The sequence below is a fragment of the Schistocerca serialis genome, chromosome 4 (assembly GCF_023864345.2).
Source record: "Schistocerca serialis cubense isolate TAMUIC-IGC-003099 chromosome 4, iqSchSeri2.2, whole genome shotgun sequence".
In the NCBI taxonomy this organism is placed as follows: domain Eukaryota; kingdom Metazoa; phylum Arthropoda; class Insecta; order Orthoptera; family Acrididae; genus Schistocerca; species Schistocerca serialis.
In genome coordinates this window covers 506976206-507048294 of record NC_064641.1, presented here as the reverse complement: position 1 = coordinate 507048294, position 72089 = coordinate 506976206, and positions in this window count along the sequence as shown.

The following is a 72089-nucleotide window of genomic DNA, read 5'->3' as shown; positions in this document are numbered from 1 at the left end:
AGTACGACATCGGATAAGTGCGAATACCGTAGTTTACAAGAGGTGAACATTAATTAAATCCACAAACTGCAGAAAAGGATTTCTGACTGTAACTGGAAGAAGAAAGATCTTGTGAACATGCGTGCGGAAATGGGCATGCGTGCAACGATAACAAGTCGCCCCGAAACACTATACAGAGCTGCACCGCATCCACGTCACAACAGATCTTCATAGTGGCCTCCGTGGGATGCAATGCACTTGTTCACACGTCGCAACGTGGAATGCCCCACTCTTTCGCACATTCCGGCCTCTGTCCGAATAGCCTCACAGGCGTCGTGAACACTGTTGGAGGGTATGCACATCAGGAGCTGGTTCAGCGTTCACAACGGTATTTCGATGCCCCCAGAGGTAAAAGTCCAGGGAGTGTAAGTCCAGTCATTTAGCGGAGCATGCTACACGGCCTCGCGGCCTATCCAATGTCTGTGGAAGATGATGTTGAGGTGTCGGCGAACTGTAATGCGGAAGTGCGGTGGAGCTTCGTCATGCTGAAATCAGATAAGCTGTCGTATTGCCAAAGGCATACTCTCAAGCACCCCAGACGGAGTACTCCGCAGGGAATCCAGGTACGTTCCTCCGTCGAGGCATTGTGGAATAATAGCTGATACAAGTATGCGGTCGCCAAGAATCGCTGCTCGCACGCTGATGTTGAACCGATGCTGATGACACGCCTCAACCGTTCCCCGGGATTGTATGTAGCCCACGGATGACGATTATGTACATTATGATGCCATTTCTGGTAAAGATGACTGTTCTCAAAATCCCAAAATTGTGATGGTCTCGTACAAAAACTATCGAAAAAATCCTGCTCGTAGAGGGAAATCCGCTGCTGATAATTCTTGCACTCGTTGCAGATGACAGGCATAGTAGCGGTTGCCATGCAGAATGTACATAATCGTACTTTGGCTTACACCATGTTGGTGGGCCACTTGCCTGGAGCTTGTACTAGGGCTCGTCTAAATATCCTGAAGAACCTGGTCCTCCAAATCCGGTGTATGCACAGTCTGCCGTCTCCGTGCACGTTCGTCTATCTGCAAAGACCCATGATCACGCAAACGGCCAAAAAGGGCTTGAAATGTGGTGTGATGTGGTTGGTGTCTGTAAGGGTACTTGTTTTGGTGCAGCCGTGCTGCCAGCTTGACCGTTTCCATCTGCTTGGCCGTACACAAATACCATCTCAGCGTGTTCCGACATGAATACCGGACCGGGTACGTAGTTCCACAAAAATTGACATTAAATAAAAAGTGACACAATTGCCATTCATTATATTCCTTGTGACACTAGGAGTTATGAACCGGTCACTAAAGAACAGTTTCTTTACGGTTCTCTCGTAACATAAAGATATTTACTGAAGTGTGTCGCTTTCCTTTAACAACAAAAATTGCAAGTATGCATCAAAAGACCCGACCTTAAGCAGAAAGATGTCATATGTCTAACTAAAACGCAAAGTTTTGTTCGCTACACTTCCAGTCCAATCAGTGAATGGCGAATGTAGGAAACCTGTATAGTATGTAACATCTACATCATTTAGCGTACCAAATAAGCCACCACACATATTACTGAACAGAAAGCCACACAGAGGTCATAAGAAAACGTCAAAAGCAATGAAACTGTTTCCAAACGCAGAAGAAACCATTGCCACAACTGTTACATCTGAGCTACAAGCACCAAGAGGCTCCAACACATTCCTTTCGAAGCAAAAGTGATTACATTTGCAAAAAAGGTATTCGTGTATCAGACAATAGACTGAAGTGTAAGAATGGGCGTATCATTAGACTCCATAAAATTTTTTTACATGATAAGGAACATGCCTATTATAATAAGAACACATAACAACAGAAATGCCGGCCGCTGGTGGCCGAGCGGTTCTAGGCGCTTCAGTCTCTAACCGCGCGACCGCTACGGTCGCAGGTTCGAATCCTGCCTCGGGCATGGATGTGTGTGATGTCCTTAGGTTAGTTAGGTTTAGGTAGTTCTACGCTCTAGGGGACTGATGACCACAGAAGTTAACTCCCATAGTGCTCAGAGCCATTTCTGAACAACAGAATTGCGTGAAATAAGTTTTTATAGTCTCTTGCTGTCAGCGATGTAAGCTGCAACTATACACGTACTCGAAAGTATTTCTTCAATAATAAATTGTAGGTTATATCACTGACTTAGTCAGATTCAGCTGTTTTTACGTTTATTTCATAACAACTCATGTCTCGTGGCAATTTGATAACGTATGAAACGCACAAATATAACAATTATTTCGCTAATTAAGTAGAAAAATAATTTAACAACTGTACATTATCCTTACAACGAATGTAAATATCTGCTTTTTCACCGCTTGGAGCGTTAGTGTAACTCCAGGTGCCGAACGGTAACAACTTTCACACCAGTGTGTCGCGACATTGTGTTGTAGACCGTGGCAGTAGGCTGATGCCGTGATCTTTGACTACCGGTAGGGGCAAAACACCTATGCCTTCAATAGAATATGTACTTTATGACACTATCGGCAGCTGTTCGTGAAATATTTCAGTTTTCCTTCAAATCACAAATTAAGTTTTGCTTAATTGCCCTGATTAATTTCAAACAACTCATTCCTTGCGTAGTTAGATTTCACACTGTTAAATTCGATGCCGCCTTTGTCTCTTTCCCACTCTTCGTTTGGCTATGAAAGTTGGGACAAAAATACATGGCGTAAATTGTAGGGAGTCTTATTCTCCCTCAAATGAAACATTTGATCAAAAAAGTAGAAGTATACCTAATTTCATGCCATCTCTGGGCCAGCTTGAAGATCTAGCAAATACAACCTACCATGACGTTCTTAACACAGAAATCTTCAGACTTAAAGAGAGCTTTAGGTGTATCCAGAGGAGTGCTACAGGGAACTTATTACCCACAACAGTCGGATGTAAGGGTGTAAGTACAGGTGTTTCTGTCGGTGACTGAGGACAGTGTATTGAACAAAATTACGTCACTAATTACTTCATTTTGAGACTAATAATTAGAGCTTTTCACGAGTAGTATGGTTATAGGTTGGTTAGAATCTGTGACACAAGGAAGCCATTGAAGTTTATTTCACCTTGGGCAGCAGATAAGGTACTGAAGTCTCAATACGCGGAGGCAAAAGGGTAGTCCATACTGCAGTTATGACTGTGCAGAGAACATCAGGTGGTAAATTAAGTAATGTATTTGTGGGAAGACTGGTAGACGCAGAGAAAAACAACTTACAAACTGAAATGGTTACATTTAAAGTGTCAACGATTCAATATCTGCGTTTGTACCCCTAACACATAGTATGTGTAATGAATATGGGGACTAGTTTGGAAGGTATATGGATGTCCTTCCCAGATGATACTTTTGCATACAGAGAAGGCGCAACGCAACATAATTTTAGCGAAAGGCACAGGTATTCCGCCACCCAACATAACCGTGTGTATCGTATTGTCCATGTGAAAGCAGAAAGATTTGTTGTTGCTCGATTAAACGATTGTCGAACAGTCATTTGTTTCATATAGGGAGATACGCCACGCAGATATTTAAAGAGTAACAACCTCATAAAACTAATCAGAGCGAAGGAGGAGACTAAACCTACAAGGAAGGAAAATCAGTGTTTAACTGCCCGTTGACATCGAGCTCATTAGCGAGGGAGCAGTAGCTCGGAATGTTTCAAGAATTGGTAAGTAAATCGGTCGTGCCTTTTCAAAAAAACCTTTAGGACATTTGTCTGGAGTGATGTAGGGAAATCACAGAAAATCTAAGTCAGGATGATCGGACGGGGATATGAACCGTTGTTTTCCCTAATGCGTGTTCAGTCTAATTATTTGCGCCACCTGACTAGGTACTAAACTACAGATTCATTGGAGAAATCATAGGGAAGTGTAGTGCACCACAAAGGGTAGGGTTTAGAAAACACTCGTTCGACCCATTCTTTAGTATTTCTCCTTAGCGTGGGTCCTTTACGAAAAAGAATTGGTAGGGGATATAGAGAAAATACAATTAAATCGAAGGAGCATCGTGTTTTGGCACAGTTTCGTTTATTAAGTGTGGAAGGCTCACAGAGGTAGATATTAATCCTACTCCAATATCAGACGGGGCTAGAGAGGCGATGAAAATGACGGTGTGGTATAATGACAAAATTCCGGGTGCCTACGTTCCTAGAAGAGTCAACCAAAGTATTACTGGCTCATAAATATATCTCGCAAAAAAAAAGGTAAAATTAGAGAGGTTGCTACTTTCCTTCTGAATGAAAATGAAGTATGTTATTTAACTTCAATAAAACGTTTTTGGGTAGGTGGCTGTGTCGGCATGTTGTTAATAAAACCGTTTTATACGTTTCTAGAAATGGTTATATAAGCAACAGCACGGAGTAGTCATGTAAATGAAACCTGTGTTGAAAGTACGTCACATAGGATAGGGCTACATGCAACGGTGGCCGAAACTTTGGTTTTTAAAGAAGTTAACGACGCGATTACACACCTGCGAATGTTTTATTGAAGATGACAACGTCCGTGGAACCTGCGCTGACACATATTGAATGTTGTAAACGACTAACATTTTCCTACCACATATTAATGGCTTCGCCGTTACTAACTTTGTAGTAAGAACATGGTGTTTCTGAATGAATATCGGTGTTTTAAGGCTTTGTAGCATTTATTACATTCAAGTCACAATTATAAGGAATACATCAAATGAAAGAGTAACTCATAAGGTTTTTCTTACAAAGCGAGCACCGTTCGACACATGGCACAACAGTGACTGAAGAACGTGCTGAACAAGTGAAAGCGTAGCCGCAAGAAATCAGTTCGGAAGTGTAGTCAGAAGTTACCATTTCCATTGACACCTTTGTGGAGGCTTTTAAGGAGACTCCTGGAACTACGTCCTTATCGTTTGCAGTTGTAACAAGTTCTAAAGGCTATAGACTGTGGTTTACGTGCCAATTCCAACTTTGGAAACGAAATGTTGCTCTGTGACGATGACGATTCTCTTCAGTGATGAATCGACTATTCCCTTAAGTGTACATGTTGCTACACATAATGTTCGGATATAGCGGTCAGCAAATCCTCACGAAATGGTGCAGTTGCAACGGGATTCCCCTAAACTGAATGCTTTTGTGCCGTATCCTGGCGAAAAGTTCATCTTTCTTTTTCGATTAGTCAAATGTAACTGGCGTTTCTTGTCTAGATGCGCTAGAACGATGGCTCTTTCCTCAATCAGAAGAAGCTGAAACACAGAGCTTTATGTGGCAGCACGATGATGTAACGCCTCAGTGTGCTCAGTACGCGATTGGTCAAACGACGTTGTACCCGAACGCAGGGATTGGCTGCAAGGGGCCGGAGGACAGAACTTGTCTCCAAAGCCCCCGCGTTCACCCGATCTGACGCCATACGATTTTTACCTTTGGGGGTCCGTAAAGGATCATGTGTTTGTGTCTCCGCTACCAGTTGATTATCCGACTTGAGAAATAGGTCTGAAACAGCTGTTCCAATAGTCGCTCGAGACACGCTCATAAGGATTTGAAAGAAATCGCCTGTCAACTCGGTGTGTGCCGTGCGACGAATGGTGGTCATATTGAACATTTGTAACAAAAACTGTTCTTTCATTTGACATATTATTTATAATTGTTAGTTGCATGTAATACATGACCCGCCAGGTTAGCCGAGCGCGCTAACGGTAGGCGCCGGCCCCGGATCGAATCCGCTTGGCGGGTTAACGACGAGGACCGGTGTGCCGGCCAGCCTGGATGTGGTTTTTAGGCGGTTTTCCACATCCCCCTAGGTGAATACCGGACTGGTCCCCACGTCCTGCCTCAGTTACATGGCTCGCAGACATCTGAACACTTTCGCACTATTCCATGGATTACACTAGTCGCATACAGTTGGGGTACACTAATTCCTTCCCGGGGAGGTACGGGGTGGCGGTAGGAAGGGCATGTGGCCACCCCTTCAACTAACATTGCCACATCCGATTAACCATGCCGACCCTGCGTATCCGCGGTAGAAACGGCACAAGCAAAAGAAAGAAAGAAAAGAAAGTTGCATGTAATAAATATTACAAAGACTTAAACACCCGATATTAATTTGGAAACACACAGTACAGACACTGTTCATGATTTATAGGCTGATGAACCGAAGCATGCCTCAAATATTTCCAAACTAGTTAATATTTTGTAATTCTCTTTTCACCCAGATGCACTGCAATGTTCTTACTAAATGACACACAATCTCTTCACGCAGCAGCATTAATTACAGGAGTATCGATGTGAATATTTTTAATGGAACTACAGTTATTTCTGATGCTGCTGTCTTACAGCTGATATTCGAGAAGCAGGCTTGTAGAAATTAGGGTATTTATAACTAAGGATTTATATGTTATGAACTCTGAACTTATTGGCGAAATTTGTGACTCCATACCCATATAGAGAAGTAAATTGTGTCTCATGTGGCGTAACTGGAATGTTGCAAAGCGCTTAGATGGTGTTAGAGGGAGGTAGAAAACAGGAGGACTTCCTTTCCGCCCGCTCGTTGCAAGTTTAGCACAGAAATCCAGTGGCCCTCCAATTACAATATTTTGCACATTTACTATACTGGACGCCATCTGCCATGGTATCTTAGTATATACCACTCTCCTCTTTCCTTTCCTTTGCAATGTTCGTGAGGAATTAGCATATTTAATGTCTTGTACTTAGTGAAATACGTTTTATTTTTCAATCTATTCTGCCCTTGGCACACTTCAAATTCACAGACGGAATGCAAAGCTGTCTTTCTTCTCTACCCATTTGATAACGGTAGAGCAATGATGCAAATATTTTCGTTCTCAGCGAAACCTTCAGTTTAAAGTACTATAAGGAAACTGTAGCGGCATAAAGTCAAGCTCCGGCACGCCAGTCGGGAACGATAGAGCAGGGAGAGCTGTGAGAAGACTTCAGCCAGCTCGCTGGCCGACCCCTCTCCAGGATGACAACGCGACAGCAGCTGCCCCTGTGCGAAGAGGACGTAAGTGCCTCGCCCGACTGGTCGCGGCCGGTTCTACAGCAGCTTCAAGACTAGCAACGTGGATAAAAGCATCAATTCTAACCACCTGCTTATACTGTCTATGTAACGCGGACTTGGCAATTGTTATACTGAAGAGATTTTTTATTTTGTCTGTCGCCCTTTGCTTGCAACACAGCAGTGTAACGCAAAGTTAAGTATTGTATTTGTTCATTTTATAGTAAAACTCATTAGATTTCTTTGAATGTTGTGTAGCGTTCCGAGGAAGCAGATTTCCTAGACACCCCACATTGGACGACTACGCTGGATTTAACAGAAACTACGTGCCTGATTTCGGAGAATGAAACACTGTTAAAGTCGTATTTTTCAGATCAACGATCCTAGCAGTAGAAATTACTAGACTCTACTTCCATCTGGAGTTAAAGAAAGAAAAAATTCCAAACCACGAAGTTGATAACAATCTCTCATCTTTTGGTTGGGAGAGGGGACCAAACAGCGATGTCATCGGTCCCATCGCATTAGGGAAGGAAAAGGTGGGCAGTCGGCCGTCCCTTTTAGAGGAATCATTCCGGCATTTGCCTGAAGCGATTTAGGGAAATCACGGGAAACCTAAATCAGGATGGCCGGAGGAGGATTTGAATCGTCGTCCGCTCGAATACGAGTCCAGTGTGTTATCCACTGCGCCACCTCGCTCGGTCTCTCATTTTTTGTTGAGGAGTTTCTTACAGTTCATCTCCGTGAAAAGGTAATCATGCTGCCTTCAATCGTTCCGAGGAAGTATGACGCTTAAGGCTGAGATGACTTAATCTGTATTAACAGTGTATTGTCTACACCAACATATTTGTACCGTAACGTTAACGTAAAACTGATATTATATATAATTTTCCCTCAGCATTCGTCAGTCGGCCTCCACTTCTTACTGTAGCCTTGACGTAGGTGGGACGAGGACATGACAGAAGTTCCATTGGCATCAGAGAAATTTTCGAATGACTGGTCTGCATTATAAGTCTGTTTATACTGCCTTTGAAAGCAGTAGTGCGTGTCTTTTGTTAGGACTGTGTTCTACAGTTTCAGCGGCTAAGAAATGGGTTGCTAAAATAAAAACTCTTTTGAAGGTGATCAATGAAATGACGTACCAGAGGTGCACCACAGACAAGGACGTCTATAAGGGACAGGAAAATTGGCGGTAAAAAGTGAATTTTAGGTGGAGAGTTAGTTAGATGTAAACAAAAAAGTACGAGATGAGTGCTGCTTTTGTTGAGTTCTGACAAAATAAAACACGAAAAAGATTTTTTCAATAACTCCTTCAAATCAGATATGAACCTGCAATCAAAACAGGATAATACCCAGCCACTTTACTACGATCGCTCGTAAACATCGCCATCTGTATTATAAAAGTCATTCAAGCACGTGTATATCTGTAGAGTTCTTTCGTTATTGATTTCAAGATGAATTTGCCCTAAAAGTTCAAATTATTGTCAGTGAAATGTTCTCTTTGGACAACGCTCTAACTCATTCATCAGAAACTTAATAGAAAAGTAGGGAAATAAGCGCTAAGTTTATCCCGAAAATATTACAAGATTGTATCCCGCATACGGACCAAGGAGCAATGAAAACATTTCAAGGAAGTTACTGTTCCTTCAAGACTTGCTTGTTAATCACAAAAACGACGCACTTTTGCAAGACTGTATGCTTCGCATCAATAGGAAGCACTCTGTGTAATGACCAGCTGAATCCTATCGTACATTGTGAAATAAGGTGCGGGAACGTGAGAAATTGATGAAACAAAGTACCATACTGAAGTGGATAACCATTTTTCGGAGTTTGCAAACAATGCCCCTGAACTTGAAGGCGTGAGTAAATGCTTGGATTTAAGCAGACGATGTAGAACTAGTGCTTAAGCATGGTGAGCTGATAGAGTTGGTTAACAAAGTAGTTGTTGGACGTGGACATGATTCCAAAAGTGCAACAGGTGAGCTTATTTCATCAGTATCATGTTTGAAGCGTTTTAAACTATCTTGATATGTGTGGGGCAGTAGCCCTCAACTTTTAAGTGACACTAGTGTACTCAAAATAAATAAATAAATAAAGTGGAGTGACTACGTGGCTCTCCAGAGACTCTCGGTCTCCACGCAATAAGAATTAACGTAGAAGGATTTGGTTTTTTCAACTTTTGGATGTATTGTTGTATGTATGTATCAACAGTTAATATAACGAGTGTAAGTATATTCACCTTCCGCGAGTCAAAGGTTATGAGTTGTCGGAGGTTGTTCGTGTCATGGCGACCACGGATGATCAGGATTCTGTTGTAAATCATTTTGGTGTATAATGAGTGATAAAATTCGCTTAAGTCGTAAAAATTATTTATTTCCAGAAAGGAAAGCACAACCCGGTTTAGGACATGTGTCCCATCTCCAGGTGCATATTGAAATATGAATCCACGAAGGATGCAAACTGAGGTTAAAATAAGTTACTCAGTTATCGATCCTATCTGGACTTACATTTTAAAATTCAGTTGAATATGAGCCACATGTCCTGAAACCAAGTCGTGCTTTCCTTGTTAGAAATAAATAATTTTTTCAACTGTAGCGAATTTTATCACTCATGATGAATAACAGTTGTGGATGTCCCGTCAAGAAAAACGTGTGAAATTTTAGTGTTTTGATTTCCAAGTACACTATCTTATATGCTCCATTAATCTCCTGTCTTGATGTTACATTTTATGAATGAAGAGTTGATAATGGTCGCCAATGCGTTGTTCTGAGACAAAATAAGATTGAAACACTAAATTCCGATGGGCATATATGAGATGAATAAATTTACTTAAGAAAACAAGTAAAATGTATGATTTTTGAAAATCCGGTGTTTAATAGCTAAAACTATGTTACTGGAACGTGACAGTGTAGATCTATACCGAATGTAGATCCAGTGCTGCATGGAAAAAAATATGCCACTGTATTCCGGTGATGAAATAAACAACCAGTTTTTCGATAATATAGGTTATATTGGCATATTACAGCGTTTTCTAAACACACTCTGTTTCAAAATTACTGAAAATAAACGGAAACATGAGGACTGAGAAGGTTAAGTTCTTAAACTAAATGTTGAAATTAGTGTGCAGAGATACACAGGTCAAATAGGTATGAACGGGTGATTGTTTTAGTGCAGATAGCTTGCAGCGTATTTTACCAGCTGAATCATTTGAAACAGAGGACCAAATAAACTGGTTCTCTAATTAACAAGGAAAAGCTATGAGGTTTTTCGATCAGTGGAACTTACTTGGCCGAGGTCAGTCATTCGGGGATGACAGGTTTATAAGTTACATTTTCCGATTGTCTCAAAAATCCACTTACTTGGAGACCACACCGCGATGTGTAACGGCGCTATGTTCACAGAGATTTGAAACATGGAAAAACGAAAACAACCTGCACGTTAAAAAAAATGGTGACCTCCCGCGCGGAAGCGTTATTTCCTTATAATTTATTGCGAGTATTTTATCACTGGACAAAGAAATGCACTCCGTAAATTATGTATAACCCACCCGCGTTTCGCCACTGGACAGTTCCGTTATTAGAAGACGTAAAATAAATCAGCGGAAATGGTGAGCGAACGGTAATCGAATTTGTTGACGACTGAGGGAGTCCCATTGAATTCAAGTAAGCGACACTTAGAACAAAGGCGTGGGGCGTCCCATTGTGTGAGGCGGCTACCGAGGGCAGAGCAGCGGCGGCCGCTATGTAGTTCAGCCCCCGCCCCTCACGCCTGCACTATTGTTCCTCTCAGAGAGCGGGGCCCGGCGGCTCTGTCCGGGACAGGTGCAGTCATTCTCTGAAATAACGCATACCACGTGCCAATGTTGAGGGATTCCAGGGGCTCTGACACTCCACCCGCACCCCTCTCCCAAAGAAAATTTTACTGAAAGCGTTTATACTTTCACATTTAGAAATTTCCAAGTTCCTCGGCTAACATTGGGAAAATAGTGTGAAAATTATGCGCCTCGAAAATGGCAAGGAATTTTAGGAGGTTACAAACTTCGTTTATAACAGGATACTTTCCAGATGCTCGTCTGAGACCTAGCCTAAAATGAAGCGTTACCAGCCTGGCTGGCTGCAGAAATCATTCCAAGCAACTAATGGCGTTCCTTCAGTAGCTGACCAGACATACTGCCAACATCAGATCCAACTTGGATCGTGCACAGATAGGACAGGAAAAACCCAGGAAGACATTATTATCATTATTTTGACTCATTCACTTTTTATGCTGTAAGTGGCCTGTTTATATCTTTGTATGTTGGCAGTGCTATAGACTGTATTAATATCGCTGACAACGCTCTGAACCCTCGGTAAGAGACTCTGTGGTTGGACGGACTTGCAGTTATCAGTTAGAGATCAGCAGTTAGCGAGTGGACGGTTTGAACGTGTGTCGTTCATGGAGATTTAGTGTTGGTAGGACAAGCATTGTAAAATGATTATTGATGTATTATTGACGATCATATAATTTTTGGAACTGGATGTCACATGAGTAAGGTAAAATTTTCTAAATGCGTTTTTGCTCGTCAACAAAACCTTTCTTTCGCTAGAAGTTAGAGCCTGTAGTAGTTAGAATCTTTTTATTCAGCTTGCTGTAATTGCTGTAGTTCGTGTTATGAAGATTTTCTGTGAGGTAAGTGACTTATGAAAAAGTATCGGTTATTGTTAGGATTTCATCCAATTTGCGGCCATTATTTTGTGTTAATTGCTGGAAGTCATGTTGTCGATATATAGCAGTCAGATTGCGTTGGGTTTGAATGTTGTGGGTAATAAATGAATAGGTTAAGTTTGAGTTGTCTTTGTCAGGGAAAATTCTGTAGGTTAATGTTGAATAAAAATAACGAAAGAGTTAGTTTCAATGCTACAATCATAAACGGTTTCTACCTTCATATGCCTTCTTCACGTGCAGTAACAAAGAACAGGAAACCTTAAATTAGCTTAAATTAAGATCTGAAACGAGTCCAATTATTTTCGCTAGATCTACTTGTGAGCCGGTTTCCTCTGTAAGACAATCTTCAATAACAAAAACAATAAAATATGTCAATTATTACAGTAATATTTCAGTTAGTTATTTATCAAATACGAAAGTAGATGCAGGTCGTTTAAAAAAATGGTTCGAATGGCTCTGAGCACTATGGGACTTAACTTCTAAGGTCATCAGTCCCCTAGAACTTAGAACTAATTAAACCTAACTAACCTAAGGACATCACACACATCGATGCCCGAGGCAGGATTCGAACCTGCGACCGTAGCGGTCGCGCGGTTCCAGACTGTAGCGCCTAGAACCGCTCGGCCACTCTGGCCGGCCAGGTCGTTTAAACAGCAACATCTGCTTAGAACAAAGGCAGGCCTACACAGTAAAAGACATTTCATACATTAGTTAGATGTCTCATAGACCATTTGAACGATTGTCTTAGCGAAATGGATCTGGAACGAGTCAGTTTACAGGATACGTGTACATGATTAGTTTCAATAGTAATGAAAACAATTGTTTTAGTCCTCTTCATGCAACTACATTTAAGAACTATTTTCTTTTTATTGGCAGTCAGTTCAAAGTAGAAATTAGTCAGAGGAATGGAATAGAAAGAGTTGTCCAGGAGAAATGATTTTAAACTAAACTTGCTTTTCTATCAGTCAAGCATTTTATGTTTTTGGGCAAACGATTGACAATTTTTGCTGCTGCATATTGAACTCCTTTGTGAGCCACTGATAGATTTAATAACGGGTAATAATGGTAAATTTTCCCTCTAATGTTGCAGTTACGCACACCACCGTTCTACTCAAATAGTGATGAATTATTTATGACGAAAGTCGTTTGGGCCCCCTGTCTGTGAATTGTGTAAACTTTGTTCTGTCTGCGACGTTCTTTAACTGTTTGTGCATCGTATTTTCTGAGGTGAAAATTGGGAACCAGCCCATCATTTGCCTAACCAGCATGGGAATGCCTAAAAACCACTCAGAGGCTGGTCGGTGCAGTGTGCATCAGCCGCGGTCGCGTTCAAATGCTTTTAAAATGATGTATTTATTTTGATTTGCAATTTGTTGCATTTTAAGTTAAGGCGTTGTACTAAGAACTATTGTGAGTGAAGAACTATTCTACGGAAGCACATTACACTTGACGGTGCAGTTTACAAGATGCCGTAGTTTCGTGACTGGTAACAAAAGTAGAGATTACGGTTCAACGTGCCGGTGGACAAAGATATTAAAGATAGTGGTAATGAATGCATGTTTCTACTGACTGGTTTGATGCAGCCCGCCACGAATTCCTTTCCTGTGCTAACCTCTTCATCTCAGAGTAGCACTTGCAACCTACGTCCTCAATTATTTGCTTGACGTATTCCAATCTCTGTCTTCCTCTACAGTTGTTGCCCTCTACAGCTCCCTCTAGTACCATGGAAGTCATTCCCTCATGTCTTAGCAGATGTCCTATCATCCTGTCCCTTCTCCTTATCAGTGTTTTCCACATATTCCTTTCCTCTCCGATTCTGCGTAGAACCTCCTCATTCCTTACCTTATCAGTCCATCTAATTTTCAACATTCGTCTATAGCACCACATCTCAAATGCTTCGATTCTCTTGTGTTCCGGTTTTCCCACAGTCCATGTTTCATTACCATACAATGCTGTACCCCAAACGTACATCCCCAGAAATTTCTTCCTCAAATTAAGGCCGGTATTTGATATTAGTAGACTTCTCTTGGCCAGAATTCCTTTTTTGCCATAGCGAGTCTACTTTTGATGTCCTCCTTGCTCCGTCCGTCATTGGTTATTTTACTGCCTAGGCAGCAGAATTTCTTAACTTCATTGACTTCGTGACCATCAATCCTGATGTTAAGTTTCTCGCTGTTCTCATTTCTACTACTTCTCATTACCTTCGTCTTTCTCCGATTTACCCTCAAACCACACTGTGTACTCATTAGACTGTTCATTCCGTTCAGCAGATCATTTAATTCTTCTTCACTTTCACTCAGGATAGCAATGTCATCAGCGAATCGTATCATTGATATCCTTTCACCTTGTATTTTAATTCCACTCCTGAACCTTTCTTTTATTTCCATCATTGCTTCCTCGATGTACATATTGAAGAGTAGGGGCGAAAGGCTACAGCCTTGTCTTACACCCTTCTTAATACGAGCACTTCGTTCTTGATCGTCCACTCTTATTATTCCCTCTTGGTTGTTGTACGTATTGTACATGACCCGTCTCTCCCTATAGCTTACCCCTACTTTTTTCAGAAACTCGAACAGCTTGCACCATTTTATATTGTCGAACTCTTTTTCCAGGTCGACAAATCCTATGAAAGTGTCTTGATTTTTCTTTAGCCTTGCTTCCATTATTAGCCGTAACGTCAGAATTGCCTCTCTCGTCCCTTTAATTTTCCTAAAGCCAAACTGATCGTCACGTAGCGCATTCTCAATTTTCTTTTCCATTCTTCTGTATATTATTCTTGTAAGCAGCTTCGATGCATGAGCTGTTAAGCTGATTGTGCGATAATTCTCGCACTTGTCAGCTCTTGCCGTCTTCGGAATTTTGTGGATGATGCTTTTCCGAAAGTCAGATGGTATATCGCCAGACTCATATATTCTACACACCAACGTGAATAGTCGTTTTGTTGCCACTTCCCCCAATGATTTTAGAAATTCTGATGGAATGTTATCTATCCCTTCTGCCTTATTTGACCGTAAGTCCTCCAAAGCTCTTTTAAATTCCGATTCTGATACTGGATCCCCTATCGCTTCTAAATCGACTCGTGTTTCTTCTTCTATCACATCAGACAAATCTTCACCCTCATAGAGGCTTTCAATGCATTCTTTCCACCTATCTGCTCTCTCCTTGCATTTAACAGTGGAATTCCTGTTGCACTCTTAATGTTACCACCGTTGCTTTTAATGTCACCAAAGGTTGTTTTGACTTTCTTGTATGTGAGTCTGTCCTTCCGACAATCATATCTTTTTCGATGTCTTCACATTTTTCCTGCAACCCTGCACTTCCTATTTATGTCATTCCTCAGCGACTTGTATTTCTGTATTCCTGATTTTCCCGGAAGAGAGGTAGGATGGCGTAACAAAGACATCTAGATGGCATCACACATGGTTGGATAATTGGAAGATTAGAGGGTGGCAATTGATATTCGTTGCGTTATATGACGGCTATAAATAAAAATGTAGGAAGGAGGAAACGTTGGACAACAATACAGACGTTTATTTCTGTTATAAACTAAACCGGCGACCGTGTTACGTAATGGACATTGTATGATACAATTTATAATAATAAAAATAACAATTATTTCTACAACGAATTTACAAAATTGTTAGTAAGTACAGTATTTATTTATTTATTACAGCTATTACTATCAGTACCAAGAACCCAAAACCTAACACCTTACTAACAAATACCAGTATCATATAATGTCGTTTGATGTTGATGTCCTGTATTACACAGCAAGTAACACTCAAGAAGTAACATTCAAGAAGATACTATACTCCCTTAATGAGACTGCTGTCGAATTTCTGTGGTGCTCATTACATTATCCAGTCCACTGCATGTCTCTCGGCGACAAAATTCTTTAAATTCTCTGACCTTTCGTGATATCACACCGGTAGCCCACACTGTCAATGCGGCTCGTACGTCTCACGATCTGAATTCGGAAACATTTTTCATAGAACATGTTGGGGGGAATGCACCGCAGAACGGCCGACACTGTCCTAGCAATGATACTTACGAAAATTATCTTCTGGCATCATTTACTTGTATCTGCTGTACCGAGGTTCAAAAATGGCTCTGAGCACTATGGGACTCAACTGCTGAGGTCATTAGTCCCCTAGAACTTAGAACTAGTTAAACCTAACTAACCTAAGGACATCACAAACATCCATGCCCGAGGCAGGATTCGAACCTGCGACCGTAGCGGTCTTGCGGTTCCAGACTGCAGCGCCTTTAACCGCACGGCCACTTCGGCCGGCAATGTACCGAGGTATTGGCTGCTAGTGTTATTTAAAAGTCCGCGTCTCGGTCTTGTCGTAATTATTAGTCCTTCTCCTTCTACTACAGCGATGCTGAAATCTTACTGTCTGTCATTCCTAATGAACTGTTTAGACCGATATTAACTTCACTTACTTGTCGGACACTTCGTAAATTTTGAAAATCTGATTTACCTTTGGAAATATTGTACGCCAGGCTATCAAGCTACTGCCACTTTTCCTCATTAAGGACAATATCATGCAGATTATCAGGTCGTAAGTACAGACTATAAGTAAATTCGTAACGTTTGTTCAGTCAAGCAATGTGTGTTCAGGCGTAGTTGTCAGTCTGTACTATGCCTAACTTATGACCGTGAAACTTGCTCACGTAAAGGAGGCACGTAATTTACATGAACAATATCATGATCGATGTCTCAGAAGAACCGTTGAAGTAAAATGACTGATGGAATTGCGGTGATAATTAACAAGTTCCAGCTTTGATGGACTGTTCATGTAGTCCATGAGTCAGACCCTCGCCTCCCTTAGTAAATCATGTACCCTTAACTTTTGGATGGTCAACGTTCGGAGAGATGGCAACATAAAACGTATAAAAATACTCTGTAATATAACATGAATATTGAATCTGGAACAAACAATGCCATGGGGACTTACTTCGAAATGGTGGATGGAAAACATGAAGTTGTTGAGCAACAGCCTAGACAGAAACCAGTGACCACTAGAATATACAAACAACCGTCTGCTAGCTGAGGTCAGTGTAGAGTCAACATTGTGGAAAAGTTTGCAGTACCAGAACTGATGTACATAACTGTCAGGGAAAGCTCAATGAATGAGCTTCTGACGTCCCAAAAGAAGACGTCATGGTACCGAGTGACAGCTTATGATGATGCTGACCCGTTCACATTTGGACCTCTGTGCTTTAGTCTTATTAATTCTTCATGAATACACAATACATGGACCCAATACAAACTGCATATAACTTTATACGCCCGAATGTCAAGGAAAAAATAAAGAGTACGAGAAAATACGTGAACTGAAGAACAACACGAAGGAAAATGACAGAATATTAAACAATTGACGGTAAAGTATTAGGGGGTACTATTTAAGGAAATAGAAACCGTATGTGCTCTGGAAAGACTCTAGGGGAAAAAAAACAGGTGAGATGAAGGACTTCCCAATTTCAGATACTTCCACGAATCACGCTACTCAGAAATAACGCGTCGAAAAGTTGTAACAAAAAACTAGTTACAAAGAACGGAACAGACTGATTTCAGTATCACATGTAATGCAGGAGTTTTCCAGACATTATTGTCAACCTTACGACTACTTCCGCAGTATTAACAGCAACTATATTAGGCTACGAACAATGACGCAATAGGGGCAGCGCGGGATTCTAGACGTGCAGAAATCTCGTAATTTTCAATTTCTGTTTTCTTTTCATTGGTCTTGAACTACGGAATTTCCACTTTACAATGATATGTATATATTATTGCTTTATTCCTGGTGTATTCATTCATTTAAACAAAACGCTCTGTAGCCATAACTATTTGGTTTTTTTCAGTTCTCGACTGAAATTTGGTTTTTTGAATCACCTGCCTCCGATGGCAATTATTTAGGAGATGGAAATTTAAAAGCTTTCAAATCAGTTGAGAAGAGAAGCAAAATGGAGAAAACTGAACTGTAACTTAACTAGAATGCATTGGTCATGTACATAAGCGAATGGATACGAAGCTGCAAGGGAAAGAAATTGGAAGTTGGGAAAGGATTAGATGGTTGAAAAAGACTCACAGAATTAGTCGTGGATACAATTCAACATTATTGTCGCATGGCCTTGAGGCAAATTGTTAGTAGCGCAGAAGATATGAGAAAAGCTTCATGGGCAGTTTTGTTTCACTTTTCAGCGATAGACGATAAATCCATTCATTGCCTATGCCCTTCTGGAAGTGATTCATGGTACAAATGCAACAGAACAGCGCAAAAAGGTGAGAAATTTATTCACCTAGTGGAGGTCTTAAACTTTCAGAGATTTGTCAGACGTAAGACGATTGAAGAAACGTCATCATGGACGCACTCATAATCCTAACGAGCCCATTAACAGCATAATCTGGATCAGAATTCCCAAGACAGTGTTTGTGTCAAATAGTACACTACATTTTGGTGTCTTTGATGCATATCGACGTCCAGTGAAGGAAATTTTGCGAAGTGTGAAGTCCTGAAGAGATTTCTACAAACTGTTGGGCGTTTCGCAATGAAATAAATGTTAAATTTAGATAAAGAAAAACTTAGGGGATCAGAGAGAGCTGTTAGAGGCCTTGAAACACGGACAAGACGACGAGGGAAAAGGAAACTGCAAGTTAAGGCGGGAGAGGATGCGGACAAACTATCATAATCAGCTTCCATGCAATGACTACTCTAATGGTTGTTCCTTGTAAGCAATGTTTTTAAGAATAAAGTGTACTTTTTCTTAGCTTTTACTTGCAAGAATTTGTTCAAAATTACCGGTTATACTCACTGGAATGTTATGCATATTTTAACACAGGGATTTTTTTATTTTGTGAATCTCATAGACATTAGAACCGTACATAGATGGGAAGCGTGTACAGTCTTTTTAACAAGTTTGTTTGCTTGGCCATCCTCCGCAGCAAGCACAGAAGTGCTTGTTATGTAAATAAAACCGCCTTTCCCCGGGGTGGCCGAGCAGTTCTAGGCGCTACAGTATAGAACCGCGCGACTGCTACGGTCGCAGGTTCGAATCCTGCCTCGGGCATGGATGTGTGTGATGTCCATAGGTTCGTTAGGTTTAAGTAGTTCTAAGTTCTAGGGGACTGATGACCTCAGAAGTTAAGTCCCATAGGGCTCAGAACCATTTGAGCCGACTTTTCTTGCTGTAACTTAATTTAATTTTCCCAGACGCGTTTCGCCATTTTCTTGCTCTAAGGCATCATCAGTGGCATCTATAATGATACAGTTTCGTTACTTTAGATTATCAAACTAAAACTAAAACTAACAAGACTGTATCGTTATAGACCCCACTGTTGATGCCTTAGAGCAAGGAAAAGGCGAAAAAGTCTGGGAAAAATAAATTGAGTTGCAGCAAGAAAAGGCGGTTTTATTTACAGAACAAAAAGCCTTTTTTATGTCCACTTTTTAAGAAAATAATTATTATCGTGTAACTAATCAAAGTTAAAGTGGTTAATAATGCGTAACCTACAAGCCATATTTCTTCAAATTTTTATTCTGAGTACTTTATGAGAAAAGGAACCTTTTATAAATTTTACATTGTTTCAGATAGGAATTTTTCAACGTGACCGCAGTCCTACAACAGCAGTTACACGGTTCAGTCAGTTTAATGTGACTTCCGCCTGTATTCGACCTCAACGTGCAATAACTACTCACAGATTGCGGGTGGCAGCTCTCGCAGTGGAGGGTATGTAAAGCGTGTTGGGGAACGCGGAAAGCAGTGCAGTCGTTGTCGGGATGCGAGATCGCAGTGATTTGTCTGAGATCCAGTATTACATGCTCATTTGCTTTCGATGTAACCGTGGAGCCATTTTCGAAACGACATCACAAAATGATATCGTCACCGAGGGAACTGTGGTGCACCATGGCCCACAGGTGGGTGGGGCGAACGCCATCTGCCAAGATGTGTACGGGTGAATAGACGTGCAACTGTTGAATAGCTGACTACCAAGATGAAGCAAGGGGCTACCAACAGTTGTGTCCTCAAAGACCGTTCGGCGAATGTTGCTATGTATGGGCCTCCACAGCAGACGCCTGTTTCATACACCCATGCTGACTGCTGTTCATTGGCGATGAAGGCTGGAATTTGTACGTCATTGCCGCAGTTGGACCTCCACTGACTGCTCTATCGGAAATATGGTCATTGGTGTTAGCGGTGTGAAAAAGTCTGAAAGCAAACACCTGGGATGTGTTACGGTCTGGGGAATAATTTTGTAGCAATTTATGGCTGCTCTTGTCGTTCTGGAAGGATAATGGATCAATGGATCTTTGTGGACCATATCCACACATCTGTGCTGATAGTTTTTCCTCAGCACGAAGGCATCAACCAGCAGAACAGTATAAAGTGTTACACAGCTCGCAGCGTACGTGAGTTGTTCGGAGAGCAGAGGGTGAGTTTACCGTACTCCTCTGGTCACCAAATTCCCCGGATTAAAGACCAGTCTAGCATTTGTGGGACCACCTCGATTGGACAGTCCGTACCATGGATTCTCAACCGAGAAACGTAGCACAGTTGAACATGGCACTGGAGTCACCATGGCTCCACATCCCTGTCGGTACCTTCCAGAATATCACTGCCTCTTTTTCTGCAAGTCTCGCATTGGTCTGCGTTGCAAAACGTGGTTATTGAAGCTGTTGATAGGTGTTCGTATTAAAGTGACTGGAGAGTGTAGATTAAGCGATGAACCGTGACGCAATATTAGCAGAACATAAACGGACGGGAAGAAAACATCGATGTAAACATAGAAAGGGGGTGTCCTGTCCAGGTAGTACATTCAGACGCAGCTGTCTTTGGTAGATGAGTAGGAAGACAGGGGGCAGGGAGGTAGGGTGGGTTGCCGTGGTCCTCGCTTGGCTGCCGTAACGTGGGTTTCATACGCCGGCCGTTCATAATGGGCGGCATCAATCCTCATCAGAAGGCGAGATCTGCGGCGGCCGTCTCTGCGTAACGAGCGGCATTCAGCCGGCCGCTGCGCCCGCGGCACCCACCGTCACCGCTGCCGCCACATCTGCCGACCGCCGTGCGCTGGACACGGGACTCGCTCCCTCTGCGAATCGGTTTATAGCGCTTCCTACACAATAACGAGTTTCATCAACGACGACAATAAAGCCCTAGAGAGTCGCAGTCACAGGCAGTTTCAGACAAACGACGGATGGGCGAAGGATACCTACAAATTCGGTGTTGCGTACCAGCGAAGAACATCTGAAGCAACCCAACTGGTTTATCAGTTCATCGGGGTGGGTAAATGTGTAACCATAAACCTATATGTTCGTGTCTTGCTGGGACACCAGTAAATATCTTATTTAAATGAATGTTATTTTCGTCCTGTGTAATGAATGTTATCCCTGAATCCGACACAAAATTCCTGAGTAACAACAATAGTTTACGCTGCTGGAAATGACAACGCCAGAAAGGACAGCGCAATGAAATTTCACGTATTGTGGGTGTACAGTATGCCAGAAAGAGCGCACGATTCAATTTTCTGGTGACATGGAGATATAAAGGATGAGAAATAGCTTTCACCTACAGCAGCAGCTATACCTTTAACTCAGTTGGACATAGTCGAACTGGACTCGGATGACGGATACGGAACGTCAATGCGTACTGTTTCATCTCTATGCCATAGTTCGTCAATCATAGTGGCTGACGGGTAGTGGCATGCTAATCTCTCGGCATCCCATGACCAGGTGTTTTCAGTGAATGATCGATCTGCAAAGGCGTTGTCCAGGACAACATTCAAAGACTCAGGCAGTATGTGGTCTTGAGTTATCTTCTTGAAAGATAATTTCAAGGAGACTTCGAAGGAATAACAGAGACATAGGGCATAATACACCAAAAATGTAGCGGTTGATATCCAATTTAGTAGCTATTCGAACCAGAGGTGATCGTGTTCGGTGCTCAATGGCGTCCTGTACCCATCGCGCGAGGTTTTGGGTCCATGACGTTGATGAATACAATGTGATAACATTAATTAGCCGTCACCATGGATGAATTTATATAAATTCATCTATGGTGATGCTAAGGAACTGTATCTTATCTGAAAAGACGACATGGTGCGACTCTTGCTGACTGGCGCACCACTGAAGGCGCAGTACTCTCCCTTTAACGTCTAAGGAAGCCGCTGTAATAAGCGCCGTGTGGACAGTCCATAATATTGTAAGCATCCTAGCACTGTCTGTCTGGACATCTGTCTTGCAGCTAAATGGACCATTCCTGACTAGAGGTACGTGGCGTGGATGTGCAATCGAAGGCTCCATTGCGATGGCCACGAGGCAGTTAGTTCGTAATAATCTAAACACTGTAGCACTGTCTGCGTGAATATTCGTCTTCAGCTAAAAAAACTATTCCTGACTATATTTAAGTGACGTGGCTTTACGATGAAGTACGGCCGCGTGAATAATATGTCTCGGGTGTTGATAAGATGTTGAATGAGACTATGTATGGCCTCCCGAATCCATAAATTCCATATTCGCATGACGTTCGTGTAATGCCGGCCAACGCGAGGGCCAGTATCACAGTACGATAACCGTCACACCCGATAGGCCAAGATCTTTCTACTATCGAGTCTCAACATGGATCAGCATATGTTTATCCCTCTAACGACGGTTAACATGATTTTCTCACAACCAAATATTGAAACTTGCGAATGAGGAACGCACTGCGTAATCTTTGCTTGTATACGAAAGGTACAAGGTGCGTTCAACAAGTAACGCAATATTTTTCTTCGGAAAGCAGGTTGGTTTTATTTAGGATTGCAGTACAATATTTTATTCCCCAGCCTTTGCCTAGAACACCCTATTCATCAACACAATTTCCATTCAATGTGACTCCTCACGCCACCTTACTCGGAGGCTCTCTATGCCAGTATAGTCCCACTATAATTCTCGACGTTGAAGCTAAGCTCTCGCTGCATCGGACGTGACTACGTTCGTCATAAATTGTCACGAACAGCCTCGTAATGCCAAGCAGTCACGCACAAGTGGTTCTTCGTTGCACTTTAAGGTCTTCTCTTAGTCAGCGAGGAACCTAGCGGGCTCATGCCTTTGAATACCCCAACTGGTGGATGGGTGTGTCAGCACTACCAAAAGAGACGTTCAGTTGTGCAGCGAGGTTTCTGATTGTGACCTGGGGCTCATCTCGAGTGAGAGTGTCCGCACGTTCTAAAGCTGCATGAGTCACAGCTGTGAGCCGCCGTCTGGCACGCGGGAGATCGGATAGGCTTGTGCGTCCAAGTCGCGATGATGACAGATGCCTAGTCCAATGACACACCATGTATTTGTGCTCTGCCAGGTCTCCGTAGACATTCTGCAAGCGCCTATGAATACCTGCGATGCTCAGGTTTTTCAACAAAAGAATTTCAGTGACAACTCTCTGCTTCGAAAGCACTTCCGTGACAGGGGCCATTTTGAATGCTACTTAAAGCGCGCCACCAATCCGAATTTCATGAAAGTATATGGGCTGAAACGAGAATATTCCACTACGTCCCACAGTAAATTCCGCATTTTCTCAACCGAAACTGGTAAAAAAAAAGGAAAGAAAAGAAACTCTTGCAGTGCTGATTGAATGTCTCTCGTAGATGGCTTTACTCCTATGTACTTTATAAGACTGCGTTGAAAACGCTGATGATTTCCATATCCATTGGTGTAATACACGTCACATAGTTTTTTGACCATTGGTGTTGCTGTTTTAACGACGAACAGATATTTAAAAATGAAACACCAAGATTTGTTCATGCTGGAGCTCGATTTCTCGCTCACAACCTACGTGGAGCTCGATCCAGAAGCTGTTGGCTGGAATTCTGTCGAGGCAGAAATATCCATCGCCAGGAAATTTGGGAACGGAAGGGGTGGTGGTGGCACGCCACACTTCACGTTGATATTGTGCACCATCGTTCTGATTTAAAGTCACTACAAAGGGCAGCTTGTTTCGCTCTTTTCCTTATAGTATGTTCAACTTCAGCAATGACAAAATTCTGAACGTATCTTCATCACTAGTCACATAGTATTAATATTTTCCAAAGGAACGTTGCCAAATACATATAAAAATTGAAGATATTTACCGAAAGCCTGCTAAACTGGGGGACTTGAGCGCCTGCGGTAACGTATGAAATGCATTGAAATGCATTACTTACTGAGGACATTTTAGAAGCCCACTACTCTCTATTCGTGTTTGCATGTTAATCAGATAATTTTAAATCAGCACACTGAGTTACATACAATATCAACTTTTTATCTTATCCTTAGGTAATTCAATACTGTTGTGTCCTCAGTGGACGCGACTTTATTTGTAATTTGCACGGTTTTGTACGCGACTGCGAGCCTTAGAACGTTATCGACCATAATCTATTTCCAATTTGGCACTTAAAAATCCGTGTTGAAGGCGTTCATGTGTGTTCTTTACCGTATGCCTATGTATAGTGAATTATTGCATAGTATTCTGAGCAATCTGCTATGTGGCGAGGTAAGAAAGTAGCCGAGAAACCGTGCCTACGCAACTGTAATCAATCTACCAACTAACATCGAAAACTATGGAATCAACACTTTGTTCGTTAACAATTATTTTTTCTTGACACCTCCTTCACACCCATACCCTACCTTTACAGACGCTGGCGTCCTTTGTTTTCGGTTTTAGACTTCTTTCTTTTTAGTTATTTGGATGTGAACTTATGAGTCAATTTTCTGTTTGTATGTCGTTCTATAGTTACCAGTGCATCAACTGCGTCTTTATTAAGGTACAATTGGCTGTTGGCTAAATATTGTTCTTGGTTTTTCGGATTCCGTTCACGATGTTGAAGATTACCTTGGATAATCGTGATTCGTCCTTTCGACCTTGAAAACTGTTTGTTCTGTTTGCCAGCTACAAGATACTCAGTTTATTAGGTGTCAACTACTCGTAAAATAAGCTGTTATCTCTGAAACCAATGGCCGACCACGTATATCTTCTGTGGCGACTGCTTGCGAGTGTGGCTTAAGCCAACGAGGAGCCAGGACGTCGGACGCTAGCCATGCTTTCCAAGATTTGAGCGAGGACAAAGCGTTCTTCGTCCATACGGTTCGAGAGTGTGAGGTGTATTTTGTTTATAGTATATTACAATGTTCTATTAAAAGCGACTGAATTAATATATGTTGAGAACAGGGGAGAGAGAGAGAGAGAGAGAGAGAGAGAGAGAGAGAGAGAGAGAGAGAGAGCTGTATATACAAATGCAACAGTGGGTTTGTAGTAGTAATGTATTACTTTAAATTTTAAATCTCCTGTCGTGCAACTATTCAGAATCAAAAGTTATGTTTTGCTACAGCTAATGTTTGACGAGCCATGCTGAATTTGCGAGATGATACTGATTGATAGCAGAGTGGCATTCGCAGTCACGAACAAGTGTGGAGGGTTCCGTTCTAATTGTGACATGTATTTGATTCTTGACGGTATTTCCTTCACCAAATAGATTTTTTATCTTATATACTTTTCCAAATGTAATTTATGGAACTGGTCTTCGTGCGACTGTGCTTGGGAGACCGCGTTTCTCATATAACCTTAATCGATGCCTCCTGTGTGAAATCTTTGTATTCTTACAACCAAAGTAAAAACTTAAGTGAAATTTCATATCTTTCATTCAAATACATCCCCTTCATCAGTTTTCTTAAATGAAGTACAATTTTTGCATAATAGTACTAGTGAATAGCTATGAAACTTTGCATCTATGCTTCGTGTAGAAGTACATGTTCTCGTGATTCCGATTAAGTCGGCATTTCAATCAGAACCGCTTCTACTCACAACGATTGTACAGCTAGTAAATATTCTTTTGGATAACTAGATTGCTTTTCACAGAAGTAAGTATGCCTCGAGATCAGGGGAACAATTACTTCGCCACTCTGATACTACGTTTGTGATAATGTAGAGTTACCATGTCACAATAACGAAGTGTGGTAAAGTTGTGAATAAGTGAATACATGATGTTGGGTACATGTCTTGCCGATCAGGTGAAAAATGCGTTCACTTGTGCGTTTCGAACAAGGGTTCAGTAAAGAAAAAAATTAGGCAGTGATCAATAGTGAAACATTTTAGATAAAAGAATTTTTCCGTTGCATTTATGTAAGTTTCTGTGGCAAACAATGTACAGAAGCTAATGGTCTAAGCATACACTTCTACAACGACAACTACTAGTATTACATTTACGAACAACTAATACAGAGCAACAAAGCTGTTTGTCATAAAAAGTCAGCTCTCTTCTCCGTGCAATGAAATGGATTGTTCCTTCATGGAATATAGTTTTTCATAAATTCTTCGCATCCAAAATACCATGACACTCTTAGGTATTGATGATATCTTAAGCATTGAGTGCTTTTGAGAAAACGACTGCTTGATAGTGGCATTGTTTGCTCTTGCTGGGAATCGATTTCAGAAAATGGCTCTGAGCACTATGGAACTTAACTACTGAGGTCATCAGTCCCATAGAACTTAGAACTACTTAAACCTAACTAACCTACGGACATCACACACATCCATGCCCGAGGCAGGATTCGAACCTGCGACCGTAGCGGTCGCGCGGTTCCAAACTGAAGCGCCTAGAACCGCTCGGCGACTTCGGCCGGCGAATCGATTTCTTGTTGTAAATATTTCAGATGAACGTCTATGCTTTACGCAGTTTTTTTGGTTCCAATGTTCCCAATAATCTAAGTATTTGAGGTGTTGTACGAGAGTGATGTCGTATCTCATCGTGAGGAATCTCAGGCCTGCATGTTTGCGGTCCGTAAGATTTGTCTTGATTTGGAGGCCAGTTTTGACAGCGCTCTTACGTGATATCGCTACGTCGTAGTCGTGGTTATTGCTTGGTTATCAGAAAAGGCAAGACGTTTGATTGATTCTTTTATTTTTTTCGATACTTCTTACAGATCCTTATTTCTGCCGTATGTTGATGATTTTACCTTGTACCTTATAGAAAAGGCGTGGAGATAACCAAACACCTTATCCTGCGCCTGTTCTTGTATAAAAAGATTTGGAGATTTCACTCATGAGGTTTACTTTAGAGGTTATACTTGTTAATATCGTTGGATTAAGCGAGCTGTTTTGCTACCCTCATCATTTTCATGCAGCACATTAAACAGGGTGGTACTTACTATATAGGCATCGGCTTTTTAAAATTCTACGGACGCGACCACTGTGCAAATCGACTGGAGTGCTGCATTATCATCTTGAGAATCCAGATTTGTCCTACACAGGATCTGCCGTCTAGACAGCCGATTGGTGTTCATTTATCTTTCATTCCGTCTGTTGCGTTGCTCTAATCTGGTAACGAAAACACGACAGCGTACTTTGCAGGCGACCTACATTAGAGTACCTCGGCAATTATTTGGATTTGCCTTGTCACCATTTTGGTGTAGAAGATGAATAAAAGCAGTTTCTTAATCTGCAGGTGTAGCTTCTTTTTCCCATAAATCCTCCAATAAAGGCGTAAAGTGCGGCAATCATGAGCCTGTCTTCGAGCTTGAACAGTTCGGTAATAAGAGTGTGTGTCTGATACCTGGGATTCAGCAGGTGAGGGAAATGCTGTAGACGCAATGTTCCAGAGTCCCGTGCAGTTTCATCAACACTTCACTGAGTCAGTTCCAGTTCATCTAACTACTTCGTGAGCTACACGCAGTTCTTTAGTCTCACGAAATAATGAGATGAGTGCTATAGGCAGGGGGTCTCTAATTGATCCCATACTTTTAGATTTCTAGAGTACTTTTGATACGAAACTTCACAAATGTATTCTAATGAAATTGCGTGGCTATGGAGTATCGTCTCAGTTGTGCGTCTGGATTCATCAAACCTCCTGCAAGCTTTTCTCTACCGTTCCACTCTCGAACAACACGCGGGAAAAACAGACATTTAAATCTTTCCGTGTGAGTAGGATGGACTCGGTTTCTCGGCATGTAGCAGATTGCTCAGAGTACTATTCAATAATTTACAATATCAAACACATAGAGAAAAGGACACTCAAGAGACTAACTGCCTATCAGAAAGGTCAGAGTTCGTAGAAATTGACGGGAGGTCATCGAGTAAAACAGAAGTAATATCTGACGTTCCCCAAAGCAGTGTTAGAGGCTCTCTGCTGTTTATCTATATAACGATTTAGGAGACAATCTGAGCAGCAGTCTTAGGTTAGTTGCAGATGATGCTGTCGTTTATCGTCTAGGGAAGTCATCAGAAGATCAAAACCAATTGCAAAACGATTTAGATGAGACATTTGTATGGTGTGAAAAGTGGCAATTGACTCTAAGGGAAAGGGTGACGTCGTCCACAAGAGTACTAAAAGAAATCCACTAAATTTCGGTTACAGGATAAAATGCTGTAAACTCAACTAAGATCAACTAAGTACTTAGGAATTACAGTTACGAGCAACTTAAAATGCAACTATAACGTAGCTAATGTTGTAGGGAGAGCAAACCGAAGACTGAGATTTATTGGCCGAACACTTAGAAAATGCAATAGATCTACAAGAGAGACTACTTACACTGCGCTTGTCCGCCATCTTATGTAGTGTGGTGTGCGATCCACATCAGATAGGACTGACGGAGGCAACTGAAAAAAAGTTCCAACAAGGGCAGCTCGTTTTGTATTATGGCGGAGCAGGGGTATGATACGTGAATTGGGGTGGCGATCACTAAAACAGAGGCGTTTTTCGCTGCCGCCGGATCTTTTCATGAAATTTCAATCACCAACTTCGTGTTCAGAGGAAATCAAACATCACACGGAAAGACTGAAATGTTCCTTTTTCGCGAGTGCTGTTCGAAAGTGGAACAGTAGAGAAACAGCTTTGAAGGCGGTTGGAGGAACCCTCTGCCAGGTGCCTAAAGACTGGAAAATTGCTCAAGTCTCACCAATATCCAAAAAGGGAAGTAGGAGTAATCCCGTGAATTGCAGGCCTACATCACTAACGTAGATTTGCAGTAGGGTTTTAGAACATATTCTGTATTCGAACATTATGATGTACATCAAGGAAAACGATTTATTGACATATAGTCAGCACGGATTCCGACAATATCGTTCTTGTGAAACACAACTAGCTCTTTATACTCATGAAGTAATAAGTGCTATCGACAGGGGATGTCAAATTGATTCCATATTTTTAGATTTCCAGAAGGCTTTCGACACAGTTCATCACAAGCGTCTGCTAACCAAACTGCGTGCCTACGGAGTATCGCCTCAGTTGTGCGACTGGATTCGTGATTTCCTGTCAGTTCGTAGCAATAGACGGAAAGTCATCGAGTAAAACAGACGTAATATCCGGCGTTCCCCAGGGAAGTGTTATAGGCCCTCTATTGTTCCTGATCTGTATTAACGACATAGGAGACAATCTGAGTAGCCGTCTCAGATTGTTTGCAGATGATGCTGTCATTTACCGTCTTGTAAAGTCATTAGATGATCAAAAGACTTGCAAAATGACTTAGATAAGATATATGTATGGTGCGAAAAGTGGCAATTGACCCTGAATAAAGAAAAGTGTGAAGTTATTCACATGAGTACTACAAGAAATCAGCTAAATTTCGATTACGCGATAAGTCATACAAATTTGAGGGCTGTAAATTCAACTAAATACTTAGGGATTACAATTACAAATAACCTAAATTGGAACGATCATATAGATAATATTGTGGGTAGAGGAAACCAAAGACTGCGATTCATTTGCAGAACACTTAGAAGGTGCAACAGTTCTACTAAAGAGACTGCTTACACCACGCTTGTCCGCGCGCTATTCTGGAGTATTGCTGTGCGGTGTGGGATCCGCATCAGGTGGGGCTGACGGATGACATCGAAAAAGTACAAAGAAGGGCAGCTCGTTTCGTATTATCACGAAATAGGGGAGATAGTGTCACAGACATGATACGTGAATTGCAGTGTCAATCATTAAAACAAAGGCGTTTTTCGTTGCGACGGGATCATCCCATGAAATTTCAATCACCAGTTTTCTCCTCCGATTGCGAAAACATTCTATAGGCACCCACCTACATAGGGAGAAATGATCAACACGATAAAATAGAGAAATCGGGGCTCGCACAGAAAAATTTAAGTGCTCGTTCTTCCCGCGTGCCGGTCGAGAGTGGAACGGTAGAGAGACAGCATGAAGGTTGTTCATTGAACCGTCTGCCAGGCACTTTATTGTGAATAGCAGAGTAATCACATAGATGTAAAATTCTGAATTACAGTGTAATCATGTAGATGAAGATTTAGATGAATACTGTGGATACAGGCGGCCCTACAGTACGTCGTTTCGTTCTTTGGAAACGTCACTATGAGGCTCCAGCATCTAGTCACTCATCGCTGGTCTCCAGTGCTAGGCGACTAACAGCGGTGAGCGCAGTTTTCACGGAGGCGCTGCGACGTCGGCGGTCCGGCGGGATATGAGGCGTTAGTCTCACGGGGCGTTGCGTGCGCGACCGCCGCCTGACGACAATGGCTATTAATGAACGCGTGTTGTTGTATCACACGACCGTCGTGATTAATGGGCCACGCCGGGACAGCAACAGCCGCGAGAATCGTAATCCCTTTAGCCCGAGATCGTACTGTCACTGTAGTGCTCCGGGACGCATGACGCTCAGAAGCGTGAAACAGACTCTCTTCTCCTTACAGACCGTTAAATTATTTACCAGTCTTGAATGAAGTGAAAGTTCGATGACGTCACCATTCGTAATGAAAAATACAGGTCTAGCCTTCGAACAAATTTTTAGCTACGGGTGTGTTGCAAATGTATATGTATTTGATATTTTCGTACACATTTTGGGAAAGGTGTTTGCAAAGTTGTCCCGCCCACTTTGACTCCCGAACAAAACGACCGAAGCGTGGAGCCTGCAAGAACTTGACCGAAATGTAAAACGCGGACAAATCTTTCCCGGAAATCGTCATCACGGATGTTGAGACTCATTATTGTCAATACGAACTTACCACTTTGTATGAACCTAATCACTTCTTCAGTATAAAATTTTCTATCGTACCCCGTCGGTCCAAACGGTTTGGAGACAGGATTAAAAAAAAAATTGAGAATAATTTAGGTGGTGCTTTTAACACTCAAGGTGTTCCAAATAGTCCCCCACAATTCATCACAACGCACTGTACAGCCATGTGAACCATGTGGAGAAGGATGGTGTTCAATTCGCACGTGGTAGGTTCGTACCGACAACACTCAGTGTCAACATCTATGACGGTGATTACTGGGAAAGATTTGTCCGGGTTTTACATTTCAATCAAGTTGTGGCAGGCGTCCACGCCTCGCTCTTTTTGTTCGGGAGTCAAGGTGTGCGGGACAACTTTGCGAACACTTTCGTCTGAAACATTCTGGAGACTGTCTTGTGAACATATGATTCTGAGTTTATTTCCTTGTAGAACGGGTCCACAGCTTCTATTAATTTCTTAAAGGATTTCTTCATGTTTTCAGCTATTAGAATTTTATTTTGCGATTATAATTTCGGCATTAAGCAATTTTCCAGCATAAGATTTTGACATGTCTCTGCCTAACATAAACCTGTATCTCAGAATCTTGTGCCTGGAAATGGCTTAATGACGAAATTACACACACAAAATAAGATTCTAAGAGCTAAAGGGAAGATGCAATCGCTCAAAAAAAATAAATAAATAAATAAATAAATAAAAAAAAAAGATTTGGGGATGTTGTTCCACTGTGATTTGTGACACAGCTACGTTGACACACTACGGTTGCAAGTCCACTACGTAAACTGGATGATCATCACAACTGAATGGTCGAATGCACTTCTGTTGTTTAGAGTTATTAGTTAAAGCTGCCACAATACTTACTGCGCTGTACGTTAGGAGTAAAATCAACTTCGTAACGTTTTGAACGATGGCGTATATATTCAGACAAACGAGATCAAGGCATTCTGTACCGTCTGTTTTTCTAGGATAGTAGGATAAAGGAATCTTCAAGATGAAGACTGGTTTGATCCCAACCGTTGTGAGTCACGAGAGCAAAAACAAGAGGGGTGGGTACTGGGGGACGTCGCAGGACTCTGCTTGAAGTGGTGACCAAATCACGGTGTAGTTTGGCTTTTCCCAAACGGCTATAGATTCTTATGGATGAAAGTCATGGAACCGCCACGCGACTTATCGGAGACAAAACACAAAAAAATGAAAATTATGGTCTTACTTTATTCTTACTGAATCAGCAAGCAAACATAATTTCCTCGAATATTTTAACGTTAATTACATGTTTCCTATATATTTTTATTCCTTATACTCCTTTACTTTACACAATACTCCGACATTTTGACTAAATTTTGTTAATTGTAGTAGTAAATCCCAAATCTAGGTATTAAAAAATGGGAAGAAGAGGCAGTGACACAGAGGAGGTGTTTGATACACTTTCTAGGAGCTGTGACTGTTCCCAACCATTGCATCATGCACATTATTAGCAAATACCAAAGGAAACACAGATAACCAAAAAACTATCCAAACACAGGAATTTCTGATTTACATGTCCTGCCACATTTAGAAGTAAACTTCATTTTCGCTTCATTTCTAGATGAGACTTTCTTACAAATAATAGTTGCTTAAGAACGTTTAAAATTTTGTACAATACAAATATCGTGGCCACCTGAATGAGAAAAAATATAAGAAATCAAACAGCAGTCCTAGACATATCTAAGCACAGAGCGAAAGGCATTTCTTCCTCTTCAAGTAACTTATTTAATACTTCTGACTGTTGGGAATTTAGTGTAACATATATGAGGTAGTTTCATTGTCTTGTCTAACAATGTGTACGAATTCCTGGCGCTTATCGAGAATTCTGCCCCGCAAATGGTGTTATTAGAAACGAAATTTAGAAACAAAGCTAAAATATTTGAAATGTGCACGGCGATGGCACGTGTCTATTTTAGACAACTGCATGTTTATTCCTCTTGTTTGTGGTAGGTACCACTCGTTCACAATTTCGGTTTATTAAGGATAAATTACGTTTCTAAATGTATATTTGGAGAAAGAAAGGTGTACACTTAATTTCGAATCCTTCGAATCTAGTTTCTTAACCTGGTGTAGTTGAGTTTGAGACAGACATCTTATACCGTCAAACGTAATATGACTTACCTTTATTTTTCTTTTCAAATTCAACTGTTGCCACTTAGTAACTAAGGGACCATATGCAGATCATCTTTTCTTAAATGTAACAGCTCACAGTCGGTATATAGAATTCAATGAAAGAGATGTTTTATACGGTGGTAACAAAGAAATCAAATTTATATGAGTGATTGGACTCGGAGCTGACTTTACGTAACACAGTTTTCAAAGAAAAAATAAGTAAATAAGAAATCTGATTTGGCAGTTATCCAGAGATTATAGAATGAAAATGAGCTGCAGTTATTCCTTTAGACTCACATCCGCGAATGGACTATCTAGTTGTGCAATACAAACTCTTGAGACCTACAGAAAGGTTGTAGTTCCCTGTGTTTCCGTACAGTTAATTAGTGTGACCTTTCATGCTTACAACTTGACTGATTTATTGCTATAAAGGAAAGAACGGTTGAAAAAAATCAATAGAGAACTGTACAGAGTCCTTGAACTAATATTGCGCATAGCACTCGATGTCACTGCTGCTACTATCGGAAGAAGGAGAATTAGACTCATTACATTCGTTCTGTGGAAAGGCGAATCAGACTTCACGGAACTGGCAGTAAGTTAAAGAACCGTAGCATAGTATGTACCAGTATGGTTATTCCGCTTCGGTGAGCTTCATTACTATCATATCCCACTCTCAGCTGTACAGAGTTCGTATATCTGAGCACTTTAAATAACGTATTTTACTTTCGTTTTATCTCGTATTCTCTAATATATAATTTTGTCTTTCAAAATACTTTCTATGTCTTAACATTAGTAGGCTCTTGCTTATTATTGTCTGTCTTTCCCATTTAAATGTCATGTTTTTATTTTTGCGTAGTCGTTGATGTTCCATAGAGCTATCTTGTTTCGCATTTTAAATGCCCTGTTCTAAACCTGTGTCTCGTCCTCCCTGTCTTTCAGTTCCGTCGCACTACTCTTCTTCCTCTTGAGTTCTGCTTATGACTTTTTAATTCAATTGCACTCCTCTGAGGCGAGGATACAACGCACTATAAAGCGCTGTGTGACTTACTGTAACATCGCAAGTAGTGCGTGCTCGAGGTGAAGACACATACACTCCGCTAACCGATGAAACTGGTACTCTGTAGAACAACAGTTAATATAGTGACTAATTTCGTGATTAGTACAGAACGACACGGATTGTGACGCTTTGAGTATATACGTAATTTCTACGGGAAGCAAATTCTGATTTGATTTATTTTCGTCGAACTTGTGGAAAGCCACCATGCTCGTGGAATAAAACTTTTAACTTATACTCGACTGTATGAACTGAGACATAATACTAAGAATCATAACGTCTAATGCTAATGTGCAGTGGGAGCTAAATTGATTATGTTTCTGAAAGAACGAACAACCTTTGTTCATATTATGCGTGTAACGTTGTTTCGAAATGGTAATCCTCTCGACAATTGTTTAGAGCTGTTATAAGCTTGGGTAACAGACTTACACGAAAATTTACATTCGCGCCAACGGTCAAATCCAGGTCATTACGTTGGGCGCCCAACGTTTCCGTGAATATCGCCTGCGCTTGTTGGAGTGAGCTACAACCAAGTGAGAGAAAGTCATTGGAAACAGACTCCAAAATAGTCAGCTGTCCCTCCAGTTTATGCGGCGCACTAAGTAACCATGATTTGCTGAAGAACTGTTCATACACCTGCCCGATGTGTTTCACTGCCGATGGTATGAATGTGTAATAATGTGGCAAATACGAATTCCAGAAACCTCTGCTATGAAAATGAGTTCCATATAAGAAAATAGCAAACGATACGCAACATTAAGGTTCCTAACGAGCTGTCACTAAAGAAACTGGTAAGAAAGATGAAGAAATCGGGCACCGTACAACGTAACTCAAGGTAGTAATCATGGTTTAATATGTAAATAGAGTACGACATGTTTTTAAAAATACCGTATTTTCATAAAAGTAAATCATGTCTTCCATGTATATGTCCATTTTTATATTGAAAAAGAAGAGATGTGTTTGGGAAGCACTTAATACAGACTACTGAGACATATAAATTCCAAGTAATATAATATGTACCTGTGAGGTAAAGCTGTCGTACATAACTTACAGAAAAAAAAAGTTTTTCGTAATTCCCGAATGAAGAACTCTTTCCTATTCGTTTAGAATTAAAGCGTAACAGTGAAGCGTGTAATCATAAAATTTGAAGCTAAAATGTTAATGGTAGTAGAAGTGGACTGGAGATACCAAAAACTAATCTAATACGTAAGTTATATCTATAAACTGTGATAATTAGAATACAATAGTATTTACTAAGTAATACCCTAACCTAGCTCTGGTAAACCAAATATCGGTAAAAATACAGCACTCCAATGCGCGGAAAGATTTCTGCTTGAACAAGCTGGCGATTCAATACTTTAGACGAACCTTTACAGTTACTGTTAGACGGGCGCGGCAGCGGTCGCGCTCACATGGCGTCGCTGTGTAGAATCCTCTTATATCCACTGGTTGTGAAGATGTAGCAGCAGTATACCTTGTAAGATTCGAAGCATCGAGTAAAAAATCCATTTCGTAAAGACTGATCACTCTCCCCACGTTCGATATGATAATGCGCTCTTTCAGGTGGACAAGGCATATCCGCCTTTGGGATCAAATGTTCTGTATGAAACAGCCATTTGTTTGACACCTCTTCACCGAATGAACATGGCTTGACAATGACCATTACCGTCAAACAAAAGATGATGATGTTAGACAAATTTGCACGGCCTCTCTTTGCAGTATCACATACTGTAATAGACATCCTGAGAATGTTTCGGCAAGCTGCTGTTTTCAGACACGTTAGTGCAGATTTCTTATAATCTCGTTCTATGAAAGAGAAAATGTAACTATTGCCGATTCCATAAACAATCCGAGCCATTTTCGGATAGGCCACCTTAGGGTTCCTTATCAAGGAACAAGAGTAGCAAGATGTTTATAGCGCTGATACAGTAGATGATAAATATAATGCTTTTCTCAAGACTTTTCTCGTGCTCTTTCAAAGTTTCTTTCCGTTAGAACGTTCAAAACAGGGTACTATCACAAACAGGCAGCCTGGGTGGCTGACTAGAGGGATAAGAATATCTTGTAGAACAAATTGGCAATTATATCAAAACGTTAGAAACAGGCAAAATCAAAATGCAGCAGCCCATTACAAACAGTATTGTAAGGTGCTTAAAAATGTTATTAGGAAGGCAAAAAGTATGTGGTATGCAGATAGAATAGCTAAGTCTCAGGATAAAATTAAAACCATATGCCCAGTCGTAAAGGAAGCGGCTGGTCTGCAGAGACAGGTCGAGGATATAGAATCAGTGCGTAGTGGGAATGTCCGTGTTACTGATAAGTCGCATATATGTACAAAATTTAATAATCACTTTCTGAATATAGCAGGTGAACTAAATAGAAACCTGGCCCCACAGGGAATCATATAGCGCTCTTAGAAAAAAGTGGTCCGAGACTGTTACCTGAAATGCTCCTTCATGATACTGACAAGAGGGAGATTGAGTTAATAATTAAATCACTAAAGACCAAGAACTCTCATGGATATGACGGGGTATCTAGCAGAATACTGAAGTACTGTTCTGTGTATGTTAGCCCGGTACTTAGCCATATCTGTAACTTTTCCTTTAGGAGTGGTCGGTTTCCTGACCGATTAAAGTACTCGGTAGTGAAGCCACTTCATAAAAAGGGAGACAGGGATAATGTTGACAATTTTAGACCTATTTCTATGCCATCGGTGTTTGCTAAAGTTATCGAGAAGGTTGTATATACAAGGTTACTGGAGCATTAAAATTCACATAATTTGCTGTCAAATGTACAGTTTGGTTTTAGAAATGGTTTAACAACTGAAAATGCTATATCCTCTTTTCGCTGTGAGGTTTTGGACGGATTAAATAAAAGGTTGTGAACGTTAGGTGTCTTCTTTGATTTAACGAAGGCTTTTGACTGTGTTGACCACAAAATATTACTACAGAAGTTGGACCATTATGGAGTAAGGGGAGTAGCTTACAATTGGTTCGCCTCCTACTTTAAGAACAGAAAACAGAAGGTAATTCTCCGCAATATTGAGAGTAGCAGTGATGTTCAGTCCCAATGGGGCACTGTTAAGTGGGGCGTTCCCCAAGGGTCGGTGCTGGGGCCACTGCTGTTTCTTATTTATGTAAATGATATGCCTTCTAGTATTACAGGTGATTCAAAAATATTTCTGTTTGTTAATGACACCAGCTTGGTAGTGAAGGATCTTGTGTGTAATATTGAAACAGTATCAAATAATGTAGTTCATGAAATAAGTTCATGGCTTGTGGAAAATAATTAGATGCTGAATCACATTAAGACTCAGTTTTTACAGTTTCTAACTCACAATTCAACAAGAACCGATATTTTGATCAGGCACAAGGGGCATATTATAAGCGAGACGGAACAGTTCAAGTTCCTAGGCGTTCGGATAGATAGTAAGCTGTTGTGGAAAGCCCATGTCCAGGATCTTGTTCAGAAACTAAATGCTGCTTTATTTACCATTAGAACAGTATCTGAAATAAGTGACAGTTCAACACGAAAAGTAGTCTACTTCGCATATTTTCATACGCTTATGTCGTAAGGTATTATTTTTTGGGGTAATTCTTCTGATTCAAAAAGGGTATTTTTGGCTCAAAAACGGACTGTTCGAATTATATGTGGTGTAAGTTCGAGAACCTCTTGTCGACTCCTATTCAATAGTCTGGGAATTATGACATTGCCCTCACAGTATATACACTCCTGGAAATTGAAATAAGAACACCGTGAATTCATTGTCCCAGGAAGGGGAAACTTTATTGACACATTCCTGGGGTCAGATACATCACATGATCACACTGACAGAACCACAGGCACATAGACACAGGCAACAGAGCATGCACAATGTCGGCACTAGTACAGTGTATATCCACCTTTCGCAGCAATGCAGGCTGCTATTCTCCCATGGAGACGATCGTAGAGATGCTGGATGTAGTCCTGTGGAACGGCTTGCCATGCCATTTCCACCTGGCGCCTCAGTTGGACCAGCGTTCGTGCTGGACGTGCAGACCGCGTGAGACGACGCTTCATCCAGTCCCAAACATGCTCAATGGGGGACAGATCCGGAGATCTTGCTGGCCAGGGTAGTTGACCTACACCTTCTAGAGCACGTTGAGTGGCACGGGATACATGCGGAGGTGCATTGTCCTGTTGGAACAGCAAGTTCCCTTTCCGGTCTAGGAATGGTAGAACGATGGGTTCGATGACGGTTTGGATGTACCGTGCACTATTCAGTGTCCCCTCGACGATCACCAGTGGTGTACGGCCAGTGTAGGAGATCGCTCCCCACACCATGATGCCGGGTGTTGGCCCTGTGTGCCTCGGTCGTATGCAGTCCTGATTGTGGCTCTCACCTGCACGGCGCCAAACACGCATACGACCATCATTGGCACCAAGGCAGAAGCGACTCTCATCGCTGAAGACGACACGTCTCCATTCGTCCCTCCATTCACGCCTGTCGCGACACCACTGGAGGCGGGCTGCACGATGTTGGGGCGTGAGCGGAAGACGGCCTAACGGTGTGCGGGACCGTAGCCCAGCTTAATGGAGACGGTTGCGAATGGTCCTCGCCGATACCCCAGGAGCAACAGTGTCCCTAATTTGCTGGGAAGTGGCGGTGCGGTCCCCTACGGCACTGCGTAGGATCCTATGGTCTTGGCGTGGATCCGTGCGTCGCTGCGGTCCGGTCCCAGGTCGACGGGCACGTGCACCTTCCGCCGACCACTGGCGACAACATCGATGTACTGTGGAGACCTCACGGCCCACGTGTTCAGCAATTCGGCGGTACGTCCACCCGGCCTCCCGCATGCCCACTATACGCCCTCGCTCAAAGTCCGTCAACTGCACATACGGTTCACGTCCACGCTGTCGCGGCATGCTACCAGTGTTAAAGACTGCGATGGAGCTCCGTATGCCACGGCAAACTGGCTGACACTGACGGCGGCGGTGCACAAATGCTGCGCAGCTAGCGCCATTCGACGGCCAACACCGCGGTTCCTGGTGTGTCCGCTGTGCCGTGCGTGTGATCATTGCTTGTACAGCCCTCTCGCAGTGTCCGGAGCAAGTATGGTGGGTCTGACACACAGGTGTCAATGTGTTCTTTTTTCCATTTCCAGGAGTGTATTTTCTTTAATGTCGTTTGTTGTTAGCAGTATTAGCCTATTCCCAAGAGTTAGCAGCTTTCACTCAGTTAATACTGGGCAGAAATCAAATCTGTATGTGGAATGCACTTCCTTGACTCTTGTGCAGAAAGGAGTGCAGTATTCTGCTGCATCCATTTTCAATAAGCTTCCACAAGAACTCAAAAATCTTAGCAGTAGCCCAAACTCTTTTAAGTCTAAACTGAAGAGTTTCCTCATGGCTCACTCCTTCTATTCTGTCGAGGAGCTCCTGGAAGAGCTAAAAATTAGGCAAATTCCAGTGTTACATCGTTGATTTTCTTTATTTAAACTTACGACTTGTCGCCTGAATATGTTTTTTATATTTTATTTTATCTGTTTCTACTATCGTGTTACAATTTCATGTATTGACTCGTACCATGACCATGGAGACTTCTCCTTAATTTGGTCCCACGGAACAATAAATAAATAAAACAAAATAAAATTAAAATGAAAGGTCTCCGTAAACGATCTAACGTCTTTGTCAAATTCGCTGTTAGGTACCCACTTATTTGTCAGGCAAGCAAGTAGACGTACTAACAAAGTTTGCCAAATTGAACCACACTTTCTAAGCGGCTATCAAGTTGTGTTTATGGTGTCGCGAAGTATTTTGACACTTTTGAAAAGAATAAATCGCCATTTGCCTGTGTATTACTATATTTATCTTCTGCGCTATCTAGATTTCGGTTTTGTGCCATTACAAAGAACAATGTTAAATGCCATTAGACAGATATGACGTAATAATGGTCTAACAACCTTTAGCGAAGATCTTGATAATTGCATTAAAACCGAAATATAGATAGTACAGAAGATAAATATAGTAACACACAGTCAAATGGCGATTTACTCTTTCTAAAGTACTGCATGACTTTGGCTCAGCTCTATCGAAATTTTTGTATTTTAGCACTAATGGCCAATGTTCGAGGTGTAATACAGAATACAAACTTTAAATCTTCGAAATCTGCTCCATCTTATAGATATCAAAAAGTTATTCATAATAGTTTGGCAAACAGCTAGCTATTGTTTGACAAACGCATGTGTGAACGATGAAATTTATTTGTCAGATCAGCTGTCAATCAAAATTTCTCACGTCGAGGACAGCCTGTTTCATAAACACACCAAAGAGAGCACCATGACGCCAAATACCGTAATCTGACAAACGTGAAGTTTGTCTCACTGTTTCATCGTTAGGGGTCGATAAGAGAGAGGGCGGAGAGGGGGAGGGGCGTTTAGTAAAATGGCTGACTCTGGGATATTAGCCATACCATGCTGTAACTCCCAACCCCCACCAAGTCTCCAACACCTCATGATGTCGACGGTTCGGTCGTTGGCTATTCTTTGTTTGAAGCAGTTCCTCATTGCTTTCATTTTCCAGCTATCGTCTTCATTTCAGCGTGACTAATAATAAGTGAGATTCCCGGGACAAACCGTGTCGATTTGGGGTAGACTATTTTCCCTGACATACGCACCACATCAGAAGGAGACAGTTGTTCATGCCTCTTTGCTGTTTTGGTCGGCGAGTCACCTTGGTTTGATGTAGTTCTCCATTACTGTCTTTAGCTCATGTCAGTATAAGTATTGCATCTTCATACATCAAGGATTGTTTCCCTTAACAACGCCTTCTATTAATGTTTTCAGGGGAACTCATTCTGTCATTTCAGTTCCTTATACTCTTTTTTCGGCTTTCTTTCCTCATTGGTTGGTAGTAGGACGTCCTGATTATTTATTCGATCATTCCATCTGATCAACGCGATGTGTTAGTTGACCTTTAACTTCGTAGAGTTTTTTCATAACTTTAATAAAAACTACAGATATACATAACAGAGAATTTAATCATCGGTAATGTATTCCCCTTCACTGTTTACAACAATCTGCCAACGCTGGAGTAAATTTTTGATTCCTCGACTGTAGCAGTCACGAAGGTTCGAGGCGAAGAAGTCCTCGAGCCATGTTCGGAGCGCATTTTCATCTGGAAAGCAAGTTCTTTGAAAGTTGTTCTATAGACAACGGAAAAGGGGAAAATCTTAGAGCGCAAGATCAGGTGAGTCAGAGGGGTATGGAATGACTTCCCAACACAACTTCTGTACAGTATGTTTTGTCAGTGTAGCAGAACGCGGGCAGGCGTTAATTAATTCACGCAGTCTTCCTGATCATTGTTCTTGGACTGAACCTGGGGGACGTCTCAGCTATTGACAATAAATGGCAGCAATGATGGTTACACCTCGGGGAAGCTATTCGTAGTACACCACACCGTCGATGTTCCACCAGATGCATAACATTATCTTATGTGGATGCGCAGAGGTCTTTGTATGTGGTGTTGCTACGTCGTTTGATCTCAACCATTCCTTTGTTTTGTCCATTAAATTTCGGACAAGCAGCCGCGCAAATAAAATTTCCTCCACTGATATGATATTTCGGCCGCGTACCGTACGGCCATCCTCAGAGTGAGTCACAAGAGTTGTTACTCACTCTGAATATGGCCGGACGATACGCGGCCGAAATATCAGTGGAGGAAATTTTATATGCGCGACTGCATGCCTATTCATTACGCCGGGAGAAGTTGAAAATGCACATTCCTTTGTTTTCCTTATGTTTGCATAATGACAACATTTCCCGCCAGCAATACCGATACAGGTTAGAGATGGTCGCTGTTGTTCATGAGCCAGTTGATGACGACCCAGCAGAGATGTACATATGGCCACCGGTTGCTTTTTGTGATTTTGGCTTAGAACGTGCGGTACCCATACAACCGCTTTTTGAACCTTCCCCATTGCATGCAAATCTAACACGATGGTGAAACGATCACAGTTCTTCACATTTACCACTTCTCGAGTGCACTGACGTGGATCATTGTCGATTAATACGTTTAGACGATGTTCATCAAACCCCGAAGGTCGTCCGGAATGTGGAGGGTCACTAGTGTCAAAGGTGTCATCCTTAAAACGAGAAAACCGTTTTCTTGCCGTGGTCTGACCAATGGCATTATCCCCATACACTACGGAAATGTTTCTGGCTGCCTCCACTGCTGTCACCCCTCTGCTGAGCTCAAACGGAAGAATGTGTCGAAAATGTTCTGATTGCTCCACTCCATTTTCTAGCGCCCACAGTTCCATCACTAATTAAAAATGACAAAATGACAATGGTTCAAAAATGGCTCTGGGCACTATGGGACTTAACTTCTGGGGTCATCAGTCCCCCAGAGCTTAGAACTACTTAAACCGAACTAACCTAAGGACACCACACACATTCATGCCCACGGTATGATTCGAACCTGCGACCGTGGCGGTCGCGTGGTTCCAGACTGTAGCGCCTAGAACCGCTCGGCCACTCCGGCGACAAAATGACAATATGTAAACTGATAGCAACAGTGAATTGCAAAAAAAAAATTATAATCGATAAACAAAGCCATAGTAACCGGAATACTGATATACAAATCAAATGCGGTACGGACTTAAGTATCATCCTGATAAATTGCCAACACAAAATATTGCGTTTGCTAATGGACCTCCAGCGTTGTCCACTGCGCCGCACACGTATTAACTGGGGTTTTTCAGGCGTTAATGCAATGAAAACTGTGCGAGAAATTCGGCCTGTCGGAATATTTGATACGGTTACGTAATCACTTTAGCCGAATTTGAGGAAGGCGCGTGACAAATGGAGCTCGTTTCTCCAAGTAACGGCAGCGGTACGTGTCGGTAATAACACGGTGCCGGACCTGAGATATTTTATGGCGGCTCGCGTGCGCTGCCGGCGGTAATGGCTGGCGTTCCCACACAGTTCTCGGTGGCGCCTCTGGTCAGGGGAGGAGCCGCGCCGGGCTGTACCGTGCCGGGCTGCGGGGGCAGAGGACGCCGCGGCGTGGGCGGCGCTGCCCGCCCGCGGTCTCCGGCCGCGGCTGCGCCTGCGTCTGGGGCCAATGACGCGCCGACATGCGAGGCGGGAACCAGAGCGCGCCGCCGTAAGGGCAGCGCTGCATATGGAGGTGCAATTTACCTCAGCCTGTGACTCAGCGTCTCAATAGTACCGGCGTGACGTACAGATCCTTGACGTTAATAGATGCAATTTTTCTACAGCATTGTCCGTGCATCTCGGTTCCAGAGGGAGGCGCTCCCTGCTGCTCAGAATCATTTCCTCAGGACAATACTTGTTTCATCTTCTACGTGACGTGGAAGAATGTTAAGCGAAAGTAATCCGTCGACGAATTGTCTAGTAAAATACTTGTATGGCCGATTACTGATCAGAGACTCCTACATGGCTAGATTACTGGAAAGGAGAGAGAAAATCCAATGAAGAGCGGCACGTTTTGTTACAGAATTTATTACACTACTGGCCATTAAAACTGCTACACCAAGACAAACGGGTATTCATTGGACAAATATATTATACTACAACTGACATGTGATTACATTTTCACACAATTTGGGTTCATAGATCCTGAGAAATCAGTATCCAGAACAACCACCTCTGGCCGTAATAACGGCCTTGATACGCCTGGGCATTGAGCCAAACAGAGCTTGGATGGCTTGTACAGGTACAGCTGCCCATGCAGCTTCAACACGATACCACAGTTCATCATGAGTAGTGACTGGCGTATTGTGACAAGCCAGTTCCACGGCCACCATTGACCAGACGTTTTCAGTTGGTGAGAGATCTGGAGAATGTGCTGGCCATGGCAGCAGTCGAACATTTTCTGTGTCCAGAAAGGCCCGCACAGGACCTGCAACATGGAGTCGTACATTATCCTGCTGAAATGTAGGGCTTCCCAGGGATCGAATGAAGGGTAGAGCCACGGGTAGTAACACATCTGAAATGTAGCGTCCACCGTTCAAAGTGCCGTCGATGCGGACAAGAGGTGACAGAGACGTGTAACCAATGGCACCCCATACCATCCCGCCGGGTGATACGCCAGTATGGCGATGACGAATACATGCTTCCAATGTGCGTTCACCGCGATGTCACCAAAGACGGATGCGACCATCATGATGCTGCTACCAGAACCTGGATTCATCCGAGAAAATGACGTTTTGCCATTCGTGCACCCAGGTTCGTCGTTGAGTACACCATCGCAGACGCTCCTGTCTGTGATGCAGCGTCAAGGGTAACTTCATACATGGTCTCCGAGCTGATAGTCCATGCTGCTGCAAACGTCGTCGAACTGTTCGTGCAGATGGTTGTTGTCTTGCAAATGTCCCCATCTGTTGACTCTGGGATCGAGACGTGGCTGCACGATCCGTTACAGCCATGCCGATAAGATGCCTGTCATCTCGACTGCTAGTGATACGAGGCTGTTGGGATCCAGCACGGCGTTCCGTATTACCCTCCCGAACTCACCGATTCCATATCCTGCTAACAACATTAGATCTCGACCAACGCGAGCAGCAACGTCGAGATACGATAAACCGCAATCAGGGTAGGCTACAATCTGAACTTTATCAAAGCCGGAAACGTGATGGTACATATTTCTCCTTCTTAAACGAGGCATCACAACAACGTTTCACCAGGCAACGCCCGTCAACTGCTGTTTGTGTGTGAGAAATCGATTGGAAACTTTCCTCATGTCAGCACGTTGTAGGTGTCGCCGCCGGCGCCAACCTTGTGTGAATGCTCTGAAAATCTAATCATTTGCATATCACAATATCTTCTTCTTGTCGGTTCAATTTCGCGTCTGTAGCACGTCATCTTCGTGGTGTAGAAATTTTAATGGCTAGTAGTGTAGTAAGCGGGTGGACGATACGGAATTGCTCAACAAGCCGCAATGGCTACAAAAGCAGCTAACGAGTCGAGTGTTACGTATCACTACCGGCGAGCAATATATTGCGAAATGACCTAGACAAGAGAATAAGAAAAATCAGAGCAAACACGGGCGTTTATCGAAACATCCTTACTTGTAGCGGAGGTCCTACAGCTGTCGCCGCCAGATGCCTCGCCTTCGCCATTCTTCCCCATCCGCTTCTCTCCACCGCTTCTTCGATACCACTTATTCACACTTGTTTATCGAAACATTTTTATTTGTGGGACATCTGCGACTCTTCTGCGACATGTTCACAGTAAACATATCCGCCACGGTTGTAAAATATTATTGCCGGCCGTGGTCGCTGATCGGTTCTAGGCGCTTCAGTCCGGAACCACACGGCTGCTGCGGTCGCAGGTTCGAATCCTGCCTCGGGGACAGCCGGTGTGGCCGAGCGGTTCTGGGCGTTTCAGTCTGGAACCGCGTGACCGCTACGGTCGTAGGTTCGAATCCTGCCTGGGGCATGGATGTTTGTGATGTCCTTAGGTTAGTTAGGTTTAAGTAGCTCTAAGTTCTAGGGGACTGACGGCCACAGATGTTAAGTCCCATAGTGCTCAAAGACATTTTTTGAACCTGCCTCGGGCATGGGTGTGGGCGATGTCCTTCGGTTGGTTAGGGTTAAGAAGTTCTAACTTTAGGGGACTGATGACCTCAGCTGTTAAGTCCCAAAGTGCTTAGAGCCATTTGAATCATTTGTAAAATATTTTTATTAACCGAAGTCTTGCTTAACAGAAGTCTCTATACACACTATCACACTTTTGGAATCTGAGCCCCATCATGAGGTGTACCTGAAACTTTGCAGTAGTAGGACATCATGTCCATGCCGAAACAACTAGCAAGCAAACATGTACCCTAAGTGAACCGTCTAATAATATAACACACACAATTTCGGATCTTATTTGACAGACGACCTACGAGAGAGATTTGTCTATTAGTTGTTTCGGCATGGACATGACATCCTACTACCGCTGGATTTCAGATGCTCCTGACAATGGGCTAAGACCCTGAAACTGTGATGGCGTATAGCGTCTGCTGTCATGCAAAACTCCGGCGAATAAAAATGTTTTACAACTGTTCAAATGGTTCAAATGTCTCTAAGCACTATGGGACTTAACATCTGTGGTCATTAGTCCCCTAGACTACTTAAACTTAACTAACCTAAGGACATCACGCTCATCCATGCCCGAGGCAGGATTCGAACCTGCGACCGTAGCGGTCGCCTGGTTTCAGACTGAAGCGATTAGAGCCGCTCGACCACAGCGGTCGGCTATTTTACAACTGTGGTGGATTTATTTACCATGAACATGTTTTTCGAAACGTTCTTAACAGGACATTTCCTTATTCTCCACATTCGTGACGTGGAGGAATACTGAGAAAATGTAATACGTCCGTGAATGACGTGCCTTCCAAAATATTTTTAAGTCCGATTCTTGAGTGTTCCTCATTGGTTGTGTTAACATAAATGTCTTAAAATATCCAACTATTATAGGCATGGTTCCTCACTGGATCATTTAATAAACACGAGAGCGTTTCGGAGATGTTCAACGATCTCCAGTGGCAAGCGCTTCAAGAGAGGCATTGGGTATAACGAAGAAGTTTGCTGTTGAAACCCCAAAAGCTTACGTTCCTAGTACAGCCAGTCATATATTACTTTCTCCCACGTGTTTGTTCTTCTGGTCTTCAGCGCGATGATTGGTCTGGTGCAGCTCTTCAACCTACTCTATTCTGTGAAAGCCTTTTCATCTCCGAATAACTACTGCAACCTATATCCCTCTGAATCTGCTTGCTGTATTCTTCACATGGTCTCCTTCTTCCATTTTTACCCGCCCTCCCCCCCACACTTCCCTCGAATACTAAATTGGTGATAGCCCAATGTCTCAGAATGTGTCGTATCAGCCTTCCTCGGCATTTGTCATCAAACCGCCCTCCCGGACGTTGTCAGTTTTCGTAACCGGAGCTTGTACTTGTCAGTCAAGTAGCTCATCAGTTGGGCTCAGGGCTGAATGCACCCCTTTTTACAACAGTGCTCGCCAGACCCGCACGGACATCCATCCAAGTGGTAGCCAGGCCGGACAGCGCTTAACTTCGGTGATATGACTGGACCGGTGCCGTCACTGCGCAAGGCCGTTTGTTTCTTTTAGTCAAGTTGTCTCCCCAGTTCTATTTACTACCTCCTCACTACTCAAACGATTTACCCACGTAATATTGGCGTTCTTCTATAGCACTATATGTTAATAGTCTCTACTCTCTTCTTCTCTACGCAGTTTATCGCCCATATTTCACTTCCGTAAATGGCTACGCTCTAGACAAATATCTTGAGAAAAGACTTCCCAACACTGAAGTCTATATTCGATGTCAACAAATTTCTCTTCTTTATAAACGCTTTTCTTGCCACTGCCAGCCCACATTTTATATCCTCTCTACTTCGGCCGTCATTAATGACTTTGCTGCCGAAATATCAAAACTCATCTATTACTTTAAGTTTCTCGTGTCCTAATCAGTTTTCCTCAATACCACCTGATTTAATTAGGATACATTCCATTATCCGTGTTTTGCTTTTCCTAATATTCATATCCTCCCACATAAGACATGCGAAATCACTGTACATAGATCACACAAATTAAAGGTCATATGGTAACTTATTGAAAGTCGTTCTACCCAAGCACCACTCGAAAGTGAGATAGGGAACTTGTACCAGGCGTTCCCTCCACCATGCGACGGAGACTGGTATGTCAACAGTAAATCTAGATTTGGATGAACGTTTCCACATCGTATCGATGCAGTACTTAAGGATGCGTCTGAAATGTGGATTTCGTCCAACCTCTCAATGGGAGTAAGGGATTTGTCGGCAGCTCATTTTGGATCTAGCGTTAGAGTGAAAAATAAATGTTGGAAAGGTAGCGTTCAGTCGGCTGCGAGGTAATAAGAAACGGATATGATAAAATTCGGATAGGTAAACGACCGTGAATCAAAGAGACCAAACCCAGGATAGGCTTTCAGTCATTTTTAAGTGAAACCGATGTAGTGGGATCAAAAAAATGGTTAAAATGGCTCTAAGCACTATGGGTCTTAATATCTGAGGTCATCAATCTCCTAGACTTAGAACTACTTAAATCTAAGTAACCTAAGGACAGCACACACATCCATGCCGGAGGCAGGATACGAACCTGCGACCGTAGCAGCAGCGCGATTCCGGACTGAAGTGCCTAGAACCGCTCGGCCACATGGCCGGCTGCTGCGGGATCTGTATGGCTGTCGCGACAAGAGAACAGGCGGCAGCTAGCAAAAACGATGAAACACTCCACAGAAAATATTAACGGGACAGAGAACAGTAGCAGTGTTAACAGACCTGTTGACAGCGCATTGGCAAAGACGGGCCGCAATAGAAAAAGACTTAAATGTAAGGTACTAACATGGGCTAGGCACTACACTACAACTGCTAACTACTATCGCAGGTGAACCCAATATTCTGAGCATAAAACAATACTGAGAACTAGCTTTACAGGACACAACACATACATACATGCATAGTAGAACTCTAACAAACCTAGAATAGTAAATTTATTAATAGGAATGTAATTAAACATAATGTAGACAATAGTATTTGTCAGTATGACAAATCTGTAAATACAGACCAGCACACGCTGCCCTGTAGAACAGAAGAGACTTTACCCCAAATACGGCAGTACACCGTCTGAGGGCTCAAAGTTCAAAGTATTTCTGAAGTCTTCGCTCTCGTATAGCGAATAGTAGTAAATTGTGATCATAGTAGTATTACTAGTAGTAGATTGGGAAGTGGTTGTTCAGGAGCGAGAGGCTTAATGTTTCTCTGAGATACTCCTTCCAGGACAGCATCGATGGTGGCAGATTACAAATCTGAACTATCTTCCTAACACCGGGTGGTCATAATGACAGTGCATCTCCTCACAGAGGAGGCTGTAATTATCGCATGGCAGCGAAACTTGGTAGACATGCTAACGTGTTAACGCAGAACCGATTTACGGTGGGAAAAAATAGTACCAGTTTTGGCCACCAGGTGCAAATCTGGTGCTTGTGAATGCCAGAAAAACGTGTAGAAATGTTTCCATTAGTACCAGATTAGGAAAGTGAAGTGGGTAGAAAAGGCCTATCAAGTGAGAAAGGCATAATGATGATTTTATTATTGAGCATTTTTCATGAAAAAGGTTGGGTTCTTCCAAAGCGGGATTCACATACTGTACAAGGAGGCTTCGATAACGAGCGGCTTTAAGGTACACAGAGATGCCCTTAGGGTGTATTCTCTTCAAAGAAGAACGGACCAAGAATAAACGTGCTATGAATCCACACCACACAGTCACATACGGCCAGTGCAACGGCTCTTCGTGCACAACAAACACTTTAACAGCACCCCAAATTTTGCAGTTTTGTGTGTTCACTGTGTCCTGTAGTCTAAAATGTGTGCGGTCACTCCAAGTAATACTGCCTGGCGACGTTTCATCAACTTCGATCCGTGCCAGAAACCGAAGAGCAAATTCAGAACGTTGCTGCTGATCATGAGGTTACATTGTAAATGTAAACTTTCACAGCCGGAATTGGCAGAATTAACAAAATATTCCGGGATATTATGCCGTGGTCGAAGGGATTTCCTTTTAAAACACTATACGTTTCGTCCCCATCTGCGGAGGACATTTTCAAGGGGTTAGTGGCTTTGTTGAATGTCCGATTCACATTCTGGCTCTCTACTGACTTAGCCAGGGAGTGAACCGGACATTCAACAAAGCTGCGACCCCAGATGGGGACGAAACGGGTAGTTTTGAAGTGAAATCCCTTCGACCATGGCATAATAACCCGGAATATTTTATTAACTGCATGAGGTTACAGTCGCTGCGACGGTTGGATCTTGTAATAGGGTGCATTTAGACTGCAAAACTTTCCGTACTGTTGACCATGTGATGGACATTTCTTGTGACATTGCTCGAACACCATGACTTCCCGAGGCACGTGTTGCGTTGTCACTTACAGTAACAGCAACCTCGTCAATAACATCGACTGGGATAGGAAACTTTCTTCTTCCAGGTGCCGTACCAAACTCACCCACGTTTTCGAATTTCATGATAATCTTCCTGAAACCATTTAACGACATCGGGCCTCTCGTCAGACATTTCAGTTGGCGGTACTCTCTCAATGCAGCAGCGTAACTGCTTCCGGTCACACAAAACAGTTCTCTGTCAGCGTGCGGTCTCTCTTCTCGATAACCATACCGGTCACTCACGGTATGGTTTGTCAGACCAGAGCGTGAATGTCATACCGTCATACAGTGTACAGCGCCAGATTCGCTCCTGCTGATGAAAATTGGAACTAATTTTTTTCAGCGCATATCTGTTTCGCATTAACGCACTGGCCTAGCTACCAAGTTTCGTTGCTATACGATAATTACAGCCTACATTGGACATCTGTGAGTAGGTGCACTTTAATTATAACCATTTGGTACATAAAGTGATTGTTTTAAGCAATGCAGTTTCTTAATTAGTTTTAGGTTTCTTAGTATACAAAGCAGCAACTTTGCTACGACAGGAAGATACAAATTATCTTCGTTTTAAGTACATGTACAATTTAATATTGTGAAAAACACTGTCAGTGACTGTCTCAGTCACTGAGTGAATGTCAAATGTAAATGGCAGAAATAAAACTAAAATGTGTAAGTAGGCTATAGGAAAATCACTGACTGTGCTGTGTGAAGGCTGTGGTTGGTTTGCATTGTTGGGGTATGCCATTGTGGTGTTGGGCAGTTAGCTTTTAACAGCACGTAGCGTTGCGCAGTTGGAGGTGAGCCGCCAGCAGTGGTGGATGTGGAGAGAGAAATGGCGGAGTTTTGAGAGCGGATGATCAGGACGTGTGTCCCTCAGAGACAGCAAATTTGTAAGACTGGATGTCATGAAATGCTATATATATTATGACTTTTGAACACTATTAAGGTAAATACATTATTTGTTCTCCATCAAAATCTTTCGTTTGCTAACTATACCTATCAGTAGTTAGTGCCTTAAGTAGTTTCAATCTTTTATTTAGCTGGCAGTTGTGGCGCTCGCTGTATTGCAGTAGTTCGACTAACGATGATTTTTGTCAGGTAAGTGATTTGTGAAAGGTATAGATTAATGTTAATCACGGCCATTCTTTTGTAGGGATTATTGAAAGTCAGACTGCGTTGCGTTAAAAATATTGTGTGTCTGTTTAGTGTTGATCAGAATAAGTAAAGAGCGAAATGTCTGAGTACGTTCAGTTGTGCTCAGCTGTTTGAAAATCAAATAACGTGAGGGGTTTACCAGCACAGTAATTCAATAATTTTTCTAAGGGGACGTTTCAAATGGCACGCCGTTTTGCCCACATGCGCGTCATGTGTCTTTACCATCGCGCCACGTCACCCGGTGGTAAGCATACATACTCAAACGGCAACTCGGCACGCCTAGCTGGTAGACACCAGTCGTAGCCCGACAGTCACGGATATCTGTCCTTTCGGCAGTTACAGGATTTTAATGTCCGTATCCATCGACGGCTATGTGCCATGACGCATTTGCTCTTACTGACAAGATGGGAGGATAGATCGTGCTACCTGGAACGCTACGGACAACCTGAGGATTTAAGCGGCCACTGGCTCGGAAAGCAGTATGCTTCTTCTCGATCTTGGGAACGTTGCTTTCATTTTTTTAAATAGTGCATTTGCTGTACAGCTGTATAATCTCCCTCAATTCTATCTATTACAGCAATTATAAAGTAACAAAACATACAGGAGAAGGAGAACTACATGGAATTTACGGCTGACGCAACATAATTACATCAGAGAATTTGTGTTTTGTATGATACTGTTCATTTTATACATTTTATGTATTTGTGGTGCCTATTTTTCACTCTGCTATATGTGTAGAAGGGGGAGAAACTTTGTTCTTTTCTAAAGTCACCAATGTTTTGTGTTGATTAACGTATCTACAACTGAAAGTCAGTACATCAAATGAGACAAATGTATCTACATCATTCGCACTCAGTAACTGTAGGAGTATCAGTACACACAGGATTTGCTGCACCGTGATACATCGATAAATATTCTCTATGATCAGTTTTGATTTAATTGTGAACCAACGAGGGTCCAGTGGTCCGGATCTGCTATTCCAAGTTCTGTTGGGAGATCAGTAAGATTTAAATCACGAGTGTTCTGAAAGCAGCAGCAACTCAGTATACAGTGTGATACAGAGCTCCCGACATTGTTCGCTGTATCCTTTCGTCTCTACACGCGGAACAGATGAGTCGGATAAGGACCGTGTCTGGTGTTGTCGATCCTTGTCGGTATTGCCCCATACCCACTGTCGTTTCCACCTCTAATAAACAAGATTTTTGAGTCCTTTCGGTGATAACTTTTTGTTCTGCATCCAGAGCTCCTCTACTCAATCAATACAATGTAGCTGCGTAGCTCACCGCATTGTCTGTGAGATATACGGGGCGGTCTAAAACTCGCTACTCATTGTAACCCATTGAAAACGTTAACGTAATTTTGTTTTATTGTGATAATTATAAATACAAATACCAGAACGCATTGCTATACTTTTTTCAGATAATTGTTGATACAAATCCCAGAGTACACTGATATTAAACATCTCTGACGAAATACATTGTTGATTGCAATCTGTTGCGAAGAAGTCTTGGATTCTATTAGGTTACGCTGGATTGCGACGTTTGGCCGACCTTGCATACACAATGTGGTAATGGTACAACTGGTGTAACACTGAGGGTGCCAGTGAGACGTACTGGTATACCTCTGCTCATTTTATACGATTCTCCTTAATCGTGAAACTCATAGGCGATGAACATACAGCCAAAGTGCGAAGCTTTCAATAGCAGAAAGTGGACATTGTGGGATTTCCTGTTCTTCCACTCAGGACTGCAGTCCCTGGAACCTGGCGGTCAACAAGTCACCATGATGCAAATACCTTTCGAAAAACATTATAATTTGCGAAATATAACACCGATACAGCAAGTTGGGGTGGTTAAAAACACGCAAATGCCTCAGTGTATCATAACGTGGTAGCGATGGAGAGGTAGTCTCACGTTCACATGCATAATATCGCAGTGTGTTGGAAATTTTTGAAAAATATGATCAGTAATATTCTAATCAGTCACCGATGGCTATAATTTGCATAAAATATCGATTTAGTTAAATGATGAAACGTATTATTAAACAGGGTGGGAGAAAACCTTAACGCGACGCAAAAAGTAAATAGAAACACAAAAGTACATTAATAGTCCTTTACGGTATTGATAAGGAACAAGCTACAGCCAGTGCAAGTAACATAGAAACAAAATCAATAAGAAGAAGTGAAAATGACTGTGACAGATTTTAAAAATTTAATGCGGTTGAAAGAAAAACAACCGTACACGCATTAAACTCCAACACATTTTGGAGTAGGAACGAAGAGAGAACAAGAGAAGAGCAGAAGAGAAGATATCGAACATTAGATGAATCACCTAGGTTATTTGTATGACCACAATGAAAGATTGTAAGGAGGACAACAGCTTTACAGAAATGAAATAAAATTAGAACAGGGGGTGATGTGAAGGAGCCAATTAAAACTAATACAAGGTTCTTGTTTTTTGAGCCAAGTAATTTCGTCGAAATGGTGCGACGTTTCTATAAATGTAACTCTCAACATCTTCTGGCGAAATAACGCAATTCTCTGCTGAAAATCGAAGAGCTTTATATTATTTCAGCCTCCCGATGAGACGATGAGATCATATCAAGCAAATTAATAATATGTTGTAGTTTAAATTTAACTATACGATGAAAAGTCCTACCTGAAGGATAAAAACTGCTGTGATAGTCAGGATGTAGTGACAGTCATTCCGTGAACCAAAGCTCTGTTACCTAAAGACAGCGACGAACACTCTACAGCTTTAACACCTAGAGCATATAAGTTCCAGGGACAATTTTCTTACCCCCAATTAGGTGCCCACCAGCAATCCACAGATACCAGCATTAATCTCGATTCGAGATCCGAGGAGTCTGTTTACGGCACTGATCCGTCATCATCAGCATATGCTATGATTTCACCACTTCTTTGTTAAGAGGACCAAGTCATTGCCAGATGAAACTACTACCAGATTCAGCATACTTTCGAAATACTGATTGTAAGTCTGCGACACACATTTAACTTGACTTACCATCGTTTCAGTAATGTGCATTTCCAAACGTCTGATAACAAAGAAAACAGGAGAAACTGTATAGCATAACGGAAGCAGTACGCAATCACATACACTGACGGAAAAAAGAGTCGCAACACCATGAAAGAGTTATGCGACATAAACGAAAGTTGGTAGCCGTGTTTCTACCTCTGAAAGATTAAGCTACTCAAATTTAGGATGCAGATCAGGTTTGCTTTAAATACAAGCTACAACTGTCGTGAGCACTGGTAACCTTTGAGATTGGACGTGGTGAGTTGGTGTTAGTAAGAAATTTCTTTAAGGCAACAAATATGCCATTATCAACACCTAACTAAGATTGAACGAGGTCGTGTAAAAAAGCAGGATGTTCCTTCTGCGATACTGCAGGAAGACTTGGCAAGAATGTATATGACTGCTGGCAGTGATGGTTACGAAAATGTACGGTTGCAAGAAGAACGAGCGCCGAACGGACAGGTTTCATTATCGACAGGAACGACCAGCGAGTTCGGCGTATGGTGCTGGCGTATCGTACTGCACCTGCAGCAGCAATATGAGCAGCAGATGTCACCACAGTGACACAACGAACTGTTGCAGATCACTCTCTTAAGGATAGTTCCGAGCCAGACGCCCTGCAGCGTGCAGTCCACTGACTCTAAGCCACCTCCATTTGCGATTTCATTGGTGTCAAGCGATACCTCATTGGAGAGCAGGGTAGAAGTCTGTTGTGTCTTCTCATGAAAACTCAATGCCGCTGATGGCCCTGTGCTGTTTAGGAGGAGGGGAGCTGAGCAAGGTCCGTAAAAAAATGAGCTGAGGGGCCGCCACCAACCTGACTGTGTGCTAGAGGGATTGGACCTACATCTGGAGTTATAATCTGGAATGCGATTTCGTATGACAGCAAGAGTGCTCTCGTAGTTATCTCACGCACCCTAACTGCAACTGTGTACGTCAGCCGGATGATTTGACCTGTTACGCTGCCATTCATGAATAGCACTCCAACAGGATAACGCTCGCCCACATACCACTGTTGTAATCCAGCATGCTCTACAGAGTTTCGACACGTTTCTTTGCCCTATACGATCACCGGATCTGTCTCTACTCTATCACGTATGGGACATCATCGCAAGCCGCTGTGGCCTAGCGGTTCTAGAGCGCTTCAGTCCGGAACCGCGGTGCTGCTGCGGTCGCAGGTTCGAATCTTACCTCGAGCATGGATGTGAGTGATGTCCTTAGGTTGGTTAGGTTTAAGTAGCTCTAAGTCTAGGGGACTGATGACCTCAGATGCTTAGTTCCATAGTGCTTAGAGCCATTTGAACCATTTGGGACATCATAGGACGACAACTTCGACGTCAAAACCATTAACCAACCTTTATTAACTGACCAAGTGCTCCAGACATGGAACTACATCCCACGAACTGACATGCAACACGTGTACAACACAAAGCATGCACGATTGCGTGCTTGTATTCAACATTATGGTGTTTGAACACATCATTAATGTACCAGCGTGCATGGGGCTGCGAGAATTTATTGCACGTTTAGTATGGAGAGTTCAGTCTTTCACACTGGAGAACAAGGACACGAATTACGAAATGGTCTATCATACAGTACATTATATTATCCTCTACGTTTGCTGAGAAAAATCAAGCAATTTTTTATGACAGCGGTATAACGTAAAATTCTTTCTTGTTGAGGTTACGTGACTATCGTCCAGATTAATTTAAGGTTTACCGAGAAATTGTTTTAGCAAAGGAGGCAAATGGAAGTACAAGCACTATAGTAGCTCGTCTCTTTATTGACGGATCCTGTGGCACTCAAATGTGACTTGTCAGACAACTGTGTGGGACGTCATTTTCTCAATGGATCGGTGATCTCAAGCATGCCACTACTTACCTGTTTGTCGATTTTTGTGACGCAGATATCTAATGCCTGTTTAGCAATCTGTGTGATTTGCTTTTTTGGCACTTACAAGGGGAGGCCGCCAATTGTGAAATTCAGATTACTAAAAAAAAAAAGGTTGCATAGCGCGAGATTCGATCCGGCGACCTTCGGATTACGAACCCGAGCGCTTACCGCTGCGCCACGACGCTGTAGAGAATTATTAATCGTAGAGAGTATTTCACCGCAACGGTTTCTTTTAACTGTCGATTTTCTCGACAACGGCTGAGAAGTGCATCTTGGTGCTTTGCCACATTACACCTCTGGCCATGAGCTTTTATTATGCGCAGTATGAATCGAATCTGAATTTCACAATTGGCGGCCTCCCCTTGTTAGTGGAAAACTCGAGTATGCGACTTTCCCAGACCTGACATGCGTTGTTTGATAAAAGTTTATTTCTTCGAGAAATAGGCTGTCCGGTTTGTTTTACCTTTCGTATTACAATATCTGTAAGTCAGCAAAAAGGAAATTATAATTCTAGATAATCAGAGACTACTAATTTATGATTACTAGCTTCCCATTTCACTTCTGCGTCATATAATATGTTCTTTATTAACCATGTTTAGGTAGCCCTTCTTTAAAGAAGACATAGTGAATCTGCACTCGTTTTTTCTTATCTGTGTTCCTGAAAATCATAAACGTCTTTCTCAGACTGGATGGGAGCTCACACATTTAGCTTCACAGCATTTCTGAAGACGATAACCGCAGATCGTGACCAACGCAAATGGAATATGTTGACCCGCGCGTCTTACATGCTGCACGGAAGTGAATTCCAAGATCGGCACTTACGGACAGGGAGTCACGACGAAGAATTTCTTTCCGCATCGTTTGTTACGCTAAAGTATTTTAACCACAAGTCGGAGTTTCTTTGATACCAGCATAGAAAAGCATGTCGTATTTTTGCATCGTATAATGTAATGGTGCTGGCGAGCTGATAACAACATGTGTAAGTAGGCTGTTTAGTTTTTTATATTGGTAACGCCACGTAGCGCTCTGTATGAAAATGTGCTGTGCTGTGTGCATTCTGTGGCTGGTTGGCATTGTTGTAATATTTGTTATTGTAGTGTTGGGCAGTTGGCTGTTAACAGCGCGTAGCGTTGCGCAGTTGGAGGTGAGCCGCCAGCAGTGGTGGTTGTGGGGAGAGAAATGGCGGAGTTTTGAGAGCGGATGATCTGGACGTATGTCCATGAGAGACAGTACATTTGTAAGACTGGATGTCATGAACTGCTATATATATTGTTTGTTCTCTATCAAAATCTTTCATTTGCTAACTATGCCTATCAGTAGTTAGTGTCTTCAGTAGTTTGAATCTTTTATTTAGCTGGCAGTAGTGGCGCTCGCTGTATTGCAGTAGTTCGAGTAACGATGATTTTTGTGAGGTAAGTGATTTGTGAAAGGAATAGGTTAATGTTAGTCAGAGCCATTCTTTTGTAGGGATTATTGAAAGATTGCGTTGCGCTAAAAAATATTGTGTATCAGTTTAAGCACAGTCATTTATAATTTTTCTAAGGGGACGTTTCACATGTTGCTATAAATACTGCATAATGAAACAGAAAATTTCGCTTATAGTTGTCGTGTGGAATAGCGAAACAGGATTGTTGCTCCTGATAATGCAACATACAGAAATAAAGGAACTAATGGAACAAATTTTGTGCAACGTACTATGCTCACTAGCATCTTAAAATAATTACGGACCGACAACAATTGTAGCTGGTGCAGTTTTAGTTCATAATCATCTACAAGACATTACGCAAAAGAAAATCTGCCCCTCCTCTCCTCCCGCTGGATAAAAATGCCCTTCGCTAAGACTGGCATTCCCTAGACAAACAAGTTCCACTGTCGTTAATATCGACAGAATCCGAAAGTTCAAGAAAGGGGATCTTCTAGCGAATTAAGAGTGAAATGGAGCTAAATCTTATTCTGCAGAAATATACAGCAAGACCACTACTATTTACAAACAAGTAAATGGATGAAAATAATTATATTTAGCATCGACAACTATGTTATTAGAAACGGGTATCTACACCAATGCTCTAAAATTAAGCATAACTGGCGAGAGAACAAATAGAAACACAGAATTGAGCAATGATGTAAATTACCGTCGAGATTGTCTCGTAGGTTCGAGATTGTCTCTCAGATCGAAATTTTTGTGGTATCTGTATAGGAAAAGCGCACTCCTTGCTCCGGATTCGCTCGTAATTCATATCTAAATGCAGTGAGTTACGCTCTTATTATCTCACTAGTATTTGCACTCTCACTGTGAAAGGATAGTGATGCCGACTATAACGTAAGGTCATAAAGCCGGCGCTGTTTCGCAGTAAAATTCTGCTAGAAAGTCATAGACGGTCGTCTCAGCAGCAATGCATGTGCCGCAGTATGTCATTTCACCATTCGGAGAACGTTGCGAGACGTCGGAACTGGTAGTTGCACGGCAGTAGAAGATAAACCAAGAGCAGCTACTCTTCAACAGATTGAAATCTGGTCGTAATGGCACAAATATGTGTAACGATTTGTACAAGGTAGTTAACTGAACAAGTTACAACTGGATCAGAAGTTTCAGCTCCCCAACAAATGAAGAAGTTGGTATGTACTACACGCAGCCAGCACTCTGTGCTCCCCTCGAGACTGAACCAGGAATTAGTCAAGGAATGTGCTCTTCGCAGACGAATCTCTGGAAGTTGTAGACTGACTCTCATTGCGATTTCGTAAGAAGGAAATGTAGTAGCTAGTAAATCACAGCAATATATTAAAACCTGTTCAATGACGACTTCTAGTACAATAGTTCTTCCTCGTTTTGCCAATGGCTTTGTCAAGAGGAGATAGAGGAGCAGATAGTGGTTCTTGCCCTTCGAGTGGTAAACTGGCCCTGAAGGTGGAAGTCTCAGCGGTTATCAACCGCAGGAGGATCCAGAAGGCAAGGAAACACTACCTTAAAGACAGAAGTTTAACAGCAGGAAATGTGGCATGTAACTGATAATGTGTCATGGTGATCCTTTTGACGAAAGGGGAATGTCGAGGAAAAGAAAAGACTATAAGAGAAGACTAACGAAATGGTAAAATTCTGGAAGTCCTAGCGTGGAATACCAGAAGTCTGAATGTGTTACAGAAACTACAGAATCCTGAAACGGAAGCGTAAAAGGTCGAATTTGAAGTGAAATGGAAAGCGAGTAAAGATTTATGATCACGCGAGCGTATGACATTACCAACAGCAGTAGAAATGATACAACGCAACTACGGTTCGTTATGAGTAGGAAGATGTAGCAGAGAGTGTGTACGCTGGCGGGACGCAGACAAGATACAAGCGAAATGAGCCAGTAATACAGTATATGAAAGAAGTTGAAAACCTCTCAATCGTGAGGGATGCGACCGTAGACCAGGGGCAAAAATAGAAGGCAAAATTATAGGAAAATATGAGCTCAGAAATAGGAATAAAAAGGCATAAAAACTTATTGAATTCTGCAACTAATTATTGTTGTTATTCCCATCATACGCATCAGTTACAACTAAGAGCTCAGTATACGTGTGGAACTCTTTATAACATTAAATGGCCCAGACTACACATGAATTTCGGAAGACAGTCCAGGGGGCATATCGTCCCATGCTTCATACAGACGCTCAATGCTTCCAAGGAAACGTCTATTATGGCAATCATTTAGAACGTGGTTGATTCTACACTCCTGGAAATTGAAATAAGAACACCGTGAATTCATTGCCCCAGGAAGAGGAAACTTTATTGACACATTCCTGGGGTCAGATACATCACATGATCACACTGACAGAACCACAGGCACATAGACACAGGCAACAGAGCATGCACAATGTCGGCACTAGTACAGTGTATATCCACCTTTCGCAGCAAAAAAAAATGGTACAAATGGCTCTGAGCACTATGGGACTCAATTGCTGTGGTCATAAGTCCCCTAGAACTTAGAACTACTTAAACCTAACTAACCTAAGGACAGCACACAACACCCAGCCATCACGAGGCAGAGAAAATCCCTGACCCCGCCGGGAATCGAACCCGGGAACCCGGGCGTGGGAAGCGAGAACGCTACCGCACGACCACGAGATGCGGGCCTTTCGCAGCAATGCAGGCTGCTATTCTCCCATGGAGACGATCGTAGAGATGCTGGATGTAGTCCTGTGGAACGGCTTGCCATGCCATTTCCACCTGGCGCCTCAGTTGGACCAGCGTTCGTGCTGGACGTGCAGACCGCGTGAGACGACGCTTCATCCAGTCCCAAACATGCTCAATGGGGGACAGATCCGGAGATCTTGCTGGCCAGGGTAGTTGACTTACACCTTCTAGAGCACGTTGGGTGGCACGGGATACATGCGGACGTGCATTGTCCTGTTGGAACAGCAAGTTCCCTTGCCGGTCTAGGAATGGTAGAACGATGGGTTCGATGACGGTTTGGATGTACCGTGCACTATTCAGTGTCCCCTCGACGATCATCAGTGGTGTACGGCCAGTGTAGGAGATCGCTCCCCACACCATGATGCCGGGTGTTGGCCCTGTGTGCCTCGGTCGTATGCAGTCCTGATTGTGGCGCTCACCTGCACGGCGCCAAACACGCATACGACCATCATTGGCACCAAGGCACAAGCGACTCTCATCGCTGAAGACGACACGTCTCCATTCGTTCCTCCATTCACGCCTGTCGCGACACCACTGGAGGCGGGCTGCACGATGTTGGGGCGTGAGCGGAAGACGGCCTAACGGTGTGCGGGACCGTAGCCCAGCTTCATGGAGACGGTTGCGAATGGTCCTCGCCGATACCCCAGGAGCAACAGTGTCCCTAATTTGCTGGGAAGTGGCGGTGCGGTCCCCTACGGCACTGCGTAGGATCCTACGGTCTTGGCGTGCGTCCGTGCGTCGCTGCGGTCCGGTCCCAGGTCGACGGGCACGTGCACCTTCCGCCGACCACTGGCGACAACATCGATGTACTGTGGAGTCCTCACGCCCCACGTGTTGAGCAATTCGGCGGTACGTCCACCCGGCCTCCCGCATGCCCACTATACGCTCTCGCTCAAAGTCCGTCAACTGCACATACGGTTCACGTCCACGCTGTCGCGGCATGCTACCAGTGTTAAAGACTGCGACGGAGCTCCGTATGCCACGGCAAACTGGCTGACACTGACGGCGGCGGTGCATAAATGCTGCGCAGCTAGCGCCATTCGACGGCCAACACCGCGGTTCCTGGTGTGTCCGCTGTGCCGTGCGTGTGATCATTGCTTGTACAGCCCTCTCGCAGTGTCCGGAGCAAGTATGGTGGGTCTGACACACCGGTGTCAATGTGTTCTTTTTTCCATTTCCAGGAGTGTATAAATATCACCGTAGTCACACGTACAAGCGTAGGTGGAAGCATAAGCGGACAAAGACTATTAGCTATCATATAGCCATAAATGGTAAGCTAACATACACCCACAAGCGACAACATCGGCAAGCCCCTACATATCAGCAACGTTTACTGGATATGACAGCTGCTATTGAAGCCGACCGACAGGCCACAGCATGGAAACCGACAAGCTCGCACACTGACGCACAACGAGACCGTCAACATTACCCTACACTGTGAATCCCATATATGACCTATCGGACACAAAACGATGAACCTAACTGTTACAGGTATGCTGACACTGGTCGGGAAATCTAAACCGGCACCCAGCAGAAGCCGCCGAGTAACACCCCCGCACAACGACAAAGGTATCGACCTGCATGATACCCATTACTAACAAAGCCTACACTTGTATGACATGTCGCAGGCAGCATGAAAACCACTACTGCTCTTACAACCCGACACAACTATCGCAAAGATTTTTTTTCCCTTGGCTCTTGCCTTGGCACTTCTTTCCCCTCTGATCTTCAAACCGCTACCCTTCGTTCAACTTTCGACCCAATCTATCTGCGTATTAATGGTTAACCTTAACCAGACGTACGCAGACATCGCAGTACCCACATCCTGCGAGACCTCGCTTTAGTGAAAACTAACCCTTACGCAAGAATGAAAAAACTACTGTCAATGCAAAAGTCCCATTTGTGCATGTTGTATTTGCACATACGAATCTCTAATCGGGTATCTGCTAAGTTGTACCCAAGCCTCCGTAGGAAGATGAAAGCCTGGAACTTCAACATTTGACTTTAACATTTTTTTTTGTGTTGTCATTAACTTCGTGGTTCCGGGTCTCCGTGGCTTGCTACTCACGTTTTCGTTCGGCGTCCCGGTTGAAATCAGCGGAGAGCATTATGACTCCTTCAAGTGGTTTTGAGGCGTTTCTCGGGCAGTGAGAGTAAATCTACGTGAAGAGATGTTGAATCATTTCTAGAAACTTACTAGGAAAGTTCATATAAAACCAACCGTCTTTCGACGAAGACGAGCTGGACAGATTTTCGATAATATCGATAGCCAACATGAAGGTTAAATGTTATTGTGCCACTAATGGTTCTCATTGGTACTAATACAATTATTTATGTTCACTAGGTTCGTATAGGTCAAACTACATATCAACGTAGCTGCCTTGAGTTTCTTGCTCATCTCCACGAGAAAATAAGAAAGAACGACACGAATTGTGGGAGAACAAATCATGGGTTATGCATCAAGACAAGGAACCGATTCATACAGCACTGTCTGTTAAAGAGGTTTCTAGCGAAGTACAGCATCCCAGTGTCAGACCACCCAATTAGACTAACCTAACACCAAGTGACTTTTATCTATGCCTCAATGTCAAATACGCATTAAAAGAAACACTTCAGTCCGTTGAAGCAGAGAAAGATAAAGTGGCACGTGCCATCAAGGAGCTCATAGAGAAAGACTTTCAGTACTGCTTTCATCAACACATGGAGCGTTATAGGGATACAGGCAGGGAGTATACTGAGAGTGGCAGTAACTAAATATGAATGCTTTTGTAATAAAATGTTTTACAGCAAGAGCCCCTTATTTTATAGCTACACGTCGTATGGTCGTAGCAGGACGGTGAAAGAGACCCAAAAGCAATAAAGCAAAGACAAGAGTTCTTCCGCCTATCACAATGAACAGTTCCAAAAAAACGCCTTACGCTTGGCACAATAATAATAATAATAATAATAATAATATCAGAAGGGTTCTCGATGTAAGAAGCAGATGCGAAAATGACAATAACACACCATTTTATTGAATTTACGATAAATAGTTTAACGAATTTTACTCATCTGAAACTGCGTTACTCAAATCTTAGAATGAAGTTTTATGGCATACAGTCTGCATAAAATTTTGCTTCTTCTCTAAATTAAAAAGGCCAACACTTTCACTGAAGTAAGATTTTCAATTTCTTTAGTCTTTTATTAGGATTCAAAAGGACATTTGAGTATATTATCATGAATTTGGAGTCCTTTGTGAATTAATTTAATGTTGCATCAACATTCGTTGGGTGCAGCTATATTGTAAAAGGTTCCTATAAATTCTGAAAGAGTTCTTCCGTTGTTTCATAACCAGAAAACCGGAATTAAACGCTTCTTTGTTTTTGTGGACCTTCGGTAGGCATACTCATTTCTGAATCTAAGATGACTGCTACCCTTGTATACTTTTAAAGTGCTCCGTCAGACTTCAGTTAGGAATTTAACTAGCTCACTGAAAACGTATGCGCTAGAATGGAAACACAGCGACATTTTACTTGTAACATAAACATTTGAGGGAATATCATCATATTTAGGAGGAAGGAAATGGACATAAAAATCGCTGTGCCACGTGGCCTTCGTACGTTCGAGGGCTAGGTAACAAACGACACATACGATCTCTACTTGGTTAATCAGATGCGAAATGTTATGTTAAAAAATAATTAGAAACATTTGTTAACAACATGTGTGCTATTGCATTATTGATGGCTCTGTTGCAAACAGTACCAAACAATTTTTACATATTTCTCTACAGAACCAGATCCGAATCATGGTGAACATGTGGTGTAGATATGCATCACTTTTTGTAATATATTGAGGGAGTTTTATTTATTCCTTGTTGGCCGGGGGAATATCATTAACACTTAGAGTTACAGCGTGGTACTGCGACTGATCAGATATCCAGTTAATCGAGTAGCCGGGAGTACGATCACGCTGAGCCGCTCTCGCCGATTAATTTTTCATACTGGGAGATGTCACTTACCTGAACTGACCTATTATGTGAAGCCTATAAAGTGCATTGGGAGTACAAACTCCATATAGGTCTTTATCAATAAACCGACATAGGTTCCATCCATATCATAGCTCTCTCCATCAAGAGAGCCAGTTATGATAATAGTGTTAACATCCGTACATGGCCACTAAGACGGGAAGCTCCAGATGTCTCACGTAACTTGTTTAGTGATGAAGCCACATGTACTTTTCAATCACGATCAGGTAAACCGCCGAAAGATGCGCTGTTGGTCTGTTGACAATGGCCATTTACCTTGTCAGGTGGAACGTTAGCGCCCATGGAGTGTATAACATGTGGTGCGGGATAGTGAACTATCAGCTCATAGGCACGTTTTCCATAGAAAGAACACCGAATGCGCACAAGTATCGCAGCCTCCTAACAGATGATCTTCGACGGATGCTAGAAGACATTCCTCAGCAGACAAGCTGGAACCTATGTACCGGCATGATAGCTGTCCAATCCATAGCGAAGTACTACAGCATGTCTTCAAGAATTGTTTCCAAATCGTTGGATTGGACGCAGAGGACATGTACCTTGGCTATCCCATTTCCAAGATTTGATGCCTGTCGACTTCTTTCTGGGATGAAAGCTGAAAGGTGCTGTCTAAAAGGACGTACCAACTACACCCAATGAAACACTGATCAGTCAGAACATTATGACTATCGACTTACTATCGATATAATCCTGTCTGGGCGATAGCAGCGCCACCTCGCGAGGAATGACTTCTAATCTGACACACGCACTGTGCATGTAATATGAGTGAGCCTGCTTCTGTGTATAGAATGGGGAAGGCGCGCGATCTATCTGAATTTGACCGAAGGTGGATTGTGATGGCTCGGAGACTCGGCACGAGCATTTCGGAAACTGCATGATTTGTTGGGTGTTGGAGGAGTGCTATGGTGAGTGTCTTCAACAAATGGCGAAACACATGTGAAACCAAGTCCAGACGTTGTGGGACTGGCCGGCCACCTCTGTGGCGGAAGAAACATCGGACTTCAATGCTGGGCAGAGTACAAGTATATCGGAAAACACAGTGCACCGAACACTCCCAATGATGGGCCTCCACAGCAGACGCCAGCAACTACGACTGAAATGGGCACGTGACCAACGCCACTGGGCGTTGGCGCAGTGGCAGAGCGTTGTGTGGTCTGATGAATCCCGATACTTCCTCTATCATGCTGATGGGAGGGCGCGAATCCGTTGTCTTCTAGGGGAACAGCTCCTTGACTTCTGTACTGAGGGAAGGGGAAATGTTGGCGGCGGCTTCATTATGCTGTGGGGAACATTCAAGTGGGCATCCATGGGTCCAGTGGAATCGCGCAAGACACCATAATGGCCAAGAAGTATCGCACACCAGTTGCAGACCCCTTCATGACGATCATGTTTCCCAATGGCAGTGGTATTTTTCAGCAAGATAATGCGGCTTGTCACAAGACGAGGTGTGCGATGGAGTGGTTCGAGGAACACAGTGCCGAGTTCCAGTTGCTGTGCTGGCACTCCAACTCGCGAGATCTGAACTTGATCCAACACTTCTGGAATGTGACTGAACGTGGCGTCAGAGCTCATGGCTCCCCTCCCCCGAATTTATGGAAATTAGATGACTTGTGGGTGCAGACGTGGTGAAAACTCCCTCCATTGACCTACCAAGGCCGCATTGATTCCATGACGAGGTGTCGTCGCTGTTATTTGTGCCAAAGGTTGACGCACCGGCTATTAGCTAGGTGGTCGTAATGTTCTGGCTGTTCAGTGTACGCAACGACGTATTACTGCAGCCTTCTCGGATAACTCCGCTGAAATGCTAGCACGTGTCCAGCAGTTGTTCCATACCAGACTGGAAGTGTGTACTGCCGCTGGTGGTCGTCATTTTAAGCACAACATGTGATGGTCTGTTGTCTCGTTATTGGTCATAATCCACATAAGTAATGTATGCACTTATGTTGTTCTTTAGTGTCGTCTGCCACAGGTATTGTACAAGTTTTTGTGTGGGAACTCTTCAGAATGCGATATCTCGTGTACGCACTAGAATCCTGCAACAAACACCACTGACCTTCTGATTTACACAATTTGGAATTTCTTAATGTGAATGGACATTGTTCCACATAAAAACGTGTATGTTTGAAAAAAAAAATACATTTTCTAAGTATTATTACACTTTGTTGATTGGCTAACAATACTAGCCGTTGACTACCAATCCATTCTGTGAAAACCGCATATTAACAGCAGTTTCCATTTCCGCAATACTTGCGGTTCAGTTTTCGGTGATTTGCCCTGTATAAGTTGTAATACGAACAATTAGTGAATTCACATTAGATGAACACTTTATACAACATGATTTCAGTCAACATACGTATTTGTGTCTGTAAAAATCCTAAATTGGTTATGCACTAAACGCAACAGCCGCTTTAGTATGTTATGTGAGAGGCTCATGTAACTATTTTTCCATGAAATTAAGTATCCTACATCTGTTTTATTGTGTACATTTAGACAATCCGACTAGGTGTACATTGTACGTAACTGTATGGTCTGTTCCATTATAGTTACTGTACGATGGAAACGGTATACATGTGAATATAACTGTAAATCGTGCCTCTGAGTACATGTAAGTCTATGCAGCTTGTTTTCTGTCACTGCAATTGAAACAATAACACGCACAAATTGCTGTTGGATGTAACTTATAGAACACCTGTTATGGCTGTCACATGTACTTGCAGCAGTAAACGGCACACAGGTTAGTTATAGGAAGATTCTGGTCACTGTCGATGTATGTAGACATCTGTGACCGTCTAATGTACTCTTTCTACGGGTCAATCAAACAATTCTCTCAACCAGTTTCAATAACAAGCGACAAACAATCAGTTATCTTTAACGGTAATGATAAGGGAAAGGATTAATTCGCCCCAACGCTTCACTTTAGATTTTGCATTTATTGTCACACCCTTCAGTGTAAACCACAGAAAAAGCAAGTGTAACAATGAGAGATTATTTGCACTCGTAATATTTGCTATATGACTCAAGAATTACTAAATAAACAATTGGAATCTAAAATTAGTCCTTTTAACAAACATTTTAAAACCATAAACAATAATGATCAACGGTTAATAAAGTCCCATAAACTTGAGCACGGATCACCTTTTCAGCCTCTGAATGAAGCCAGTAGGTGACATAGGAGACAATCAGACATACATTAAATGTTACACCATTAAGGACGATCACTCATTAAGAATTATAACCACAGATTAAAGAAGATCCATTTAAAGCAATTAACATCAATAGCAAATAATTAAGTCACGTCTCAGCAAATTTATCAAAACCAAATCTTTCAGTTCTATAACAGTGTTGGATCGTGGAATACGCCGGATTAGTGACACAGAAGGCTAAATTTTACTAAACAGCAATTTCTCCAAACCTAGAACTATCTTAATAGTGTACAACACTTAGGTTATCCAGAACTACTCTAATTCGCCTTTCTTGGGCATAACGGTGGAGTAAATAATTAACCTCTTATTCCATTCTCCTGAACACTGAGCGACTACAGACACTCGGACAAATCTCACCCCAGCGTGACTCGGGAAAGAGGATGGCTCCAGCAGGAGAAGGAACCATTTACCCGAACTGGAAAGGGACCTCGTCTAACACGAGCCACTGGGTTGGACGAAGACCAGTTAGCGATTTTTAATCATTCACCAAAGCTTGCTGGCCAGCGGACGAAAGTTACAAAGGTAGCTTTATTTGTGCTCACAAGAATTGATAGTTTCTGCAAATGAGATTCGAGCAGAACTACCGCCGTAGTAAGATTACAGGACTTCGGAGCTGAGGAGAGCAGGTCAACAACGGTCGCTATCCAATAGGCCCAACATTTAAGACAGACCGAGCAACCGACATCAGTCGTGGCTAGGCGGACTACCAAGTAGAAAGTCTAGCACTAACTTAAACATAATTAAATAGAGCACTTAAATGCTACGTGGACTAAACTCCTTAACACAAGAAAATATACACAGTAACGACTAAAGTTAAGTATGCCTACGTACTAAAACACTACAGATATTGGCGAACATTAACGTAATCTCGCATTTCAGACATCCATAAAATTAATTGGCTCTATCTCTCCGCCAGACAGACAAGGTTATTTAACATTTTACAACGTGCTTATCCAAACAGTGACCTACGCCGTCCATGGGAAAACAACGGCCAAAAAATTCCTGTTTTCGTTTCTTTACGACGCACGCCTTAAGTCAGTATGGCTACAAATGCACGAACATGCAAGGCAGCAGTAACACACACGCAAGGCAACTTCCAATCACAAACTCCAAGCAGAGAAACGTTGCCACACAGTTATTACTAGTTCCCACAACACCGGGAGATTGGCCCCGCCAGACGACGGCCGTTGCACCAACTAGATGAAAAATCTTACTTTCCACGACGACACCACCTTCCGGAGGTTATTGGCAGCCGCTGACGGACTTCATAGCTTCCCCAGCCCATGAACGGAAACCAAACGTTGTCCATAGATTTACGGCCTCTTGTGTCCTCATGCTCTGGGTTTTTGGACCCATCCAGACTTAGCATAGAGGGACCGAGCGTCCCGTTGCAGGACGGTCGTCCAGGGCCAAACACTCGTCCCAACTCCCTCCCCCGCCCTGGGCACGGCACACAGCGCCTCTTCCCAGCGGGGGCGCTAGCAGCGCGCTCGCGGAGGCTCCACAACGCCGTCTAGGCCAACAGGAGTAAACAAAGGGGAAAACAGGAACCTTGGCAAACGACACGGTTCACCGTCTTTCACTTTACCAGTTCAACAGTACTCAATTGTTCAGTCGCCTCTATATAGTATAAACCTATTCACGGCGTTAAAGCCGATTTCAACTGTAACGTGAATGAATACACTCAGTAGCATAGTTTTTAGAGACTGACGACGCAATTTATATATTACGACACAATAAAAGGTAAAGTCTGTACGAAAGTTAACCATTTACCTCTTTACGAAGTGCGGTTTTTCGTAATAAGTCACATCACTGTATTGGTATACTTCTATTTTCAGCGTATTATGCATGGTTTTACCACCTGACGGTAACGCTTTTATATTTCGCCTAACATGGTGCTGTGAATACTTTCATGTGAGTGTGTGACATTCTATTACGACTAACTTGTTGTTAACAGTCACATCAGTTAACAGATTCCTGACACTTTAAGCCTGAAATGTTACTTATATATTATTTTATTTCGTACACAGGGGCCTGATGACTGTCAGACGACTGAAACTGGTTGTATAAATAAAGTATTTTGCGAGCAGATCAAAGGGGATAATACGAATTTTTCACACTTATTAGTTTAGTGTCGAGACTCTTAACTTAGGGATCTAATTGCACGCTTTTGCTGTGTGCCCCAATGAAATCTTTGAAATCATGAAATCCCAGCCTAAGGATCTGCCAGTGAATGGATTGCAAAGCAAAAATAAATGTGAAATGAATGGGGGCCTTACGCATGCTTATATTGTGCAGAGTGAAACAAACAAGACTTGAGATAACTGACCTATCAGAGCAAGGAGGAAGTATGCAGGCAACGGTCAGTGCATCCCAGGTGCACCATACTGATAGTGTGAAATTCCGAAGCTTTAACGAGTTCACTCAAATGTATTTGCATCATTTTCTTAAAACAGAGTTCAGTAACAAATGTCTACACTGGCTCTCGGTGATTATACATTAACAAGTAGCAAACTGTTGCACTGAAAAAGAATAACAAGGGGACCATACAATGTATTCCGATTTTTCAATTTTTTTTTTTTTTTTTTTACGTTTATGGTGCGTGAAGTTCGGAACTCGAATATTAGTGTCCCAAAACTGTGCTGTAGCTCTCAAAAATTCTCGATGAAATGGGCTTTGAAGCTTTCCTTCCGTCTTTGACATATTAATGCAAGATCGATTTTTCTCGACAGGTCCTGTGACTGTGTAGTACACTCCTGGAAATTGAAATAAGAACACCGTGAATTCATTGTCCCAGGAAGGGGAAACTTTATTGACACATTCCTGGGGTCAGATACATCACATGATCACACTGACAGAACCACAGGCACATAGACACAGGCAACAGAGCATGCACAATGTCGGCACTAGTACAGTGTATATCCACCTTTCGCAGCAATGCAGGCTGCTATTCTCCCATGGAGACGATCGTAGAGATGCTGGATGTAGTCCTGTGGAACGGCTTGCCATGCCATTTCCACCTGGCGCCTCAGTTGGACCAGCGTTCGTGCTGGACGTGCAGACCGCGTGAGACGACGCTTCATCCAGTCCCAAACATGCTCAATGGAGGACAGATCCGGAGATCTTGCTGGCCAGGGTAGTTGACTTACACCTTCTAGAGCACGTTGGGTGGCACGAGATACATGCGGACGTGCATTGTCCTGTTGGAACAGCAAGTTCCCTTGCCGGTCTAGGAATGGTAGAACGATGGGTTCGATGTCGGTTTGGATGTACCGTGCACTATTCAGTGTCCCCTCGACGATCACCAGTGGTGTACGGCCAGTGTAGGAGATCGCTCCCCACACCATGATGCCGGGTGTTGGCCCTGTGTGCCTCGGTCGTATGCAGTCCTGATTGTGGCGCTCACCTGCACGGCGCCAAACACGCATACGACCATCATTGGCACCAAGGCAGAAGCGACTCTCATCGCTGAAGACGACACGTCTCCATTCGTCCCTCCATTCACGCCTGTCGCGACACCACTGGAGGCGGGCTGCACGATGTTGGGGCGTGAGCGGAAGACGGCCTAACGGTGTGCGGGACCGTAGCCCAGCTTCATGGAGACGGTTGCGAATGGTCCTCGCCGATACCCCAGGAGCAACAGTGTCCCTAATTTGCTGGGAAGTGGCGGTGCGGTCCCCTACGGCACTGCGTAGGATCCTACGGTCTTGGCGTGCATCCGTGCGTCGCTGCGGTCCGGTCCCAGGTCGACGGGCACGTGCACCTTCCACCGACCACTGGCGACAACATCGATGTACTGTGGAGACCTCACGCCCCACGTGTTGAGCAATTCGGCGGTACGTCCACCCGGCCTCCCGCATGCCCACTATACGCCCTCGCTCAAAGTCCGTCAACTGCACATACGGTTCACGTTCACGCTGTCGCGGCATGCTACCAGTGTTAAAGACTGCGATGGAGCTCCATATGCCACGGCAAACTGGCTGACACTGACGGCGGCGGTGCACAAATGCTGCGCAGCTAGCGCCATTCGACGGCCAACACCGCGGTTCCTGGTGTGTCCGCTGTGCCGTGCGTGTGATCATTGCTTGTACAGCCCTCTCGAAGTGTCCGGAGCAAGTATGGTGGGTTTGACACACCGGTGTCAATGTGTTCTTTTTTCCATTTCCAGGAGTGTAGAATGCTCGCCTACTACATCTGTGGCGTGTGGTTTAAACAAAGGTGCATGTGCTATAAACGTTTTCCTAAAATCCATTGTACTTGTACATGCGGGTAAAAAACAATTTAATCTTTAATTTTAAAATTTTAACTATCTTTTAAGAAAGAACAATAGTTAAAGATTTATATTTGCAACGAAAACTGGATTTTTGTGTGTAACATGTAGTTAGAAATAAGACGACGTGCATTTTCTTAGAATACCAATTAGATACCTGTTAATTAGCGTATATTTAATTAAGTTCGTATTTAAGTCACGTAGGTATGCAAACTGAACGGAAAAATAATGACCGTATCTGCCAAATACTATTGGCAAGTAGGGTGCATACAGCCCTTGTGAGGCCAGTTGGGGGGCTACTTCACTGAGAAACAGCGGCTCCAATCACGAAAGCTGATAACAGACGAGAGAGCGGTGAGCTGATCGCATGCCCCTCCATATCCACATCCAGAGACGCCTAACGGCGGACGGTCGGTAACTCTGGGCCATCCGACGGAGTGTGAGTCTGTATTTTATACCTCACCGAATTGTTACTAGAACATG